Source organism: Rattus rattus, chromosome 4 (genome assembly GCF_011064425.1).
Source record: "Rattus rattus isolate New Zealand chromosome 4, Rrattus_CSIRO_v1, whole genome shotgun sequence".
Lineage (NCBI taxonomy): Eukaryota > Metazoa > Chordata > Mammalia > Rodentia > Muridae > Rattus > Rattus rattus.
The window spans coordinates 16278502-16349410 of NC_046157.1; the positions used below are offsets into that span (position 1 = coordinate 16278502).

At 48.9% G+C, this 70909-nt stretch overlaps 1 protein-coding gene across 2 annotated transcripts; it reads left to right on the forward strand.

Moving 5' to 3' along the window:
* The first annotated feature begins 18932 nt into the window (after positions 1-18932).
* Positions 18933-50154, forward strand: Bdh1 (3-hydroxybutyrate dehydrogenase 1). Of its 2 annotated transcripts, none has more exons than XM_032900074.1 (7): positions 18933-19332; positions 29069-29194; positions 37127-37199; positions 38048-38158; positions 39971-40112; positions 46072-46224; positions 47906-50154. In XM_032900074.1, the coding sequence occupies exons 2-7, from the start codon at positions 29109-29111 to the stop codon at positions 48373-48375; spliced, it is 1035 nt and encodes a 344-aa protein (XP_032755965.1). In that variant the 5' UTR covers positions 18933-19332; positions 29069-29108; the 3' UTR covers positions 48376-50154. The 2 variants fall into 2 exon arrangements, with proteins under 2 accessions (XP_032755965.1, XP_032755966.1); XM_032900075.1 differs by lacking the exon at positions 18933-19332 and adding an exon at positions 19373-19963.
* The last annotated feature ends 20755 nt before the right edge of the window (positions 50155-70909 follow it).

Here is a 70909-nt window from a genome sequence, read left to right on the forward strand (position 1 = left end):
AACTTACTATGTAGTTGAGGATGGCCTTGAGCTCCTGATCCTCCTGCTTCTGACTCTGGAGCTGGAACTACAGACATGTACCGCCATACTTTACACAGTGCTCATGATGAAACGCTGGGCTTTGTGCACGAGAGGCACCCACTCTACCAGCTGTGCTCCATCCCCGAGACGACAGCTTTTACGTGATATTCTTATTTATACTTGGAGGATTTTATACATATATTCTGATAAGTTATTTCTCCACCGGTGAAATGAGCTAATTCAAGGCAGGTTTATTGGGAAACTGCTCTCAGGTGAGTTCACTGATTCCCCAGGAACAAGGCCAGGGATGTCTCCATGGGGAGGAAGACAGAGAGGAAGAGGAAGAGAAAGAGAGAAAGCTCAAGAGCAGAGAGAGGTGGGGGGTGGGGACCAAAATGTCTGAATTATATAGGAAAAGCCTCTGGAGGACGGGAGCCTGGCTCCTGGGATGGAAATTTTAGGGTAGAGAGTCAGGTATGCCAGGTAAAGACTGGTTTCTGGGAACCTGGAGGCCAGACCCACTTTGGTATGTTAGGTATGCACCTCAGCGGTTTGTCCAGTGTCTAGAACCCAACACATACAATGTATTTGGATTATAGCCACTTCCCCCATTCCTTCCCTTACTTCCCAGGTCCTCTCACCTCCCTACACCCACCCACCATCTTCACGTCCTCAGCTCTTACAATCTTTCTGGTCCCTGTTTCTGGGTTTGAGTTTGCTTGGCCCAGGGAGTGGCATTATTAGGAGGTGCTTGCTGGGGAAAGTGTCGTCTTGTTGGAGAAAGTGTGTCGCTGCGAAGACAGGCTTTGAGGTCTCCTGGTGCTCAAGCTTCACCCAGTATGGAATGAACGCCTCCTCCTGGCTACTTTTAGATCAAGATATAGAACTCCGGGCTCCTCCAGCACCAGGTCTGCCTGCACACTGGCATGCTTCCTCCCGCCATGATGAAAATGGACTGGATCTGAAACTGCAAGCCAGCCCCGATGAAATGTTTGTTTTTATGAGTTGCCCTGGTCATGGCGTCTCTTCACAGCCATGAAACCCAAACTAAGCCACTCTTCTAAAATGGTTCTGCGTCTTGCGGAGAATAAATGTGGCAGAAATACTCCATTTGGGGCTGCACTCCACAGACACTTACTGCTCACGCTTTGATCGATTGTGAGCTTCTGTGTTAGCTGCCATCCAGTGTGGTGGGAGAAACTCCTCAGATGAGGTCTGAGAGCTACATCTATCTATGGTGTCTTAGGGTTTTACTGCTGTGAACAGACACCATGACCGAGGCAACTCTTATGAGGACAACATTCAATTGGGGCTGGCTTACAGGTTCAGAGAGTCAGTCCATTATCATCAAGGTGGGAACATGGCAGCGCCTAGGCAGGCCTGGTGCAAGAGAAACTGAGAGTTCTATATTTTGTCCCAAAAGCAAACAGACGAAGACTGGCTTCCAGGAAGCTAAGACGAGGGTCTTAAATCCTATGCCCAACAAGGTCATACCTATTCCAACAAGGCCACACCTCCTAATAGTGTCATGCCCTGGGCACATACAAACGATCACATATAGATATAGAGATGTGAATTTGGAGAGTGGTTTGACGCTATGGTCATTTAGCAGAATAATAGTAGTAGGTGTGCCCTTGTAGGGCGGCTATGAACTCCCCACTATTGGGTTCTTGGCTGGATTTACAGTGCTAGGCATACGGCTCCTCCTGTGAGATAGGCCTTAAGTCTGATCGGAAAGCAGTTGGTTACCCCTACAGGGCTTGTCATGATAGTCATTGTTGTGGCTCTCACATTGTGGTATTCACATTGGGTAATGACCTCCTCACCCCTGTAACTTGCAGGGCACCTTCTAGGACTATGAAATCTAGCCAGCAAGGAGGAAGCCTCCTGGTCAGTATCAACTTGATTTCTCAATGGCCTGTGACCAAGGTGTGTGGTGTCTTCAGCAAGAGGCTCCTACGATCAAGTGAGAAAATATATATATTTTAAAGCCATTCACTTATGCTATAAGACTACTAAAACAATGGTCCTCAAAGAGTTAACATTTCTATAAGAACCTCATGCTGCAAGAAAGGAAAGCTGAAACTTTGGTGCCAACCAGAGGCGAAATTCGTGATGGTTGTGGGCATTGTTCTATTGCTCTGAAGAGACGCCACAACCCAGGTAACGCCTTTAAAAGAAAGCGTTCACTTGGGAACTTGCTTAGGGTTTCAGAGACGTAGTCCGGTATCATATGGCAGGGAGCATGGTGGCGTGCGGGCAGGTGTTGGAGCAGTAGCTGAGAGCTACATCCTGATCTGTAGGCAGAGGACAAAGAACACTGAGCCTGGCACCGGCTTGTGAAACCCCAAAGCACACCTCCTCCACCATCACGCCTCCTCATCCTTTAATCCTTTCAGACCCTGCCAGGCCCTGATGGTTAAGCATTCAAATAAGTGAGCCTATGGAGGCCATTCACACGACAAGTAAAAAAGACAAGAACTTTCAGGGACACATCCCTGTGCTGGTGCAACCTTTACACCCCTCTATTTTCCTTTCTTTCTTTCTTTTTTTAGATGAACTCATTTATTTGACACATTAAGTTATGCAAAGAGAAATATGTGCAACTGCATAAAAAGAACCACTTTTTCATACTATTAAACACAGCAGTGGCCAAAAATGACGAATTGTAGAATGGACCCCAGAATTTAATGCAAAAAAAAAAAAAAAACCCAGAAAAAAAACCAAAAAGTACAGAAACATGTCAGGCTTCTAACGTCACGGAACCCAGCACTACACCGGCTTCTTGGCTTCTTCCAAGTCTTTTTCGCTTTCTAATATCTGCTGAAGATCAGTATATGCAGCCTCTAACCGGCGATGGCGATCTGGGATCATCATCGGAACTCTTGGATCTCTGCCTGCTTCTTTTTGTTATTTTGTACAAACGTAGGCTCAAGATAGATCCCCATTACAATGAGGTACCTAAAAGCCTAGAGGGCTTAGCCAACAACCTGTCCTTCCCAGACACTTCTCCCTACAAAAGGTATTTAATTTCAGGCACACCCTGAGAAGTGGGGGCTACACATCCACTTTCCACCATGACAGTAAATGTCTTAAAACCATAGACTGCCTCTTGTCATCGAGATCTGCTGTGGGGAGCCATGGAGAAGGCCTTTGCCTATAGAGCCACCACTTAACCTCCTGTAGAAGGCCTCTCTGCACTCCCAGCCAAGGGCCACCAAGCCAAGCTCAAGCCAACCGCAGACAAACCAAACTCTCCCCTGTGGTGCCGGCTGGAGCTCCCCCACTTTACCCCTGGCCCTGGGCTAGATCCAGCCCTCAGACTCCCCACTCTGTTCTCATCTCTTCCGGGGCACCTGGGGGTCTGAAAGCCTGAGAACCAGACAGCCCTGGCTTTGTCACAGGCCTGGGGACCCCTGAGCCAGCTCCGGCTGTCCAGGGCCTCAGAATGCATTTCCCCACCCCCCGGGAGAGGTGTCCCTTGGCTTCCCTATGGGCCTACACTCACCTGGTGATGTCATGGGGTAAACACAGTTCAACTCCTGCATTCTGCCTGCAGCGGCTGTGCCCTGAGGCAGAGTGGATGTGGGACCCACTAACCCTACACAGTACATAAGATAAATAAATCTTTTTTTTAAAAAAAGATGGATCAGAGTTAGTTCCACCTTTGACCAGGCCATGATAATGGTTATAGAGGACGTCACTGTCAGGGAAACTGGTTAAGGAGTATATGGGACTTGTCTCTGCAATCTCCTTCTTCCTCCCTTTTCTTTCCTCCTTTGTAGTAATTTTTTGTTTGTTTGTTTGTTTGTTGTTTTTTGAGGTACCATCTCCTGAATTACAGGCTGGTCTTAAGTCAAAGTCAGCCAAGTGTGGTCTTCCCTTCTCCCCGGGGTCCTTGGCCGCTGGCCCACGAGGACAAAAGGGACAGAATCAATTTGAACAGGGTTTCAGAGGGCATGCAACTGTGACAGAGATGACAGATAGAGACAGATAGAGACTTCATTCAGGATGAATCGAGGGCTTATCATTTTTGGGGAGTGGGTGGGGATTTCTATGGTGGGTACGTGTCATTGGCCACAGTTTGGGGTACCAAATGCCTCATTTGCATGGAGCGGCATTCCAGGAATTCCACGTTCTTTTTTTTTTTTTTTTCTTTCTTTTTTTCAGAGCTGGGGATCGAACCCAGGGCCTTGTGCTTGCTAGGCAATCGCTCTACCACTGAGCTAAATCCCCAACCCCGGAATTCCACGTTCTTATTGGGAGAAAGGAAGCTGACCCTGTAATCTCACCAAGGCTATGTGACATTCCCCAGGTAGAGGGTGTCGGGTTTTGAGCTCCTCAGACAAGGTTAGAGAAAGAGATGCCCTACTGGTAAAGGGAGTCCTCCATTTTGCCAGAAGTCCTCCATTTTGCCCCCAGTCCAAAAATGCTGACTGATTAGTGGTATGCTACGACCTTAATTAGCAGGGTTTTTCTTCAGCCAAGGCTAACCTTAAATTTCTAATTCTCTTCCCTTCACCTCCCAGGTACACGAGCTCCAGGTGTGGGCCCACGCAGGACTCTATGCAGGGCTGGGGTTAGAGGCAGGGCTTCACGCATGCCAGCCAGCACTCCACCAACTAGGTCCCATCCCTAGCCGCTCTCTCTGTAACCTTCCTACAAATGTAAGATTATTTCAAAGTAAAAGCCTCTTGAAAGAATAAACGAGAGGACAGAGGTTGGCTCTGCAGTAGATCACAGGCTTAGTATGTCTGAGGTCAGGCCCCAATAATATAATATTTTTTAAACCATAAGTAATATAAAAAATAATAAATCCTGTAACACATATATCACTGTCACTTTATTCATTTGTGGGCTATCGTGCTCCTGAGCTCCGTAGGAATGGTCTGCTGAAGTATTAGAGCTGTCCACAGTCAGCAGTGGTGGCTCTCTTGCTGGTCTTGCTGTTCCTGGACCCAAAGTGCTTCATGGCTTCCACAATGCCTCTGCCGTCGTTCATTGTCCTGAAGACCCAGGCTTGTCATCCAACCTCTTAGCAGCGCAGATTAAAAACTAGAAACCGTCTGTGGTTTGGTCCAGCTTTTTCCATGGACGAGATACCAGAACCTGCATGCTTCAGGATGAAGCTCTCATCCGTATATCTCCCTGTCAGTGAACTTGCCACCAAGGCTACCCTGGTGCATGAAGTTGCCACCCTGGCACAATTGTCCTGCAATAATTCAATCAAAGAAGGAACCCTTGTGACCAAACACTGTCTCCAGAGCTCGAGGAAAAACTTCTCTGTTCTCTCTGGAACTCTGCGTTCAAACATCACGAAGGAAACTCTGCAGTGTGGAAGAACTTGGCGAGGCTTTACCATGCAAGGCCAGTAGCGCATGGCTACAGGGGCCAAGGCCATCTGCAGACCCTACTTTTTTTTTTAATCTCTAGATAGTTTATAATTTTTGGTCACTATTGTATTAGGATTTCTTTACCATTGTGTTTTCTAACTGTGAAAGCTATTGATTGTGTCTTGTAATCAACCAAATTACTGAACTCCATTAGTGTTTTAAGGGTTATATGCTAAAGTCCTAAATATTCTAGGTTAATAATAAAAGACCTATAATAATGGTCCTTTTGACTCATTGGTACTTTTTCCCTTGACTTTGACATCAACACCGTGGTATCTGCAGGTGAAACGTCTCTTTGGTGCCCTCTGGGACATGACTTAGCTTTGTTTCCTACTGGAAGGAAGCCTCTTGACCATGGGTGTAGCTTTGCCACTTTGTGGTGGTGTAGGGCAGCAATCTCTTGAGGTTACCTCTACTCGTTGGAATACGGTCTCCCTCCGAGTGTGGCTTTCAAACTTTTCATGGGCATCGAGTCTCCCATCATGAGGCAAATGGGCAGTGATTGAAGGAAAACCCTATGGCATGCCCTGACTGTCAGCAAACAACTGAGCCCACCCCAGCCTACATCTTCCCACACAGCCCCTCTGTTCTGCCACTACCGGAAGACTGGGCTACTCAACTTGGTAGTCTTCTGTTTCTGACTCGACACACAATACCCCCATCCACAACGCCCCTTGTTTTCCTTGGCTTTAGTGTAATTGGTCAAAGACCTGAATTAGTGTCCTGTGGCCCTTATCACCCTAGATCTGACCAAGAGACTACCTACAGAGAGCACACACAGCATGGAGAGAGGCTAGCCACTTATCTTGATGCCACTTGGGATTATGTTCTGGTCCAAAGGCTGCACAGAGCTGACCCCACCTCTGCCTGGCTGAGGCATTTGGGAGAGCAGACCCTGCACCATGCTTAGGCAGTGCAGTAGAGCTGGCCCTAGTGGTAGAGGCACCAATGAGTCAGCACTGAGGGCATGAGCAAGGGAGACCTGGCCCCGCCCCTCATCTGCTGTGAGGTGGCTTGGGTGAGGGAGGGATGTCCTCCCCACTTCACCCCACCTCTTGTCAGTGTTGGCACTTGGGTGAAGTAGCCAGGACAGTTCTGGAGAGAGCTGGCCCTGGCGGCCTGTGTGCAGGAGAGCTGGTGGGCTGACCAACTCAGCTACCACTCAGATCCAGGCATTTCCTTGGCCTACCCCAACATGTACCCCATATACGATTTCCTGTTTGTGAGGGGGCTGGTCCTGCTGATCCAATGCTTCAGGATCTCCATGACACAGGGCAACAGCAGGATAGCCAAGAGGATCCAATGTTGATAGAGTAGCAGAAGCCAGAGGCCTCGAGCCAGACCAATGACTCACTGCAACGAACATTTGCAAGTAAAGATGTGTGGACAAAAGGGCATTACTGTGTGACACACTGTGGCACTCTACAGCTTCCGAGTTGAGATGTTTTAACTTTTTAACTTTTTATTTATTTTCTTTTTGAGGGGGAGGTTGCAAAGGTAGGGGTAGATGCAAAGGGAAGGGAGAAGAATGGGACTGGGGTGCATAATGTGAAATACAGACAGAGTCAATACAAAGTTTCTAAAAAAACGCACTTAGCTAGGCACCTTAATCCCAACTCTTGAGTGCTAAAAGCAGAAAGAGCAGAAGTGTAAGGTCCATCCTGGGCTACATGAAATCCTATCTCAAAACAGAAGAACATACCATCATCACTGCGTCTATCTGCCATGGCTATGAGTGAGACAGATGCCATTCCAGGCACAGGAATTCAGGACAGAGATCCGGCTCTCTTCAGACTCTCTCCGCTCTCTTGGCTCCTCCTCCGGAGTCATGGCCTTTTATAGCGATTTGCCTTTGTCCCAAGCCGGGCTTCTGAGCTGCCACAGAGGAAGGTCCCAACAGCCACGCCCCGCTGACCTGGCCCTGCCCTCTTCCCTTTGTCCCCCCCACCCCCACCCCCCACGCTGTGCTGGGTGGGATGGGGGATCCAGGCAGCTGGATACATGGAGTCAAGGGGAGGCCAATTTGGTGATTAGAAAAAAATAGAGAGGAAGGGGAAAGTGTGTTTTATAAAAAGATAAGGAGAGATGGAATGTATTTGGTGGATGTGTAGTCAGGTGTGGGGGAAGGGAGTGACTCTTCGGGGCCTGCTAAGGCATCCCTTCCCCCTGAGGGACACACATGGGGGGGAGGTTTGAGGGAGGAAGGGGGGGGAGAGGGGGGGAGGGGGGGAGGGGGAGGAGAAGGGAAGGGAGGGGGGGGGGGGGGGAGGGAAGGGGAGGGAGGAGGGGAAGGGGGAGGAGAGGAGAGGAGAGGAGAGGAGAGGAGAGGAGGGGGAGGAGAGAGGGAGAGGAGAGAGAGGAGGAGGAGAGGGGAGGAGAGAGGGAGGAGGGAGAGGGCAGGGGGCCGAGTACATGGAGAGAGAGAGGGGAGGGAATGGGGCAAGAGGGTAGGGGGAGGAGCAAAGGCAAGAGAGAGAGGGGAGGAGGGGAGGGGAGTGGAGTGGGGAAGGAGGAGAGGAGGGGGAGAGAGAAGGGGAAGGGGTCAAGCAGTCCCTTTATAGCGAGTCAGGTACACCTGTTGCCAGGTAACTGTGGGGCGGAGCCTAGACTAAATGCCAACAGAAAGGACCTCTAAGTAAAATGACTGGGGAAGAGATGATGATGAAAGAGAGGGAGAGGGCAATAAAACAAGCATTCTTTTTATTTGAGATTGTCTTTCCCTCTTTATGCAAGTTAAAAATATATTGGAATCTCGGGGATGCTTCTTCGGACATAGTTCCAAACATCCCATCCCGGGGCTGAAACCTAACCATTTGAGACCACTGAGACCACTTGGCATCTTGAAACTTTTTTTTAAAGGATTTATTTTAATTTATGTGTTTCTACTTGTGCACACATAGGTGCAGGTACCCATGGGTGCCTGAAGAAGGTGTTAAATAGGTTGGAATTGTGTTTGCAGGAGGTCGTGAGCCACTCTGGATGCCGGGAACCAGAATCTGGTGTTCTGGCAGAAGACCAGCCAAGCGCTGTAAACTGCAGAGTCATTCCTCTGCCTCCCGCGCCCTCTGAAGGACAGTCAACAAGCACGGCTTCCTCATCTCTGTTTCCCTTCCTCTTCCCCACACCTCAGGGCGTCCGGAAGCTCCTGGGTCACATAGTTCACACAGATTTCCCTATAGTAAAATCCACCTCAGCCCCGTGCAGGTGGTGGTCCTGCACCACATATCTGACTCAGTAAAGACGACTTTTCTGTGTATGTTTTGCCTGCATGGACTTCAGTGCGTCACATGCTAACAGCACTGTACTGGAGGTCTGTGGGACCTTCAGGACCAAGTGGGCTCCCGGGAGTCAGCCCAAGCGTCGAGCTCCCTGATTCAGACCCAAGAAGATCTGAGGAGCCGCCATGCTCCTGCCTCACCAACTCCACTCTGACTACCTGTGATGAATTTCAGTTGCTTCACTGAGTAGTTTTGCCAGTGATGAGAAAAGAATCTAAAAGAACAAACTTCATGTTCTAGACTAAGACACTGAAGAACCATGTTAAGTCGTGATCATTGAGTGGAATCTTGAGAAAGTGATGTGTGATTTTTGCAACTACTGTCAATGGACTTAACAATATACATACATCTACATACATGCACATACATGTACACTGTATGTGTGCACATATACTTGCTGAGTTAAAGTAAGTCTGACAAATTGTTAATGACTGGTAACTCTTCTTTTAAAGATGTATTTATTTATTCTATATAAGTACACTGTAGCTGTCTTCAGACACACCAGAAGAGGGTATCAGAGCCTGTTACAGATGTTGTGAACCACCATGTGGTTGCTGGGATTTGAACTCAGGACCTCTGGAAGAGCAGTCAGTGTTCTTAATATTTTTTTTTCTTTTTTCTTTTTTTCGGAGCTGGGGACCAAACCCAGGGCCTTGCGCTTGCTAGTAAAGTGCTCTACCACTGAGCTAAATCCCCAACCCCCAGTGTTCTTAATCTTAACTGCTGAGCCATCTCTCCAGCCTGACTGGTAACACCTGATTGCAGGTGTTTGCAGACATGAACTTGTGGGGTCTGAGGAGACAGCTCAGTCAGTGAGGTGCTTTCTATGTCCTGATTTTGATTCCCTGCAACCATGTGGGACGTGTACCATGTGGTGGTTCCCACTTGACATCTCAGCACTGGGGAGGTGGCAATGAGACAGGTAGATCCCAGGGTTCACGGGACAGCCAGTGTAGCCTACATGCTGGTTTCCAGGCTAGTGAGAGGCTCTGTCTCAAACGCACATGCATGCACACACGTACACATGTATGTAAACAGCTTTTTAAATGCAAGTTAGGCATGTGCTTTACCACAGAGCCATATCACCCACCTCAACTTCTTTTCAAAATAATGAGTTGGAGGAAAATAACCGCTCATCTCTACATCTGAGCTCTAAGGTGACCGTCATTTCCGTTGGCCACTCCTTGATCTCAACCTGAAGGAATGCTCAGTCCGCTCTCTCCTCCATCATCCTGCCACTGATGACCTGGGGCTCTTGCAGGTAACTGGTCTTGCAGGTAAAAGGAATTTAAATGGACTCAGAAGGAAATTTGAGGACACCATTATTGGACTGTAGCCAGGGGAGGGAGATGGTTAGGAGAAAGGGACGTTAGACATTCTGAGCGAGAAGCAAATAAAGGGTTCAGACTTAGCAGTGGAAGTCAGTGAGTAGCCACATGGGGGTAGAAGGAAAGAGAGCGTCAGGAAGGGGAGGGGGGGAGGGGAGGGGAGGAGGAAAGTCCAGAGTGTTAGGGCAAGAGGCCTGGGATTTTAGCACTGTGGAGATAGGGGAGATGGGGGAAAAAGAAAAGAGGAAAAGCTACATCTTGTGAGTTAGAATACAGAAAGCATGCAAGCTTTACAGCAAGGGTGTGACATCAGTTGCCACACGGAGGAGCTTCTGAGGATGGATACGAACATACTAAGGGGACAGTTACTATTCCTGTGTTGTGTTGTTGCTTTTGATTTTGTTTTTTGTTTTGTTTTTGAGTTAGGGTCTCTTTACAAAGCCCTGGCTAGCCTGGAACTCACAGAGATCTGCCTGCCTCTGCTTCCTGAGTGCTGGGATTAAAGGTATGTGCTACGATGCCTGGTAACGCCCATGTTCTCACATATTCAGACATAGCGTGTCTTTTTTCCATGCTCTAGCTCTATGCTGATCCTCTTTGGATTGTAAAATTTGATTTTCTTTTTTTCCATAGTAGGGCTCTCTCCTTGCCTGGACACAGGAAACTCCTGCCATCTACAGCAAAGGGTACCATCGATCAAACTGTTTATAAAGGGATTACTGACCATCAATCAACCTTGCTCTTTGAATCAGAGGCTGTGATCCAGTTGGTATTCAGAAAAAAAATATATATATACATATATACATATATATACACACACACATATACATACATATATATATATATATATATATATATATATATATATATATGAGGTGCCCAACATGCTAGCCCCTGCTGTCCATATCGGAAAGAATACTTTTGGCCATGGATCATGGAGTGTGCCTGTAGAGGCTGATGTAGATAATGTATTGTGCCTCCGATGGCAAACAGCTGGCTGCAAATGGCCCTTTCTATTTCCTTACCTGGTCCAGGATTCCCTGCCTGTCCTGGTCCCCCACCTCATCACATCTTCCTGTATCACCTGGCCCAGGCTGTCCTAGAACAGAGTGAGCTGTCCCCTCCACAGGCAGGGAACACCTGGAGGGCAGTGACCACAGAGACTTCAGAGGATAGACAGGGTTAAAGTCAGCACTGCCACGTCCAGGGCTGGCTTGAGACCAACCCTCCTACCTTTGGCCTGTCCCCTAGGCCCCAGGATAAGGTCCTTCAGTGCCACTCTCAAAGAGAAAGTGTGATCATTCCAGAGAGGAGTCTGCTTCAAGTTTCAGGGTCCAACTGGGAGGTCAGATCACTTTCAGTGGGTATTTTCATAGGGTTGTCCATTCATATAAAATATATACTATGCGTATACGTATGCTTTAAATATAAACTATGCATATACATATTCTATTACAAATATATACTGTGTATATACATATATACATATACATATAGTACAAAACTCATCAAACTATCAATGTTATGAATGGCCCCTGTGTATTCCACCCTCTAAAAAACAAGTATTATGGTTTGAAGGTTAAATGACCCATATAGGGAGAAATTTAAAACATTTATTTGTGAGTGTGTATGTGTGTATGAATGTATATGTATGTGTGTGTATGTGTGTATGTATGTATGTATGTGCATGTGTGTCTATGTGTATATCCTTATGCATGTATGTGTGTATGCATTTATGTGTGTATGTTTATGTATGTATGTGTGTGTATGGATGTGAATGTGTGTGTATGTATGCATTTGCACACACTCATGTACATATTTGAGGTCAAAAAACAGTTTGTGGGAATCGAATCTCTCCTTTCACCATGTGGGTTCCAGGGACTAAGTTCAGGTTACTGTGTTTGGTGGCAAGCACCCTTACCTGCTGAACCATCTCACTGAGCTCAAAAATGCTATTTTTCCCCTGTTGCTGGAGACTGAACTCAACTTCAGCTAGTCTCAGAAGTTCTCTAACCACTAACCACTGAGCTACCTCCTCAGTCCAGTGGAGACATTTATTTAAGAGATTTATTTATTTATTTATTTAAATACACTATAGCTATCTTCAGACACACCAGAAGAAGGCACCAGGTCTCATTACAGATGGTTGTGAGCCACCTTGTGGTTGCTGGGAATTGAACTCAGGACCTCTGGAAGAACAATCAATGCTCTTAACCACTGAGCCATCTCTCCAGCCCCAGTGGAGACATTTTAAAGGATTTGGCTCAAGTGTCTGGCATCTCAAAAAGTCCACTCTGTAGAGGAGACCAGCTGGTAATATTAAGGAGACTAAATTTTTTATTTAATTTTATCTATTTATGATTAATTTATTTAAATACTAGGAGATACAACTTTTTCTAAGATTTTTAAAAATTTCTTATTCATTTTGGTCTTTTGAGACAGAGTCTGGTCTCTCTGGAGATCTGAATGCCTCTGCCTTCTGAGTTTTGGGATTAAATGTTCGTACAACCCACACCTGGCTCTATGTTTTAGCGTGTGTGTGTGTGTTTGTGTGTGTGTGTGTATGTACGTGTGTGTATGTGTATATCTGTGTGTGTGTGGTGTATATGTGTGCGGCTCACGTGTGTGTGCATGTGTGCATATGTGTATTGTGTGGTGTGTATGTGTGCAGTGTACATGTGTGAGTGTGTGAGTTTATGTATGGGTGATGGGGTGCACATGAGTGGAAGTTCCCTCGTAGGCCAGTAGGCCGTGTCAGATCCTCTGAAGCCGACATTACGGACAGTTCTGAGTCGCCTGACATGCATGCTGGAAACTAAACTCTGGTCCTGGGCAAGAGTGCCATGCACTCTTAAATACCGAGTGTCTCTCCAGCCCCCAACTCAACACATCTTACATCACACAACAGAAGGATAAGAAACAGAAGGAGGGCCTGGAGAGATGGCACAGCGGTTAAGAGCACCGAATTCTCTTCCAGAGGATCCAGGTTAAATTCCTAGCACCTACAAGTGTCCTATGGCTTTTCCCGAGACACTCAAAGGGTAGAAAGGTTGGCCCGGTCTTCTTGTAAGTGACTCTGTACAAAGTTCCTGAAACTTTAGAAGCCCTTCCTCAGGTTGTGCTTCCTGGCCTTGCTTGGGGTTCTCTGGCAGTCCCCATGCTGTTCAGGCCTGTGCTGACTCGTGTCCACAGATGCCTGGCAGGGAGCTCTAGGTGGAGCCAAGTAGAGATGTCCTTTGCGTGTGTGTGTGTGTGTGTGTGTGTGTGTGTGAGTGTGTGTGAGTGTGTGAGTGTGTGTGAGTGTGTGAGTGTGTGTGAGTGTGTGAGTGTGTGTGAGTGTGTGTATGAGTGTGTGTATGAGTCTGTGTGTGAGTGTGAATGTGGGTGTGTGTCCCTTAGCTGCAGCATCTACCCTTGATCTTCTGCTTGCCAGAGGCTCAAATTCCCAGACAGTTTAAACTTAAAACAAACAAAACAGTAGCAAAGCTGCACTTTGCCCGTTCAATGACAAACACACCGACATCCAGCTTCCTACTGTATCTTATCGTTGGGTGACTTTTCTGTCACACTTGTGTGGGAATTTTCATTCCCAGGTAAAGCGTTGGAAGCAAACGCATCAAGCGATTTCCCGGGGGGCAGTTATTATACCTTGCTGGGGAGTGAGAGCTGCTGGGGCACCTGGCTGGTCACTGTCTGGAGGAGGCTCGGCGTGCTGGCTAAGGTAAGAGAAGGCTGACCCTTTGAGCTGCCTGCAGAAGGAAATAAATGCTCCCAAACCTCCAGGGATACTTAGGAGAGGGAAACGAGGTTGGGGAAGAGCAAACAGGCTTTTAGAAAGTGGTCCTGGCAACCCCTAAAGAAAGACTCAGAGTTGGGCTGTTTTGGTGCACGCCTTTAATCCCAGCAATTGGGAGGCAGAGGCAAGGCCAGCCTGGTCTACAGAGTGAGTTCCAAGTCAGCTAGGGTTAGACAGAGAAACCCTGTCTCTAAAACAAAAAAGAAAACAAACAAACAACCCAAAAGCAAAACAAACAAACAAAAACCCCAAAACCCAAACAGAAAGACAAAGATTTGCAAATGAAAAAGCCAGTTTCTAACTCTGGTAACAATAGGCAGAAATGAAAGTCCCTCATTTAGAAAAAAAATATGTAAAATAAATGTGTGTATCTTGTTTTACTATTCTTTTTTTTTTTTTTTTTTTTTTGGAGCTGGGGACCGAACCCAGGGCCTTTGCACTAGGCAAGCGCCTCTACCACTGAGCCAAATCCCCAACCCCGTATCTTGTTTTTAAAACATTAAAAAAAGTAGACTTAGAAGTACTGAAAATTAAATCAGATTTAAGCATTGACAATCGTGCCCTGTGTACATTTAAGGTCTCTCTGGGCCAGGTATGGTGGCATACACTGTAGTTCCCCAGATCAGAAGGCTGGAGGAAGAGGGTTGTGAGTTCAAGGGCAGCTTGTATCACACAGCCTGTCTCATAAAATACATTAGGCCAGTTACTTCCAAAATGACTTCTTGTGGGTATCAGAAGCTGGCTACTATAGCAGAGTCACTGTAAGGCACGTCCAGGTAACCTGTTAAGTACAGACAGTGCTGAACTTGCTTATAGAGAGTCTCTACTCCAAATGCCTCAGAAATTGAGATGATAGGGCTGGGGGAGGGGTCAGTAGTAGTGTGTGCTGCTCAGCACGCACAAGGCCCTGAGTTCAATACCCAGAGGCCTCTTCCTCACTTCCTGAAAAACTGCACTGGGAGATAGATAGATATATAGGTAGAGAGGAGAGAGAGAGAGAGAGAGAGAGAGAGAGAGAGAGAGAGAGAGAGAGAGGGAGAGAGAGAGAGAGAGGTATCTTGTGTGGCACAGTGGTTGGTACAGTGATAACCCACTGAGTGCTATTGTTTATTGAAAGCCCTCAGTGTTATTGAAAGCAGGCTCTCCTCGGTGGTTTATTGAATTTCTGAGACAGCACAACTCTGATGGCTTGAGAGCTTAGTGTCTGGAGCTGAAGGAATTTTACAGATCGTTTTTGCTTAGAGTGTGACAGAGCAGATACATGACTTTTTATTTTCCGTTTCTCAAGGATTCCAATAAACCCTGGCATGATGGCACACACCTGTAATCCCAGCACTCCGTGGGACTAGGAAAAAGGAAGGCTAGCCGCGGGCTAGCCTGGGCTCAATAGTGAGAACTCAAAAAAAAAAAAAAAAAAAAGAAAGAAAGAAAGAAAGAAAGAAAAAAAAAACGAAAAAAAAAAAAAATTACCTCAAAGGAACTTTGCTTGGATTTAAAGGCTGTCCACTCCCACTCCACAAAATGCTAGTCAGGAGACCAGAAAGGGCTGGGATGTACCTCAGTGGCAGAGCACTGGCCTTGGTGCTCAAGGCCTTGGGCTCTATTCCCAGAACTGAAGTTCTTTTAAAAGCCCAGATACCCAAACCTGAGACAGAAAGGAGGTGGGCGGGTGTGGGCCTTCCTGGATTCATGCCCCGCCCACTTCTGCTGTGCTTAACGAACAGAGTTTGAGCTCTTGCCTGTTCACTGCAGGGGATGAAAAGCCCCCTCCAGTTCTCTTTGATCTGCAGATTTCAGTTTAAAGGTCACATTAGGGTCAACTGTCAAGGTCTTCCCCAACACATTGCCGGGAGACCCACAACTGATCCAGAAACTCTTACTGGGCTTTTGGTCCTCACTACCAATTGTAAAATAAATTACTTGATACTGTGAACTTCGTAAGATTAAGAATGTTTTCTATTAAAAGCCTCTCTCTCTCTCTCTCTCTCTCTCTCTCTCTCTCTCTCTCTCTCTCTCTGTGTGTGTGTGTGTGTGTGTGTGTGTGTGTGTGAGTGTGCAGGCATTCACATACCTCTACACTTGTGTGGAGGCCAGAGATCAACTTTAGGGAATTTGTTCTCCCTTCACCATGAGGCAGGATCTGATTTGTTTCTGGTCCATGAACTTCTGGAAAATTCTCCTATCTCTGCCTCCCATCTTGATAGAAAAGTGCTGGGATTACAGATTGCAATCACGTTTGTCTTTTTATGTGTGTTGGGGGTTTAGACTCAGCCACGGCTCCCCCCCCCCCGCTCCCTGTGCGATCTCCCCATGCCTTCAGTTTAAAAGAAAAACCCAATTGCATCAAAACAGAAAATCTTTGGGGTCTGGGGTTTGGAGAGGACTTGGAGGTGGCTGAGGGCATGGTTTAGTCTGCACCAAGCACATGCTGCACCCTCCACTACCAGGAGGGAGCAGAGGCGCTCAGGGCCAGAGTCCAGAAAGGAGAAAGATGTATTATCTAAGGGCTGGCGTTGGACAGAGGGTGAGCTAGGAAGTGATGAGGCTCGGATTCAACAGGGAGACTTGGGTGTTGCAGTTTCTGAGACTCTTTCAGAAAGCCGATTCTTCTGTGAAACTTCCAGAGTGGCCCGCTCCCCACTCTCAGTGCACGTCTCTGTCCTTCTTTCAGAAGACTTACAGTAGGAGTCCTGGCAACTCACTTGGCTCATGCATGCAGCTCATATCTGCGCACAGCAAAGATCATTTCCCTCCGAAACCTACGTTGCCTGTTTGCAACAGCGCCCTCTGGCGGTTCCGGTGAAATGCACAGAGAGGTGCAGGAAGGAGATGGAATCTTGGCACATGTCTTGCTTAGAATTACCTGGTTCCCACAGGTTTCTACTTTATGTATTCAGATTCACGGCCAAGTCTTTTCTCCAGTTCCCAAATTGGCAGGCAGAACTGTACTAGGGAGAGAATGAGCTGAGCTGAGGCTGGGGCCCAGTTGTGACTCTCATGCAGTCACACCTGAGTCTCACCCAGTCAATGGCTTTCTCCTGGGAGTGACCATTTCCTTCTCGCCTCTGCGTTGTTAGAGATGCCCTCGAGGGCAGGGCATTTGGGAAATGAATGCATGAAGTCTCAAACCCAACAAACCAGTTCTTCATTAGCCGGGTTGAAAGAGCCTGAAGTAAGGGCCAGAATGCCTCTTTGAAGCTACCACTGGCTTCCCAAGGCATATCTTTCTATAAGTTCTTAGGAGAGGTAGCTTGGCCCCCAGATATTATAAAAGGCATGGGGGGGGGCTGCTTACTAGAAGGCAGTGTCCTGGTGAGGCTTCTCAGGGTGGCCTTGTGACCTGTCTGGGGGTACAACTCTTGGGGGTGCCCTGTGGTCTGGAATCCAGTATTCGAGGCTCAAAACTCATGGAGGTGGTCTGATAGCATGTGGTGGAACATTCTGGAACAAGGATTACTCTGCATGTCCTCACTGTTACAGAAAACAGGCTACTCCCCTGGTCAACCATTGGGAACCATTTCAAAGGGGTGTCTGGCTGTGGTCATCTGGGGAGGGTGGCCTGCAAAAGCGTGTGCAGCTGAGTTGGTCACGTTGCTCACTACCACAGACCCCATGGTTACTGTCATTGAGGAAGTACACTAGACTCACCTCAGCACTGCCGAGGGGTGTAACGAGTGGCAGATTTGTGTCTCGAGGAGGGGGGGTATTGGTCAGAGAGAGTCCAGGTGCCGTTGGCTCTTTTACACTCGTGGGCTCGCCCAGTGTCAGAGGGCAGTGGGTTGCTGCGGGCATCCTAGAGAGCTGTGACAGAAACACCCTGAAGCCTGGAGGAATAGCTGAAGCAGGCTTCTCAGGTCACACCAGCAAAGCTGGGGCTGGAAAGATCGTGAAGCAAGAGTTGTCTAAGGTAAAGTCAAAGAGTTCAACTATCGAAGTATTTTATAAATCGTTACACATAATTCTTAGTCCCAAGTTAGAATCTATGGTTTTCCTAGGGGAGAAGATTAACTCTTCTAGCACGACATAATCCTCAAAGTGTATCCTAGTGACACAGTATACTCGAATGGTTATAGGTTTTTATAATTGTAGGGTGTTTGGGGGGTTGGATGACTTGTTTGTTTATTTATTTATTTATTGTTGTTGTTTTTGGTTTTTGAGACTGGGTTTCTCTGTGTAGCATTGGCTGCCCCGGAACTCACTCTGCAGATCAGACTAGTCTTGAACTCAGAGAGAGGTCTGCCTCCCTCTGTCTCCCGAGTAAGTGCAGGGATTAAAATAGTTGCCTGTTACGGGGCTGGGGATTTAGCTCAGTGGTAGAGCGTTTACCTAGGAAAAGGCCCTGGGTTTGCTCGAAAAAAAAAGAACCAAAAAAAAAAAAAAAAATAGTTGCCTGTTTACAGTATAGAGATTTATTGCTATGGATCACAGCGCCATCTACTGGGCGACATTCTGAGTCAACTGAGTCTGTGAAATGGGCTCAGAGAACCAACGTGTTCTCTTTTCAGGATTCTCCCGGTCTTCGGCGCTATGAGTGCCAGAAGAGGGGCATAAAAAGGGAACACGCAGCCTCAGCCCTCAAGATCCACGGACGGGGCTGGCAGCTTTCTTTAAAGCCTCGATCCCCCATTGTCCCCGTACTTCCCCGGGACGTTTATTTGTCTAGTCTCTTTCTACGCAGTCCTTACGTCATTTGTCTAAACATAGCTCATCGCTAATAGATGCTGGTGTCGTTCTTCAGCCTGTTTCTCATCCTGGAAACAGGTGTCTCGAGGTAGTGGGATCTGAGGAGAGTTCATTTATGGCTGACTGCCCCTGCGGACCACGCGCACAGTTCTATTGGTGAAACCATGGGAAACTGCGATATGTTAAAAGACCCTCAGGAGAAAAAAAATTAAGTGTCGTTTCGTTAAATGACATTCAAAAGTCAATCAACTAACCATTTAGTCCCGATGAGCTTTAAAGACAGCAAACGCGCAAAAGACCTGGAAGGAGTCTTGTCCTCCACACGGTTTCTTCACTTCCTGGAGCGGCACCCACGCCCTGGTTTTGGGGGTGGGCTGGGGGCTGAAACCTTCTCGCACCTTTTGCCTCCCCACCAGGATCCAGGAAGCGAAGATCATACGGCAGCGAGGATCTGTACCAGGCTTGGGTCAGGATGGACCTGCATGAGCAGGTTTACCTCCGGGGCGTCTAGAGATTAGGGGCACCCTTGACTGGAGCAGAGCCAGGCCGGGCTAAGGAGGGCTAAGGAGGCTGCGCCTAAGCACTCCCCGCCTCCGCGCTGTCTGCCGTCGGGCCCCGCCCGGCGCAGCCTTAACGCACGCACCGGAGTGTGTTAGGCACATCCGGGTGTCAGAAGCAGGAGGCCGCAGTTTTAGGGGTCCGGAGAGGGTCTTGGGAAACAGAGGCAACGCGCCAACTCCAAGCCAGAAGCGCGAGCACCTGCACAGCTCCGGGGTCAGACGAGCGCACCGGTCCAGCCCTTGCCGCGGAGCCCCCTGCCGGCTCGTTGTGGGGTAAGAGGGTCTTCAGCGCCGTAGCTCGGGTGCTGCACACCAGCGCTATCTGCTGGGTTTGGGTTAGACCGGCGCGGCTACTGAGCCGGCTCCTTGGAAGGCGGGTGGGGAAGGGACATCGTGTCCTCTAGGCAGCCCTGCGGCCGAAGAGGAAGCAGAGATGGACCGATTGATATCCCAGGTGGTCTGCACCTGTCACCCTCTGATGGCCTCCGGCTTCCTCCGTGCGCGCCTCCAGGAACAAGGTCCTTTATAATCACCACGGGAGGCCCGGGGTTGATCACGCGGCCGCGTGGCCCCAGGTGAAACCTTCGGCACTCCTCGTTCACTGCTGGCGCGATTTTACAGAAGGGAACCGAGGCCCCAGGAGTGGAGGGAACTGGCCCAAGGTCACTTCGTAGTCCAAGGCCGAGCCTGGGTCGAAGCCACTCAAGCAGCCCTTGGAAGGCACTGCGTGGTCCCGACCCATCTCCCGACCTTGCTCTACGTCGGTCCCCCTCCTCCCGTGGCCTCCACTAGGCTCTGTTGTAGGGGTTTTGGCAGCGCCTCCTCCGCGTCTGCTGTGCTCGGAAAGGATGCTGGACAGCGGTGAGGCCACGAGTCCAGTCGCGTGAGCACGAGCAGAGCCAGGGTTGGTGGAGACTGGGTGGGCCTCGGTGCTGGGGGAAGAAGAGGAGAAGGTCCGGGCTTGGTGGCGGCGCCGCGGGGGTCGTCTGGGGATGCCTGAGTGGCGGGGGCCTTGGCAGCGCCAGGCCGGCAGTCACCCCAGTGCAACGGCTGGAGGACAGTGCGGCTTTGTCTAGGTGGTGCCGCCTCAGCCAATGGGAGCTCGGCCTGTGCCGAGCCCCCTTGGTCCCCGCCCTCTTGCCGGTTGGATGGGACCGCAGCGCTGGGATTGGCTGCGCGGTCTACAGCGACGTCTGGCGCGGCGTGGAGTAGGAGGCGCCAGTGCGACTCCATCCTACCCCTTGCCTGCTGGAGGGCGCCAGGTTTGCGTGTGTTCGCGCATCTGGGTGGGGCTCCGACGTCCTTTCCCCTAACCCTGTGGCTGCTCCTTCCAGGAGGCGGCAGCATATCGTCCATCGCATGTTTTTCCAGCCAGTGAGCCAAAGTCGGCCCATAGTCAGCAGGTGCAGAGTCACTGTCTAGCCCAGAGGTTCTCACTTGGAGTTGCAGAGGCTTCCTCTTGCCAGAGTATTTTGTGACGCAGCAGATGCCTGTCTTTCGACATCAGATTGTTCCTGAAACACTGGGTATAGACACCCTAACAGGCCAGGAAGCTGAACGGAGACATTTATGTAACGTTCAACAATACATCTATAGAGGAAACCTAGATGTCAGTGAGTCCTATTGGTGGGGTGCTCAGAGTGTATGTGGGGCTGATGGTTAGGGCTCGTGAGTAGTTTTGAATTCCAATATACACCGCCTGGGTGACTGTAATTACAGAGATCCAAAGGGAGGCTGGGGAAAGAGGAGGAACCTGGGGTTTTTTGTTTGTTTTTCCTATGAGAAGGGTTGAAACTAAGGCGTCATAAATGATAAGTTCTTGCCACTGAGTTATATCCTCAACCTGATTTTTATTATTTTGGGTTGATGTTCCACTAAGTTACCTAGGCTGACCTTGGATTTAAAGCCAAGGAAGGCTTTTTTTTTTTTTTAAAGATTTATTTATTTATTTAATGTATGTGAGTACACTGTCATTGTCTTCAGACACAGCAGAAGAGGGCATCAGATCCCATTACAGATGGTTGTGAGCCACCATGTGGTTGCTGGGGATTGAACTCAGGACCTCTGGAAGAGCAGTCAGTGCCCTTAACCACTGAGCCATCTCTCCAGCCCCCAAGGAAGGCTTTAATTGCCTGCCTCAACTTCCTGTGTAGCTGGGATTACCGTCCCTGTTGAGAGACTGAGTTTTTGATGTAGGCAATTAGAAAAGGTAGCCTGGGGCTACGGAGATGGCTCAGTGGTTAAGGGCACTGATCACATGGTGGCTCACAACCATCTGTAAAGGGATCAGATGCCCTCTTCTGGTATGTCTGAAGACCGCTACAGTGTACTCCTGTACATAAAATAAATAAATCATCTTAAAAAAAGAAAGACAAAGAAAAGGTAGCTTGGAGGACATGTTATTTGTACCAATTAGGTGTTAAAAAAATCAAATTTGGTATAGGATAAGGGAGGCTTAGAAATTAAAGAGTGATGGTGTGGCAATTTTTTAAAAGATTATTTTATGTATATGAGTACACTGTAGCTGTCTTCAGACACACCAGAAGAGAGCATTGGATCCCATTACAGATGGTTGTGAGCCACCATGTGGTTGCTGGGAATTGAACTCATGTCCTCTGGAAGAGCAACCAGTGCTCTTAACCACTGAGCCATCTCTCCAGTCCAGATGGTATAGCAGTTGATTTAGTAAGAATTAGTGGATGGATGGAAGGGGGCCTCAGAGGCCCAACCCTCACAACTTAGTTCTATTCGCTATTGATTCAAGGGGAGGAGGAGTCACTGGTGACCCCACCAGGCTCCAACACCATGGTCACTCAGATGGCCCCAGTTACCCTGAGCCGGTCAAAGAACAAAGCCTAAAGTCATGAATCTGAGAAAAGGACTATTGTGCCTCTCAAGTGCTGGGTTTAAAGGCGTGGCTTAAAATGCTTAACTCACTCTTCGTTGTGTAAGGCATTGCTTTGGTAATCCCCCTTACTGCAAGAGCTTGCAATTGGAAAAGATTCAAAGATGCAGATAAGATAAGAAAAAAATAATGTGTGAAAGATGTAGTGGGGTAAGTGCCAATAGCAAAGCAAGAAACGGAAGCAAGGTAGAGCGCTTGCCTAGCAAGCGCAAGGCCCTGGGTTCAATCCCCAGCTCCGAAAAAAAGAAAAAACAAAAACAAAAAAAAAAAACAAAAACAAAAAAACGGAAGCAAGGAGGGGACAGAGTAGTGGCCAGGCTTTGGTGGGGCTCAGGTGTGAAGAACCAGGTGAGGGCTCTATAAATGTGCCTATCTGATGATGAGAGTTTCCAGACAGAGGAACAAGAAAGGCAAAGGCCCTGAAGCCAGGAAGTATGCCAATGACAGGCAGCAAGAAGATCACCATACAGAGGCACAGTGAACAGAGATGAGGTTAAGGAGATGAGAGGGCCAAGATCATGGAGGGTTTTAGGCAGTCTACAAATTGGAATTAGATGCAAGACTGACATGGTATGATGCATAGTTTTCTGGATTGAACAACCCACATGGAGACCTTGATGGACTCAAAGAGCCTACTTGGGAAGCTACTGTGGTAATCCAGAAGGAAGGGATGAAGGCTTAGATGACGGCAGAGAACCTTCGCCAGCTTGTGAAGGGGAGGTCAGTGAATTATGCCAAACAGCCGGGCTGCGGAACATGCAGGAAATCAGAACAGGAGAACACGTTGGACAAGTTAAACTTGACATAACCCGTGAAACCTCCAAAGGGACAGTTGTATGCCTGAGGCTGGCGTTTGGGGCAAAGGCTGAGCTGGAAATAAACCTTGGCGTGTTGATGTAAACATAAATGATAGATTTAATGACAATATATTCGTATTACAATGATGGTAACGACACGTGGATTAATGAGATAGCATGTAAATAGCACAGCTATGAAAGCTCACCATATGGTAAGAACAGACCAGGAATGGAACCCTGAGACAACATCTGTAGTTGGCCTTGCCCTTGGCAGGCCGGCCCTGCTCTCCTAAGCATGGAATGTTCCCTTAGTCTGGCCATTGTAATTACCGTGATCTGACAGCCCTGGGAACACTTTCTCTTGGGGAAGCACCGATGAGTGAGAGAGGAAGGCAAGTACCCTCTTGTCATTATAAGGTCACCAATGAGCCATTCTCCTAATGAAAGGCAGAGGAGGACTCAACACCAGACCCTCAGCCGGTCTCCAGCTCACAGAGCCAAGCATAGCTCCCCCACCTCATTTCTTTCCTAGAGGTCATCTCAGGTCATCTCAGTCATCGAGGGTCCAGGGATAGGCCACCTCCCTGTGCACCTACAGCTATGGAGAATAAATCCTGTGGGCGTGGGGGAGCCTGAGAAGAGGGAGTTAACAGAATAGACTCTGCACAGTGACAACCGTACAGTCATTCATCTGTGCCCAGAGTCCCTGAGCAGATCAAGGTGTCAACAGTAGGTGTGTTTCTGCCGAATGGGGGTGTACAGCTCAATCCTTGGCTTTGTGGGTTCTATTGAGGTTAGCTATGACTTATATCTGCACTTGTGACCCAAGTATGGTGAAGATGAGGGTCTGTGTGATCCCCTTAGGCTTCCTGTCCAGAGGATTCTCTCTCAGAGGGCTGGCGGGCATCTCTTTGAACAAGGATTTTTAAAATGGGTTGCCTGATTCTTCTGAAGCACTTCAGGGAAACTCTTATTTCCTCTGGCCAGACCAAGCAAAACCACTAAACGGTTAGAAGGAAAATGTCATTCTGCATCAGCATCTTATAACTCAGACTCCTGTAGTGTCCAAGCGATTCAAACGTGAGATCCTATTTAAGACAGAAGTCGTGAAGTGTTTTTTTTGTTTTTTTGTTTTTTTTGTTTTTTTTTTTAATATTTTATTTATTTATTATATATGAGTACACTGTAGTTGTCTTCAGACACACCAGAAGAGGGCATCAGATCTCATTACAGATGGTTGTGAGCCACCATGTGGTTGCTGGGATTTGAACTCAGGACCTTAACCTCAGGTTAAGAGCACCGACTGCTCTTAACCGCTGAGCCATATCTCCAACCCCCAAGTGAAGTGTTTTTGATTCAAGCTTAGCTCCCCTGCCTCATTATATTAACTTTTAGAATGCTAAGCTGGGCTAGGGGGTGGGGTTCAGTGTTGGAGCATGTGTAGAGCCCTGGCTTCAGTCTCTAATATCCACACAAAATGAAGCAAAACACAACAGACCACTGGACTGAAGCAAATAATTATAGGAAATGTAAGGTGGCCATATTTAGCTGTGGGCTGTCACTGGGACTTTGGTTTCTGTCTTGGGTACTTCTCTGTGGGATACCTGAAGAGCATGCAGCTTATCCTCCTCATTGGAGCAGGGCTCTCTCCCATGTTGCAGGGCCAAAGGCCCCTTCAGACACGCCATCCAAATTCCCACCTTCAATACTCCCGTCTCTGCAAATGCTCTTCCTCTTCTGAGATTGGCTTACCCTAAAGGGATTAAGGGAGACCTAGCTACCGACACGCTGGAAAGCAGGCGCTATGGCCTCTTTGAGGTACTCCCTGTTGTGGTTTGCCTTGGAGTTCTCTCTGAATTTGTAAAATAAAGGCAAGAGCTCAAGATTTGGGCAGAGGGAGGAGTCCGGAGCGAGAGGGAGGAGTGAGGAGAGGGAGGAGTGAGGAGGGGAGAGTGCATGAGGGGGGGCATGAGGGGAGGAGTCAGAGAGGGAAAAGAAAAGAAGCGAGAGAGAGTTGTCGCTGGGAGAAGGAGAAGCTGGAGACCTGGCAAAAAAAAGGTGCAAGGGATGAGGGATTTGGGAGCTAGGAATAGGACAGTGTAGGTTGGATCTGCCCAATCTAGACGCTAGATTGTTTTCATATTAATTGAGTTATGTTTTCTTTGTACTGGCCGATCGGGTTGGAGAGGAAACTGCAACAAACTGCAACAACTCCCTTTACAGGATGGCCTACAAGTTAGAGCCTGGTCTTGATTAGCTGTCCACTCCTAGTGGCTGTGGCACGAGTCACCACCAACTGAGACTGACTTGTACTCCTTTGAAATGGGGGGAGAAATGGGGTTCATCTTGGGTTTTCCACAGTCTTTGTATTGACCTTGGAGCAGGTGCTCTTGAGAGGAGGCCCAAGTTTTCTTAGCATCTTTATTTTGTGACAACATCCTATGCATTTGGTGGCTCTGAGTCAGACCCTGGTGACCTTTTACTTTGGGACTTGAGTTCCAAGGTTAAAGGAACCATCAGCCCTCGAGGTCTCTTCCTTTTTCTGGTACCCACCTACTTCCTGTAACCGTTTCTGTTCCCAAACCTGAAGGCAGATCCAAGAACGTCCAGCTCTACAGAGAGGGAACTCCAGCCTGAGGCATTAGGATAGCCACGGCACCTGGGCAAAGTCTGTAAGTTTTCCCCAGTAACAGTGTTCCGTAAACCTAGTCCAGCCTGGGGGTGTAGCTCAGTGGCAAAGCAGCAGCTCAGGATGAGGCCCTGCCTTCAGATGTAAATGTCTACCGCCCTATGTATGAGAGACCACATTGTAGACAGGCGTGATTCAAAGGCCTACGTTTTATGCACTTTAAGCTGTTTTGACTATAGCTCTTTACGTTTTGCTGACCCTAAGGAAAGGGAAGTTGAAAGCAACCCTCTATTTGGAGATTATGCAGAGGCATTTTCTTTCACAGGCAGTGAGCCAAGGGATGGGGCAGGTCTGTAATTACAGACTGCATTTGAATTCAGCCAGCAGCAGAGTGACCAGGCGTTTCGACGGGAGGAGGCGCAGCTGTGTGTGTTCAGCACATGGAATCCTGGAAAGAATGAGACTGGCTCTCCCTGGGTCTTCCGCAGGGGCCACATCAGGCTCTGCTCTCCCTGCGGGAAACAGCCATGAGCACTTCATTCAGTATGGGTCACATGGTGCCTTCCTACCCTCAGGGTGCTCAGTGGAGGTTTGCTTGTGCCTCCTCTGGTTGCTCTGGACATTGAAGGTTACTGAAAGTGGCCAACAAGATGGGCCAGGCCTCTGGTCTCACAAGGTTTTTGTCTCAATTGAAGAAGGTGAAGTAAACGAAGGGTAGTGTGAGGACTAAGGGCCATGGACCTTCAGAGCCATGTCGTGTGTTGCTTGGGAGCCCCTGAAAAGGGGGGGGTGACTTTGCATGGTTCTGTTGCTATAACAGAATGCCTGAGACTGATGACTTTGAAAGAAAAGAGGTTTAGTTTGACCCCTGGTTCTGGAGCCCTGGAAGCCCAAAGCACAGCTTCTGGTGAGGGGCCCATGCTGTTCATAGCACAACAGGAAGTGGGCGCTTGTTTGAGTGTGGCAGGATCCAGCAGGTGGATTGCTTCATGAAGACCTTTTCTGACCAGTAATTCATGCAGCCCCAGGGCAGTGGCATCTCCCTGGGGACAGGCACTAATTCCTCCTAATTACTAAATCACCTGTGTGTGTGTTTGTTTGCTTGTTTAAAGACAGAGCTTCATGTAGCTCAGGCTGGTTGGTCTCCAGTGTGTGCTCCTTCTGGCCCAGCATCCCACGCGTTGAGATTATGGGTGCTAACAGCCTGACTCCTGGCCACCTCTGTTTGCTTGCTTGTTCGGTTTTGGTCTTAGTTGCTTATGTAATCTCATGGAGTCCAGGCTAGCCTTGAGCGTTCTCTGTAGCTCAAGATGATTTTGAACTTGAGATCCTCCTGCCCAATTATTACCCTATGTCCTAAGACTCCCACGATGACAGATCTTAGTCTGATTGACTTGGGGGATATAGCTCAGTAGGTCATTCCATCCCCAACTCCCTCCCCCTACATTTCAACAACCATATTCAAACCTCACAACAGGTAATGGATAGCAGAAGACCCCTCCCAGCCTCAGAGAGAGAGAGAGAGAGAGAGAGAGAGAGAGAGAGAGAGAGAGAGAGAGAGCGCGCAGAGGTGGAAGGCTCTGAGGCTGGGAGAGCTGCCTCAGCAGACAAGCATAAGACCCTGCTAGAAAGTGAGCAAATTGGGCGGTGTAGAAAGTGGTGTAGAGAGCTGGGCAGGGGATGGGGAGTGGCGCAGGCCTTTAATCCCAGTGCTCAGGAGGCAGAAGCAGGCGGATCTTTGTGAGTTCAAGGCCAGCCTGGTCTGCAGAGCAAAGTTCCAGGATAGCCAGGGTTACAGGAAGAGGAACCTTGTCTTGAAAAAAACAAAACAAACAGAAGATGAGGTATAGAATGGGAGTGGCTCATAGGAACAGAAGAAACCAAGTTCAAGAACAGAAATTACACAAGGCAAAGAGGCCCTGGCTGCCTGTCCTGGGAATTCAACAGCTAAACATGGCTGCCTGCCTCCTTTGGTGAGCACTGTCTAGGCTGGCTTGGTGAGTAGCCTAAGGCTGCCATGATCTAGATACGGTTTGAGCCTTAACTTGAAGTTTGAAAGGGGTAGATTTAACTGACTGTTGACATTCACTGAGGAAATTAGAACCTTTTTTTTTTTAACTGTTTACTTTATGTGTATGAGTGTTCTGCCTTCGTGCATGTCTTTGTACCACAGGTCAGGAGAGGGTGTTGGATTCTCTGGGTCTGGAGGTAGAGAGTGTTGTGAGCTTCCGTGTGAGTGCTGGGAATCAAACCTGGGTCCTCGGAAAGAGCAGCTGGTAGTTTTAACCACTGAGCCACCTCTCCAGATCCTAAATGAACGAGTTTTCACCTGCAGAGGAGGGAACTTTGGGAGCTGATTCAGATTAGATAATGTCATCCGGGTGGAGGCGTTATGAGAAGTCTGTGACCAGGTGTGGTGACATGTTCTTGATTCCAGCACTCGTAGATGGAGGGTAAGATCCGGCTGGGATCTTATCATTAACAAATTAGAGCCAGTTATGCAAAGGAGGGGCCAGCAAGAGACCAATTCCCTGGGCTCCAGCCCTGTGGGTCACCTCCTCCCAGCCGGCCCTCCTAGCCCTTCAGCAGAAGGCGTCATTGTTAACCAGAGCAGGGAGATGCCAACAGACAAACTGACAGCCGCTACTAATGGAAACATAACCCAAGCTGAGGAGACCTCCGCTTCTCTTCAGTTTTTGGAAGATTACAGGAGGTAAATACCTGGAGCTCCTTCCTGTGATGAGCTTTAGTTTGGCTATTTAGTCAGCCGTCTTATTACTGGTCTTGTCTGGGTTCGATTTGTGGGTGTGACATTTAATCATCATGGTGCTGAGTAGGACCCCTGGTGGCACCAAGTTGAGATGAGGGTTACAATTTAACCTTAAATGGGTGAGGATGAGGGGTGTGTGTATTTGTTTCTCATTGTGTGCAGGTTTTGCTATTGTTTTGCTTTGGTTTTTTTTTTGGGGGGGGTTATTGTTATTGTTATTGTTGTTGTTGTTGTTGTTGTTTGCAGAGTCTTATAGCCCAGGCTGCTGTGGAACTTGTTGTATACAGTCTAAGCTGACTTCCAACTTCTAATTCCCCTACCTCAGCCACCCATGTGCTAGGATTACAAGCCTGGAGAATGTGTGTGTGTGTGTGTGTGTGTGTGTGTGTGTGTGTGTGTGCGTGCGCGCGCATGTGTGTGTGTGTTTCAATGTTGCAATGTGAAGAGTCTCCATTCTCATCTTGTAACTCCAGACTCTCTGCTCGAGGTCCTAGAGTCTAGGGATTACTGACTAATTAAATCTCATTGCCTCGAGTTTGCTGGGGTGAGAGAGAAGTGGCCTACTGAGGTATGGTGCTGCAAAAGCAACTGGAAGAGGATAGAGATACACTGTGAGTGAAGGCCAGTGTCCTGATCACCACAGATGGATGTTTCGACAGATATTAGGAACCTGGATGAGGGAACAATGTTCATGGAGCTAGGGACTCCCCACCAGATATGTCAGACCTGTGGCCTGTAGGTCACATACAGTTGCTACAAATGTGGGTCATCACTAAATTATAAACGTCCTTAAGTTCTTGAGCGTGAGCTTTATAGATGATGTCACCAGGCTAGATATACCTTCTCCTGGTTATGTCCCCAAGTCAGCTCCACTGGGGAAGACACTGAGCAAACATTCTGTGTTTCAGAGCCACCAGAAGGAAGCAGATCATCTTACAACTTGGTGCCATGATGCTGGCCGCCCGTCTCTCCAGACCCCTGTCACAGCTCCCAGGAAAAGCCCTAAGTGTCTGTGATAGAGAAAATGGGACAAGGTAAGTAACCAAAGGAAGGGCTGGTTGAAGACCACCCTTTTCACAGGCAGGCCCTAAACACCTTCCCTACCTGTCAGACCCCAGTGAAGGCAGGCCTCCAGGGCTCAGGCCTTCCGGGGGTTCACAGGGCAAATAGGAATAGCTTCCTAGTGATTTTCTAAACCCTTCTGTCCGTTCTGGGGCTGTAGCTCAGGGATAGAGCACTTGCCTAGTGTACACACGGTTGCTAGTGACTGCAAAATAAACCTTTTTTCCTCTTTTGTCTGAAAGAAATTTTGTTTTGTTTTTGTTTTTCCGAGGCAGGGTTTCTCTGTGTGGCCCTGACTGTCCTGGAACTTGCTCTGTAGACCATGCTGGCCTCGAACTCATAGATCTGCCTGCCTTCTGCCTCCTGAGTACTGGGATTAAAGGAGTGCGCCACCACCGCCTGACTCTGAAATCCTCTTAGAATCATATAAAAATTGCAAAAACAAAGAACACCCAGATGCTCCTCACCAGGCGACCATAGCCATTCGCATGACATCAAGTCACATTGCAGGGATGAACATAAAGACATTGGCACATATATGATGCCAATAACCAAGCTGCTGATCTCACCCAGCCTCTACCAAAGGGCCTCATGGGCCTGTTACCCAGCCCACAAGGTAGCCCCAGCGACCACCATTGATCGATGTGTCTCCTTAGCCTCTTCCCATCAGCGACAACTGTCAGTCACCTTCAGTCACAGTCTTGACACTGGGGGGGTCACTCGTCAACTATTCTGAAATGTCTCTCCCGTCGTGGGTTTGCCTGTGTGCCATTGTGGTTGCATACAGATTAGCACGTAGGCAAGGGGTTTGCAGGAGGGAGGTGCGCCCTTCTCCAGTGTCTGTGTGGCTAGTTTCTTTGGTCTTTTTCCGTTTACACTCATAGGTAAATACCCTAGACATCCCTGAACGGCTGGGATTTAGAAGGATTATTGAATAAGTTCACACTAAACAAGCAGATCTTTGGTATTTTGGAGACACCATCTTACCATGCTGACAGGCTGGTTTCCAAGTCCTTGGTTCAGAGTCCTCCTACGTTAGCCTGTACGTGCTGGGTCTAGGTGCATGTAGCTACAGTCGGTAGATCTTGCCTATTTCAAGGGGGGAATTCGTGGACTCTGCTGCTACAAAGTAAGTTATATTCCTGGTTATATTTCAGGGACATGAAACAGAACATCAAGTTAAATGCCAAGCCCCTGTAGCAAGAAAGCTGGTGTTTTCTATGCTAACATATTTCCTTAGAGCATACATTGTAAATTCCCTCAGCATTTGCTAAAACCCATTTGTAGGGGAGCCACAGCAAGAGGCTCTGCCGGAAATAGTTCTTCAGCTCTCCACTGATGCCACGTGAGGGATTTAAAATGCACCTCCATGCAGAGCAGTGTCCACTGAGTACAGGAGACAAGGATCCTGGGTGTAGAAGGGATTTAGAAAGTAGCGACTTTGCCCCTTTTTCTCTTTTAATCCATCCATATTTACTTTTTATTTGTTCAAATCCTTGAACGTTACAACATCAGGAATTCCATGTCCGGTGGCTTGACCAGGAAGGTTGCCTGGGAATTTGGCGGGAACCATGCCACAGTCTGGCTGGGCACAAATGAACCTTCTTAGATCACCACGCTGCCTTTGTCCAGCTTGCTGCAGGACTCTGCATGGTTTCTGCTTTGTTGCACCTAAGTACAGCCCTTGCTCAAGGAGAATTCACGAAGAGCTGTGCTCCCTCTGCAGACCATGCCTAATGCCAGGGAAAATGACTTGTTCACAGGCTTCTCGAACTTCTCGTCTTTAGATACCCAATTCCCAGCAAGCTAGGACACCCCAATCCTCAGGCACCAGGGACCCAGAACTTTCTGTCCTATGGCTCTTCCCTCCTGTCCTCTTTGACTTTCTTTTTTTTTTTTTTTTTTTTTTTTTTTTTTCGGGCTGGGGACCAACCCAGGACCTTGCGCTTCCAGGCAAGCGCCTACCACTGAGCCAAATCCCAACCCCTCCTCTTTGACTTTCAAATCTATAGAAATCACTGGCCCACCAAGCGTCCAAGCCTTGCTGGGGGATAGAGTGAAACTACCCACCTCTACTTTTTAAAGCAAGCGATTCATAAAAACAGAAAAACCTGAGCCTGGAGAGATGGCTCTGTGATGAAGAGGACTGGCTGCTCTTCCAGAGAACCCAGATGTTCCCAGGGGAGTATCCACATGGCAGCTCATAGCTGGTCTAACTCCAGTTGGAGGGGATCTGATGCCCTCTTCTGGCCACTGCAGGTACTGCACACATTGGGGTGCACATACATATGTGCAGGCATTCATACATATAAGATGAAAAATAGAAAAACCATCTCCAAAGTGGCTTTTAGAGATTTCTGAGATTTTCTTATTTGGAAAAAATAACCACAACCGGGCAGTAGAGGTGCATGCTTTTAATCCCAGCTCTTGGGAAACTGAGGCAGCTAGGACTACAGAGCTAGTTCCAGAATAGCCAGGGCTACAAAGAGGAAAGAAAGAAAGAAAGAAAGAAAGAAAGAAAGAAAGAAAGAAAGAAAGAAAGAAAGAAAGAAAGAAAGAAAGAAAGAAAGAAAGAAAGAAAGAAAGGAAGGAAGGAAGGAAGAAAGGAAGGAAGAAAGGAAGGAAGAAAGGAAGAAAGAAGGAAAGTCAATGGAAATTAAAATATTTCTACCAAAGGTTTGTCCTTAAAAGGAAGTGGGGCATTGGTTTCATTTCTGGCTCATCTGAGGGAAAGAACACCTGTTATAGGGACATTCCTGTGTGGCTAGAAGAGCTACCTGGTTATTCCAAGGGGCACAGTGTGTGTTGGGGGAGGGGAGTGTCAGCTGAGCCAGAATGAATTAAATGTCCCTAGGATAGTGGGTACATATGATCAGTAGTGGCTGAGAGAGACACAGGTGTGAAGAGAAGCTAGCACAAGGGGTAACCTGTGCTAAGATCTGTAGGGAAAATCTTTGGCCTGATTAGTTTGCTGGGTTCTCAGTTGCCCAGGGCTTCATGCTCCAGCCGTCCCTGAGGGTGAATCTTCCTGGTCTAGCATCCTCGACCTGGCAATCTGCTCCACTTAAGACCCCAGTAGCCTTTGAGTTTAGAAGTGTCTAGCTGTGCCAGAAGGCACTGGTGCCTCTGGAAAATGGCATACTGATGTGTTTCCACCCAGGACATTCCACCTACACCTGGCGCTAGTGATCTGCCCAGGCAGGTAGGAAGCATAACAGCCCATGCTCTGGTCCAGCAGTGTAGAAGTGGGTGCCCACCCTGGGTTTGAATACTCCCTCTTGGCAGCTACATGACACATGGCCCTAGAGGCCATTGCAAGGCTATGCTTTTCCCAAGCTGCACTTGGGCCAGTCTTCTAACCCAGTCTTAATTAGACTGAACCCACTTCACTTGTGGCTCCTTTAGTGGAAACCAGTTCAGTTCCTGGTTACCATTGCTGGTCTGTGGTGGGAACAATAACACAGACAGAAACCCGATTGGTAAGAAAGGGCAAAGCCTGCATGGATACCCCTGTCTTCCCAGAATACCTCTCCGTGCAGACTAGAGTTTCTGGATGCAAGTGTTCAAATCAGCAGTAGCGTCTGCCACAGGCCCTTGACACAGAGTGGCTGTGCTACCATCTGTCTCGCCCTGGGGAGTCTGCTTTAATTGGTCGTGAGCAAGAGCCCCCTCCACACTGAGAAGCAGCCCCAGGCCCGGGACCTCACACAGGTGTGGGCAGCCTGGCGAGAGTGAGAACACAGATCAGAGCAGGTGAAGCACGGTTGGCAGTGGTGAGAGGAGACAGCAGACGGCCAGGCAGAGCCGTGCCAGCTGGAGCTGGCCCGTGCTGCACAGGGCCCGAATCACCTCTCTGTAGGGCTCTGCCTCTCTGGGCTGGGTCAGAGGGTTTGGGTTGTGAGTTCTGGGAATGTAAAACAACACCACTGACAGTTAGGTGATACGGTGGAGCCCGGTGCCACCACGTTCTGCACCTGACACTGAAGAGAGTTTGACCGAGCTCCAGTGAGTATATAGATAGCATGAATTGGACTTGTGTTGTTGTTTTGTTTTGCTTTTTAATTTTCATTTTTTATTTTCTTCCTTGGGAAAGGTCACAAGGGTGGGAAATGGGTGTGATCAGGGTGCACAATGTGATATTCTCAAAGAATCGATAAAAACATGTTGGAAAAATACATAAAAAGGAGGATGTTATGGACAAGCAGGAAGACTTGTAGGCTACATGGTTTGCAGACGTTTCTAAAGCATCTAAAGGATGTTCAAAACTCAGCGGTGCAGGAAAAGAGTCCAAATAGAAGATGGACAAACACGGGATGTACATGTCCTGGGCTGAGGTCTTAATGCCTGTGTGACCCCCAAATGCATGGGCTGAAATCCTGCTCCCCATAGCACTGGTGGATTGTGGGTCCCAGAGGACTAGAGGAGGAGGAGGAGGACTTTTAAAGGGGTGCATTAGATCGGCTCAAACAGTAGAGACTGGCCAGTTCCTCAAGGCCTGTGTGCACACTGGAAAGCCAGCAACTGCTCCCCGGTTTCAAACCAGTGCCAGTGACCCCAGCCACTCCTCTGCAGTCTCAAACCAGTGCCGGGGCCCTGGAGGATCCTGGGATCATCACTGGAAGGTAGAGAGAGCTGGAGTCGGATAGCAGTAGTGTGCCCAGCTCAGGAAGAAGCGAGGGTAGGTGAGCAGCTTTTCCCTCAGGTTTCTTGGCATATGAGCCCTCCATTAGATGTTGCAGCCAGTGACGTAGCTCTCCCACCCTGAGTGAATCCTTCTAGAAGTACCCTCACCGACGGAGTACCTCCAAATCCTGTCAAGTTGACAGTTCAAAGTAACCATGCCAGCTGGTGTGAGAAGGTCAGGTCTTAGGTGTTAGATCGTGAGGGCCACCTCCATCAGTGGGTTAGTGACAGAGGTCTAAGACACCCCCACCATCCCCTTCTGCTAAGTCACAGCAAAAATTGCCAGCCTAGGAAGTAGGCCCCTACACCTGCCGCCATCTTGAAGTTGAGCTCCCCAGCTTACAGACCTGTTCGGTTTCTGCCCTCTAAACCGCTGTGTTGATTATCAGTCACCCTCACTGTGGTAGTTATCAGCCGTCTGACCCGAGACAGGAGGTAGATAAACATCTTTAGCTATTAGAGAACTGAAAAGCGGAACCATAGCGAGATAGTCATGCATGGTTTTCAACATGGCTAAAATAAAAAGAAAGCAGTGGCCAGGGCTGAAATCATGCCTGTAATCGTACCGCTTGGGATGCTGAGACAGGAGGATGCTGGGCAGTTAGAGTCAGTTTGGCCTATATAAAATGTTCCGTGCTACCCTGGCTTGCAGGAGACTCTGTCTGAAAAATCCATAGTAACAAATAAAACTTTTAAAGTGGGGGCTGGAGAAATAGATCAGTGGTTAAGAACATTGGCTGTTCTCCCAAGGGACCAGGGTCCAATTCCCAGCACCCGCATGGCAGCTCACAACCGGAACTCCAGTTCCAGGGGACCTGACTCCCTCACACTACCTTCCAATCACACTACCGGTGATACCTTCCAATTCTGGGAAGTAAATGGAGATGCTGGGTCCTCATACATCTCTGCTGCCGATGTAGCATGCTTCCTTCTACTCCAGAGCTGTAAACAGTTCCCTAGTTTCTTTAGAAACGAAGTATGCACCTAGCATATGACCCAGTGATTGTGTTCCTGGGAGTTTATCCAAGAGAAATATGTTTATACAAACTCCTGCCCAGGAATCTTCATAGCAGCTTTATTCATAATAAATCCAGACTGGAAACAACCCGGGTGACCTTCAGCAAGTAAACAGTTACACAATAGCCGAAATTAGAGAGCGCGACTTAGACACAAAAAAGGGAAGGTTTATCCAACAGTGTGGCTGCGTTTCCAGAGAGCGGAGCTGTGTAGAAAGCCAGATCCAGCCGGCTATGCGTGGTATGATCCATTTTATAACATTCTCTTTGTTGTTACTGTTTGTGTTTTTTGAGACAGAATTTACTTTGTGGCCCAGGCTGGCTTAGAACTTCCGGTGGTCTTCCTGCATCAGCCCCCTGAGTGCTGGGATCACAGAGTAAGCTGCCATGCCTGGCCTCACATTGTTGAAATGATAGTTGTAGTGGTAGAGACCAGTTTAAAGGGTGTGTGTGTGTGTGTGTGTGTGTGTATGTGTCTGTGTGTCTGTGTGTGTGTCTGTGTGTGTCACTCTGAAGAGAGTAAAGAGAAAGGTGCAAGTGATGGAAATGTTTTGTACTGTTGGTTATTCCTGGCTATGACGATGCTCACTGTGCAACACTACCATTAATAGACATTGGGCATGGACTGGAGAGATGGCTCAGTGGTTAAGAGCACCGACTGCTCTTCCAGAGGTCCTGAGTTCAAATCCCAGCAACCACATGGTGGCTCACAACCATCTGTAATAAGATCTGATGCCCTTTTCCGGTGTGTCTGAAGACAGCTACAGTGTACTCATATAAATAAATAAATAAAAAATAGACATTGGGCAAAGGGATAACCAACGTCTCTGCTTACTCCATTTTTCTTTTCCTCTTCTCTTCCTCTCTCCACCCCTCCCTCCCCTTTCTTCCTTCTCTCTCCGCCCTCTCCCCATTCTTCTTTCTCTAGTACTGGGGATTGAACCTAGGATTTTGCCTGTGATAGGAAAGCATGTGACCACTGAACTGTATTCTCAGCCCTACTTTTACATTTTATGATAAGGTAAACTCAACAAGTTCCCCAGGATGAACTTGCGATCCTCCTGATCCATTTCCCAAGTGGTTGTTATTATAAGCCTGCCTCTATGAAGCCAAGCTCTAGGCATTGTTTCTTCCCCCCTCCTCCTCCTCCTCCTCCTCTTCCTCTTCCTCCCCCTCTCCCTCCTCCTCCTCCTCCTACTCCTCCTCCTCCTTCATTTATTTATTTTATTTATGTGAGTACACTGTAGCTGTCTTCAGACACACCAGAAAAGGGCATCAGATCCCATTACAGATGGTTGTGAGCTGCCACGGGGTTGCTAGGATTTGAACTCAGAACCTCTGGAAGAACAGTCAGTGCTCTTAACCACTGAGCCATCTCTCCAGCCCTATGCATTGTTTCTTAATAGTGTGTACATCTCTAATTATTCCCAAATACAAAGCTTAAAAACATCGCTCCCTAAGCAGCAATGAGCTTAGGGAGAGTTAAAACACCGAAATTAGGGCTGGAGAGGTGGCTCAGCAGTTCAGAGCACTGACTGCTCTTCCAGAGGTCCTGAGTTCAATTCCCAGCAACCACATGGTGGCTCCCAACCATCTGTAATGAGATCCAATGCTCTCTTCTGGTGTGTCTGAAGACAGCGACAGTGTACTCATAAATAAAATAAATACATCTTTTAAACACTGAAATTACAGAAGCCTTTGCCGTGTGTGTGTGTGTGTGTGTGTGTGTGTGTGTGTGTGTGTGTGTGTGTGTGTCAATAACCTTTACTCACTAAGCCACCTCAGCAGCCTGCAGAAGCTGCTTTCTGAAAGCGAATGCACACTTTGATTACCCTGGAGCGCTGGCCATCTGTGTACCCTGGGGAGCAGAAGGTGAACATTTCTGGAGCAGGCCATGGGCCAGTCAAGTTTTGGCCCAGCCTCTAAGAAAAGTAGCTGCTGGGTTGGCTTTCTTCTCAGGAAGGCATCTCCTGTAGAGTGGCCAAGATGGCTTCTGCAGTGGCTCCTGGTGGAAAGTGTTTATATGTGTGTGGGGTGGGTGGGGGTGTATGCAGCAGGAGCAGTCCCCAGGGCCTGGGGTAGGAAGAAACTTAGAGCTAACTTAGCCTACTTGGCAGTCGAAGGTGTCCCAAGGTATTTCTGCCCAGGAGTGGGGTCTGGAGAAGGACTAGGGCCTTACATTCATGGCTTCCTGTTTTCTTACAGACACACACTGTTGTTTTACCCAGCCTCCTCCAGCCCTGACACCTGTCGGACCTACACCAGTCAGGCAGATGCGGTGAGTGGCAGTCGGCTCCTGGGAGCCCTTGGGACTTTAGACGGTCAGGACATTCTGAATCACATTCTCCTTAACTCTTCTTTGAGGCCCTCCATCAGTAGGGAGAGCCTCTCCCCATGCATAGGGGAGCGACAAGGATGTACTCTATCCCTCCTAGCCAGGGAGCTTGTGAGAGGGAAGGCAGGAGCTGGAGGTTGAGAGTGAGGCTCTGGGGTCTCTCAGCACCATCTGGGTTCCAGCCCCATCATTAACTGCACTGGGCATTTCAAAAGCACCTCAGTTTCCTCACTGGCAACATGAAATCGTTAACAACCCTTTCACAGTAGTGGTCTAAGACCATCGGAAAACAGATATTTACATTACAATTCATAAGTCACAAAAATACAGTTGTGAAATAGTTTTATGGGTACAGATGACCTCAACACAAGGAACTGTATTAAAGGGCCACAGCTTTAGGAAGGTTGAGAACCATGGATCTGTGGGTTATGCCTAGAGATGGGGCTGGGATGAACAGAGCACCTTGCACTCAGGAAGTGTGCTGGCTGAGACTGGCTTTGATGAAGATGACAAGGACATCATGGCGATTGTAGATGAGAGCACCGAGATCTGAAAGCAGGAGTCACTCCCCAGCCAGTCTTGTTGGTAGCAGGCTCTAGGTTGGAGCCTGCTCTCCTGATTCACTATACCTTGGTGCTTATAGTTCTCTAGACTACGAAAGCTAACTAGGAGGATGGTCATGGCTTGGCCACCCAGCATGCGCTAATATTACTGCCCAGAAGGCTGGGGAGGGCTGACTTCTCTTCTGAAGGATCCTGGGTTCCTAACATGGGTCTAACCTTCTAAAACAGGCTAGTGGCAAAGCTGTCCTGGTTACAGGCTGTGACTCTGGATTTGGGTTCTCTTTGGCCAAGCATCTGCACTCAAAAGGTTTCCTTGTATTTGCTGGATGTTTGTTGAAGGTAAGACCGGTGTTAAAACAGCCTTCACTTTTCCCACTTCAGTCTCGCTTGCTGTACATAGCTTTTCAATGCATCTGTCCATCCGCCAGGCCTCACCCCATGCATCCATTCCTCTGCCGTTTAGTCACTTGTCAAATGACTACACTACAGCATAAGACTGGTCCGAGATCCAGTGCCTTAGGGTTACGGTTGCTGTGATAAACACCACGACCAAAAGCAAGCTATGGAGTTAGTTTTCTATAGAAGGTAGGAAAGGCAGGAACTCACACAGGGCAGGAGCCTAGAGGTAGGAGCTGATGCAGAGGCCATGGAGGGGTGCTGCTTACTGGCTTGCTCCCCTTGGCTTGCTCAGCCTGCTTTCTTATAGAACCCAGGGTCATCACCCCCAATGCCTTCCCGTATCAATCACTAATTAGGAGAATGCCCTGTAAGCTTGCCGATAGCTTGATCTTTTGAAGACATTTTCTCATTGGGGTTCCTTCCTCTCAGCTGACTCTAGCTCAGGTCAAGTTGACAGAAAAATAGCCAGCACCCCAGGATCTTTCTGTCCAGTGGTAAGACGACACCACACGGATGCAGCTGAGGAATGGAGTGAAATTCTCAAGCACAGTCGAGGGTTTTCAGGGGAGTGCAGAGAAGATGTTGGTTTCTGACTTGACAGAGGAGGCGACATTTGTTCAGGGATTTGGAATAAGTTATGCCGTCACAGATGGAGACCTGACAGATAGAAGAGATGGCCCCAGCAGCCCTGGGAGTGTAGAGCTAGCCACCTCGGGACATCAAGTGGCATTTAGGTACATAAAGGGAGAGGGTACTAGGCCATGAAACTGCAAATGTAACTAGGGGACCGCCCCAGTTCAGAGAGTTATACAACCTCTACTGTTCACTTTTAAAGCATTTCTTTGGCTCAGAATTTTCTCTTTTGATTCTTTTTAGTTACCCTCCCCCTCACCCCCTGCGTGTGCCCCCTGCCCCACATCCCCTCCCACCCTCCCCCGACACCCCACACCCCTCATGTCTGGGCAGCCGCTTACTTCTACCCCCCTAAACCTGCCTTCTCTGGACGTGGCTCACATCACACTTAGGGGTGCTGGGTATTTTTACTGTGTCCTTCACACAGCACAGTGTTTGTTTGTTTTTAGACAGAGTCTCACTGTTCCAGAGCTGGCCTGGAACTCACAGAGATCCGTTTGTCTCTGCCTTCCAAGGGCTGGGATTGAGGTGTGCCCACCACACCTGGCCTTGGCATGTTTTTGAGGGTCCTCTGTATTGCAGTGTGTGTCATAGCTCATTTTTTCCTGCAGATTATTACGTGATCATACAGATAAACCACAGTAATCCGCTCATTCACATCCTAGATAAACTAGGTAAAATCTTTAGGGTTTTTTTTTTTTTTTGGGTGTGTGTGAATGTTTTGCCTGCACATATGTATATCACATGTGTGCCCGATGCCCGCAGAGGCCAGAGAGGGTGTCAGGTCCTCTGCAGCTGGAGTTACAGAGATGGCTGTGCGGGTGATGATGGGTACCGAACACAAGTCGCTCAAGCTTTCTACCGCTGAGCTCTTTCCCTAGCCCCAAACTGCATTTTAAAAACTTCCATAAAAGTAAGCTTCATTCAGGATATTTATTTTAAATACCTGTCGACCTGTGGCTACTTTGAAGATGTTCCTGTGGGCAACCATATGCAAGCATCAGTGCAAACCTCAGACTTTGCAAGAGATTGGAGTCCCTATCTGGGCTGGGTGCTAAACCCAGAGCCTAAATCCCAGGGAGGGACAGACAGAGGTGACTGCGGCCCGGTCTCCCCCAGGACAAAGGTGATGCTGGGGTCAGGGAGCTGGACAGCCTGAAGAGTGACCGGCTGAGAACCATCCAGCTCAATGTCTGCAACAGTGAGGAGGTGGAGAAAGCGGTGGAGACCGTCCGCTCCGGCCTGAAGGATCCCGAGAAGGGTAAGGGCACCGCGACTGCCGCTTCGGTCTGCGGGCATATTCTACGGCCTTTGCTCCACGCTGCCTCCATTTGCTGGCAACTTGGCAAAAGAGTCCTCCTCTGTTTGCTGTTTAAACTCTTCCTCCTGCTCAGTGAGAGGAAGTGGATTAAGTTAAACGAGCCCGTGCAATAGGGCAGTAAAATATGGCCAGAGGCAAGTCTGAAATCTGTTCATCCAGTGCTCATCGAATGCCCGCTCTGGGCCAGGCACAGGCACTGGTGGGGACACAAATGTGGCTGAAGCGTCTCTGTCCCTAAGGACCTTATGGTTTAGTAAGGGGATTGACCTCACCATCCGTCCCGGGAGCAGGGCATAGATGGGGTGAGCGGTGGGGGGAAGGGACGGGGGGACCTGAGTCCAGTGCCTGGCTCTGGCAGGGATGGTATGGCAGAGAGCTGGGAAGGTCATGCTGGAAAGAGGGCAGTGTGTGAGCAACGTTAGGAAGCAGCCGCGGCGTGCTGGGGTGTGGCAAATGGTTGATTTGGTGGGGGGCGGTGAGGAACCAGTGAGGTAGGGCTCTGCTTTGTGGAAGGTCTGGGAATAAAGGGACTGTCCTGGGGCTTGGCTGGATTTATGAAGCCCCCTCTGAAGCCTGCACTGCAGTGGGGCAGGGCAGGTTAAAGGAGAATGTGGGTGCGCAGCCCTGAACATGGCGGTAGGCAGAGCTTGCTAGCAGTGCCGGGGAACAAAGCCGACTTGAGGTTGAATCACAGCTGTGGAACTTATGTGGAGATGAAGCAGAGGCCAGAGGTGTCTTACACAGCTGGTGTCTTCAGTGTTAAGAGCAAGGTGAGGGTGGGAAGACGTGGTGGGGGGAGATGTCCAGATGGGATACAAGCAGTTGGGATCCAGGGAGGATGGAGACAGATGGCCTCAAAGCTAAAGGCACAGAACGTTTGGAGAGCAGGCGGTCAAAAGGTGAACCGTCGGAGAGGCTCCCAGAGGCCTGAGCATCTGTGTCCTCCCAGTTCAGCCTGTGTGGAGGACCTCAGCTTGAGGGGTGAGGACCTTAGTTTGAGGGGTACCACTTAAGTGGAACCCGGAAGCATGGAGCTGGGCCACACAGCAGGCCCTGTGGAAGAGCTCTTGGTAGGCCAGACAAAAGGGAGCTTGCTTCAGCTCCCTGCTGCACAGCAGGGTGGGGTCCAGGAAAAGGGCCGGGCGACCAGCACCTGTGCTGTGTGGCTGACCAAGATTGCCAGGCTGAAAAATGCTGCCATCTCCCGAAAGAATGTTTGCCACGGGGCTAGCTCCGAAGAGGCTGATTGTTCCTTAGGAAGCCTGTCACTGGTGTCTCGTCAGCAGTTCAGTGCTACCCCGTATCCTCCTAGAGGCCATGCTGGGGTCCAGGAGCAGTCTGTGTATTGTGAACCCACTGAGCCTCTGTTAAATAATTAACAGGGGTAGTTGGTATTCCTGACCCACTAAGAAAAGGCAGGCTGTGTCCCACTGGGATGATTACCAACCACATAGCCTGTAACCCTTTCTCCCAGCAGCCTCTGGGTGTTGTCTTCACAGACCAGTAGCAGAAAAAGCAGCAGCACAAAAAAGCCTGGAATCACAGCTGTGGAACTTATGACTGACAGAATGGAATGCAGCTGGGATCCGTGGTCCCTGGTCCCCCACCACCGTAACCCCCCTCACCATTCTGCAGTTTGGGGTTGGAGGGAAGGTTTGGAACTTTCAGGTTCAAAACCAGAAAATGAAACAATTAGAACTGCCTCTCCGCAGTCTTTCCCATCCTCTCCCTCTCCCTCCCTTATGGCCATAGTTGTCCGTTCTCCAAGCAAAACGGCTGAGCAGTGCTGGCGCCGACCTCCAGGTGGCGCCCTTCCGGAGCTCCCAGCAGCAGTGTTTAACGTCCCACACTTAGGACAAGTGTGCTCCCATCTTGGGCCCTCTTGGGCACATTTTGGTGCTGATTTTCACTCTGGCTTCATAGAACAGTCACTACTAAAGTGTGGGAAGCCACCCTGAGGTGCTGGGGTGAAGCCATACTCTACTAGTCTCACCTATCCCGCTTTGAAGGACTCTAAGGGACAGGACATCTGGAGCCGTGACCAGCCAGCCCTCCCCACTCCAGGAAAACCAGCACACACACCAGACGCACACACGTGCAGACAGGCTGTGGGCATGGCCTAACCTTGAACCGTTATTTACCCATCAGTAAGCGTTTACTGAGTCCCTGCTCAAGTAGGCTTGGAATTGTGCTTGGGGCCTGTTGGGCTCTGATCTTGCAGGAGGAGCTTGGAACTGGACACTGACCTAGTGACAGTTAAACAACCTAAGGCAGTTAGACAACCCGGGGCATTATGCTATAGGCAGGGTACATCAGGCACATGCATTGATCTGGGAGCGGGAAGACTAGATTTAACCCAGGGCTTTGCCTCTCCAGAGAAGTGTGACTTCGGTGTGAACCAGCTCCTGTGTGGGCCTCAGCTTGTCCATCTGTAAAGTGGAAAAGTATTTGTAGCCATCCCTTTCCTAGTCTGGACCTTACCACTGTGAAGGCAAGGGGCCACAGGAATGGGAGGGATTGGAAAGAGAAAGATTTGCCTGGCTACAGGTAGAGTAGAGACTGAGGTGACTTGGGGGGTGGAGGGGTCTTCTCTGATAGCACAGGAGAGGTAAACCAGGACCCAATTAATACAGGTGACAGAACTGGTTCTTTGCCACAGCAAAGGAGACCAACAACTCTGTGGGGCTGAGCATGAGGGCTCGTCCTCAGAGCTGGGTCCAGTCGCGCCTTCTCCACCTGGTCGCTGGTGACGTGAGCACAGGCTTCGCCACTCTGAGCCTCAGCCAGCCAATTCAGCTGTGGTCTGCATTAGCATGGTCAGGTGACATCAACAAGTGCCACTCCAGGACCTGGTAGCTGACATTCTGATCATCAGTCATCCTTCCAGCCCTGGGTGACACACTGGATCGGGAGAAGTGAAGGAGTTGGAGGAGTGGGTGTGATACCTTTAGCAGAACAGAGCAGACGCGGGGGCTCAACGTGTTAGCTGTGGTTAGGGTTAGCTAGGACTGTGGAGCTCAGATGGAGGGGACCGTAGGAGGAGGAGTCCGTGCCCCCCAGGGATACATGGGAGTTGTCTGGACGTGGAGGTAAAGTGAGGCCATTTTGTGAAAGCAGCGACCTTCAGGCCGGCAGGAATGTGGTTGGAACTGGAACACCAGTGGGCTGAGGATTCTGGAGAGCTACTGGGTCCATCCCCGCACCTCGTCAGGTCAGCAGGCCTACCATGCGGTGTACAGGTCACGCTCAATTAACCTTCGTTGGGTAATAGCGCCGTATAAAACTGTTTTATTTTTAAGTAGAGCATGCACACGGGCATCTTAGATCACATGACACTGGCCCACCTGAGTCAAACAGAACCAAGGGAAAATTCCACAAACATGAAGTAGAAGAGGAGACGGTCTCAACTTCCAGGGGAGCCAGGCCGTGGATATGGCGCTGGGTGTGCCTGTTAGCAGTGGAGGCGGGTAGAAGAAAGCGTTAAGTTGGCGCTGGGGATGCTGGGTGCCACTAACACTGGGGGAAAGCTGGTGTCCATGGGGCATTAGTGGGTGGTGTCTAAGAGAATGGAGATGGGGTGAGGCTTAGTTGGTGGTCCTTGGAAGCCATAGGAGAGCAGGGTGAGCAATGGATGGAGGATGGAGGCCATGGTGGTGTGACAGGATTGGGGTAGGGGTGGTCTCAGAGGCCCAGGGGTGGTCTCAGGACCCCAGCTACAAGAAGGCAGGAGCACAAGGCATGTTTAAAAGAAGGCTCTTTTGTTGTTTTTTGTTTTTTCAAGATAGTATTTCTCTGTGTAGCCCTGGCTGACCTGGAACTCACTCTTTAGACCAGGCTGGCCTCAAACTCAGAGATCTACCTGCCTCTGCTTCCCAAGAGCTGGGATTAACCACCCAGCTCCAAGAAGGCTCTTTAGGACTCGAGATGTAATATTTGTAGTCAGTCTCCAACCAACACACATACATTGAGTTCCTAAAGTAGACGGAGTCGAAGGGCAGCTATTGGGTCACGGGAGAAGCTGCATTGGTGTAAAAGAGAAAGGAGGGCTGACGGCTGTGGTTAGAGAGCAGCAAGGGTTGAAGGTTAGCCATGGCCACTAGAGAGGCTTTAGGCTCCCGGAGGGAAGACTCAGGGAAGTCAGGAGACAGGCCTGGGAGCTGTGGAGTTTCTCGGGTGCTTCTGAGTGTGTGGGCCGTGCCTCAGGGTCACAGCTTTCAGCCTAAGCTGAGGGCAGGAAGCTCCAACAGGCAGCTGGTAGGAGGAGGGTACCCTTTGGACACTTAGTCAACTAACAATTTCCTTTCATTCATAAATGCCCTTAATTCCCTGTAATTGGAGAAGGCACCAGAGGTCAGCTAACAGAGCTTTAATTTGGGCAAGACTGAAGGAAAGCAACTGGAGACCAATTACTCTGTCATTTACACAAACTCATTCCCATGATGCACTGGGAGAGCGAGGCCTGGGCCTAGTTCTCACAGGGGACACGCAGGCATCAAGTCTGAAGCCTTTGCAAGGAACACAGGGCTTTTAGTGGCAGGAGACAAAGCCCAACTGAGATCAGAGTCTGAGGGGCTCCACAACAAAGGGGCAGAGTCCTGCTGTGCCCTGGGGCTCTGGCCCATCCGATTCTTACACCCCAAAAACTGAACTCAAACAAATCCTGAAGAGAGACCGTGTTCCCTCGGCTCAGGTCCAGTCTGCCTCTAACTTAATGATGAGACTTAAATCTGTATTTTCCCTTGACAGTTTTGATTTCCCTTGCTGCAAAAACAGTTAACAGGCAAAATAAACTCCAAGAACTTTCCAGAACCAGTGTTGTCTGAGCCCACAAAAGCCAGCCGCCCCTTAGCTGCTCTTGTTATAAAGCAGTCAGCTGGACCATGCCGTGAGAATAGACATCTCCTCAACTCCTGGGAGCCTGTATCTTTACGCAGTCCTCCGGAACGGGAAGAGGAGAGACGCTGGCCAATAGTCTACTGAGTCAAATACGTGACCATCAGCAAACGGCTGTATGCTGAAAGAGGGACAGGGAGAGTCCCAAGGTGGGGCGGGGTGGGGCCTGATCATGAACAAGGCTTGGCAGCAGAGCCCAGAACTTAATGGGTGACCTTGGAGTTCTGTGGCCTTCTGTGAGCTTGGTTGGAAAATTCCTGAGGTTTCCTGGCTGCTGGCTGGAGGGCCGATAGGAACAGTAGCTGAGTTGAATGGACAGGAGCAGGCTGTAGGCTCGAGGTCACGTGGAGGAGAGGGGAAAGCCTGTCTTCGTTACTTTTCTGTTGCTGTGATGAACACCATGACTAACAGCACCCTGGAAAGAAAGGGTTTATCTGGCGTATACACTTCCACATCCCAGTTCATCACTGAAAGAAGTCAGGGTAGGACCTCAAAGCAGGGCCCTGGAGGGGAGAAGAGAAGCAGAACCGTGGAGGAGTGCTGCTTACTGGCTTGCTCACTTCGTTTTCTTACATAGCAGAATCACCTGGCAAGACATTGTATCATCCGTGGTGGTCTCCGTCCTTCCAGAAATCACCCTATAGATTTGCCTATGTGCCTTGTGAAGGCCTTTTTCAATTAATATCACCAGATACTTTTGGGTTTGCATCAAGTTGACCTCAACCAACTCTGTTTTGGAGAGAAGCAAGACACAGGCAGAGATCTACAAGGCTCAGTCATGAAGTCAGGCAGCAGTGACAGAAAGCCTGGATACTTCACCTAAGGGACATCGAGTCAGCTAGGATGTGGGGTCTCTCTTTTTTCATTCTTGGGTAACTACAAATGTTTCCTGAGAGCCCAGGGCAAGAGGCCGGGAGTCATGGGAGAAAGAACACAGTAGAGGGAGGCAGGCTGGTGGTTGGGATCTGTGCCCACACAGTGACTGGCTGTGTCCTCCCTTGTCCAGGAATGTGGGGCCTGGTTAACAACGCAGGCATCTCAACGTTTGGGGAGGTGGAGTTCACTAGCATGGAGACATATAAGGAGGTGGCCGAAGTGAACCTCTGGGGAACCGTGCGCACAACAAAATCCTTCCTTCCCCTTCTCCGAAGAGCCAAAGGTAAGTTGGGAAGACGAGTCTTCCTGCCCACCCCTCCCTGTGCCTGCCAACATCCATGGTAGTGAGTCTGAGAGCCATGGTGGGCTTAGGTGGGGATATCCAGGGAGGAAAGGGGGTCTCAGCTTTCAGAATCGGAGCGCATGAGCTGGGCACAGTGTTGTACATCTGTAAACCCAGCACTCGGAGACTAAGGCAGGAAGGTCTCGAGGTGAAGGTCAGTCTGAGTTACATAGTGAGATCCTGTCTCAAAAACACACATAGGGGTGGGAGAGATGGCTCAGTGGTTAGGAGCACTGACTGCTCTTCCAGAGGTCCTGAGTTCAAATCCCAGCAACCACATGGTGGCTCACAGCCATCTGTAATGGGATCTGATGCCCTCTTCTGGTGTGTCTGAAGACAGCTACAGTGTACTTAAATGTAATAAATAAATCTTTTTAAAAAACATACATACACACAAAAAGGATTGGGCAGTGGTCTGTGCACTCAGGGCTTATGGGCTGGATCGTAGCAGCTTGAGTCTACACACTTTTATATCCAAAGTAACGTTAAGCAAATGTTAGCATATGTATGTCATAGCTAAAAGATGAGACACTGTGCTATTCAGTTCAAACATGAGACTAGAAACTTGGAGAACAGACATAATGCCCAAATCATATAGAACAGCCAAGTGTGATCAAACCACCTCTAAAACCATGGGATCTGATTTTTCTTCCTGGATGGAACAGCAAGGCATTGGGAAAGAGGGACCACATCCCCAGAGCTGTCTCAAGGCCTTGGCAGCACAGGAATGAACAGGGTGCAGCTGGTAGCCCTTCAAGGGAAGCTCAGCCTTTCCATGACATCACGTTCCTTCCTAGGGGCACTCCGTATGTACACAGGCCGGTCTCAGGTCAGCCTGGGCTGAGCAGGATCTGCCCCACCCCCACTGCCCCCAGAGTAGAAGTTGGATGGGTCCCTGTATTCCCAGGCTAACCCTGTGACAGAACACATTTGAAGTCACCATTTTCTGCATGTCTGAGTCAGGCAATGCCATGGTTATGTTCAGCCTCGGTATCAGCTTTGGAGCCCCTGCCCCCTGCTCCTGCCCCGTCCCACATCTTTGTGGATCAGGTTTTGGGAAGAGCCCACCAACCCAGGTCTTCCTCTATTCTGGGGTGTTCTGGGCTCCCTTTTGCCAGCCTTGTCCTCGGCCCTCTGGCTGTGTCAGCAGTCAGTGTTCACTGGGGCTCTGTGTATTACCTCTGCCTGTATCCAGCAGGGAAAGCTGAGGCTTGAGCTCCCTGAGGGGAGGGTGAGGTTTTGGTTCATGTTTCTCCCTGACCAGCATCAGACCCTTAGAACATACAGGTCCACACAGACGTGGCCATGCATATCCTACATCTCCTACACGTGCTCCCAGTGTGTTTTGACCCTGTGGTATTATCACCAAACAGACTCTGCCTGGTTATCCGTTAGTCGTGTGTTAACCATCACACTGTACCCTACTGGCACACTGGCTTGTTTCTCCCTTGTGCCCCCTTCCCTAGTCCTGCTGGGCACAGCAGAGCCCTTGAGGAAGCTTGGAAATCCTGACTAGCTGGGTGTCCAGGGTCCCGGACTCTGGATGGTTCTAAAGCCGTCCCTGCCAGGCCTCCATGTCACCAAGCAATACCGCCTGAGAGATGTTTGCTCTCTTCTACAGGCCGTGTTGTTAACATCAGCAGCATGCTGGGTCGCATGGCCAACCCAGCCCGCTCACCATACTGCATCACCAAGTTTGGGGTAGAGGCTTTCTCGGACTGCCTACGCTATGAGATGCACCCTCTGGGTGTGAAGGTCAGTGTGGTGGAGCCTGGCAATTTCATAGCTGCCACCAGCCTCTATAGCCCTGAGCGTATCCAGGCCATTGCCAAGAAGATGTGGGATGAGCTGCCAGAGGTCGTCCGCAAAGACTATGGCAAGAAGTACTTCGATGAAAAGATTGCCAAGATGGAGACCTACTGCAACAGCGGTTCCACCGATACGTCCTCCGTCATCGATGCTGTCACCCATGCCCTGACTGCCGCCACCCCTTATACCCGCTACCATCCCATGGACTACTACTGGTGGCTGCGGATGCAGGTCATGACCCATCTTCCTGGAGCCATCTCTGACAAGATCTACATACACTGAAGAGCTGAAGAGGTCCCTGCAGCCTCTGCCAGGGAGCCTGGTGGGAGGGAGTTCATACAGTTACCTTCTGATTAACCATTGTGGGTTGTCCACTGTCTTAGGAAGACCTACTTTAACCTTACGTGTTCAATGTGGTGAATGGTTTGGGCCTTCACAAATATGGGGCACTGGTGGGTGGCCCTAACCCTCAAGGCCAATATGGTGCTTCTATCTATCTCTCTAGAGTTGATTTTATATAAAGATTTGTGGGAAATACCTTTATATTAAAGACGTTATTAGAATAGAATCCAAAATCATTTTCAAGCCAGAATATCCATCCAAAATATGTATCCCATTTGATCCTTAAGTAAGTCTGATGAGTAAAAAGAACAGAATTTTTTTTCTTGTGTGCATGAAAGAATTTTCAGGTCATGGAGGACATACAAGATACCTCTTTCATTGCCTCCAAGGGGTCCCTCTAGTGTTCTGCCATTGCTGCAAAAGCTAAACACATTTGTGTTCCTCAGGTACTTGGACCCGTCAGTCCAGGAACCCTCTGACAGCTCTATCCTCTCCTGAGCCAGTCACACCAGAGGCTGCCGTGTGTTATCTCTGCACGTCCACGGCACGGTGTGACTGGTGGCCAGCAGCCAGTGACTATCGGCTGGCTGGGTAGGGGATCTCGAGATTCTCAGCTGAGATTCCAACCCTGTCTTTAGAGACTCGAGTTAGATCTGGGTGGATATGCTGTTTGGCTATGAGTGCAGCTTGGTTTTGCTTCTTAGGACAGCATTGGTGCTATGCTTGGTGCTGTAGAGACCAGTGGTGCCAAGGCTGGGCACCGAGACCCTTCCCAGCAGTGCGTCTAGACGCCTGATTGTCTTGTGTGCTCATGTGGTGCTCCTACGAGTACACACACACACACACACACACACACACACACACACACACACACACACACACACACACCTGCTCCACAGGACTTCAGGGGATGACTTCAGGTCACCTCTTCGTATTGGGAACTTTTTAATTAAGCTGAGATATTGCTAGGTGGCCTGTGTTGCCAATCAAGGAACCTTTGAATTTGAAGGACGCTTGTCCCTGGAGTTTCCAGGGTCTGAATATTTGGATCCAAACCAAATTCCACCGTGCTGCAGGTGGCTGCAAGTCTTGGGCAGGGTATTTAAGCGCCAGCTTTGCACATCTCAGTACACATTTGTGTGTCTTGATGCAAAGTCTAGGACCGCCACTAGAGGGCGCCCTCCCTCCTCAGCTAGAGCTTGCTCAGGCCCGGGAGTTTCCGTTCACACAAGCTTGAGGTCTTTCCAGGAGTGTTTGACCACCTACTTGGACACTGCCTGGGAACAAAGAGCAAAGCAGAGCCCCCTTGGAAACTGATCCTACACTCCTAGCAACTGTCTAGCCTGAAACTGGAGCCCAGAGCCAGGAGAAAGCAAAGGAACCTGGACAGCCACAGCAGGGTGCAGGCAGTGCTGAGGTACAGAGGGTCCCACAGAGAGCGAATTCAGCCTGCCTTTGGGGCTTTTGACCCCTCTGGATTTAAACAGGAGTGCACTGTTCTGGGTCCTGTCTTTAGAGCAAAGCAGCTAAGTCCTGGGAGGAGGGAAGGAGAGAGGGAGCCAGGGCCCCAGGGCCCACAGAGGGACTCCAGATGACCAGTTTACCTGACAGCAGGATGCGGTTTGTACCACAGAGCCTGCCTCCTGCTGGGGTCTTTCAGTGGCTTCTTACGCCTTGGGGGAATTGTATTCATGTTTAATAAAGAGATTGGTCATGACACTCGGTGGCTTGGAGTTACACTCAGTACATCACTGAGAACCGGGAGGGGGTTGGAGGTGACCCATACTTGAGAATCTCTCTTGAGATCTTAAACTGTGATGGACAATGGCCTGTCGAGCTGTTATGTTGACTATCTTGCTGGCCCTGACTTTCAGTCTATTCTAGTAACCGAAGAGCCCAAGGTTGCCAGGCATGTGGCACAGCACAGTGAGATCTCTGTGAGTTCACATTCAGCCTGGTCTAAGTAGTGAGTTCCAAATCTGCCTGGGCTAAACAGGAAGACCTGGTCTCAGAAAAGAAGCCCAGGGTACCTTCTCTCCAAATGATGTCAATGGCAGTTCAAAACTCCCACTTAATCTTCACTTTCTGCAAGTACCAGCCTGCTTGTCCACAGAACTCCCTTTGATCTTTATGAGACAGGTGAGATGGGCAGATCACAGGTTGTGCCCATTTTATAGGTCATATAACTGAGGCCCAGTAGAGGAAAGTGGGTGGGAGCAGAATGTCCAGCTTCCAGAATTATGTGAGCATGTATTTTTTTTTTAATTTTTGTTAATCCTCCACCGATGGCATGTTGATATAACTGCCAAGCTGACCAATATAGCCAAGAGCCTAGCATTCTTTGTCTTACTGACTGCTTTCCTGAGGCCTTTCACATAGGAAGAGAGAGGGTCTAGGAGGATGTGCCGGCTCCCACCTGCCAAAACCTTTGTTTGTACCCCTGAGCCTCAGTTGGTACCACAGTACCACAGACAAGATGAGGGAAATCATTAAGGACAAACCTTTGAACGGGATGGAGTGCAGGGTGGCTGGGCGGTGTGGGGTAGGGGTGAGGTACGCCTCAGGCTGGGCTCTGGGCCCCCTCACCTGCTGCTATAAGCAGGAACCCCATTCTTTGACGGTTGGAAATAAGTTTTCTTGCAAGATTCTTCTGCTCAACATGTGCCGAGCTCACATTCCACACCAAGGCCACAAGGCTGTGTGATCAAGTGACAGGACAGCGTGGTGATGGGGGGGGGGACTGCCTATCACAAGCTGCTAGGTCTGCCCCACCTCCCCACACCCCACCCCTGCTTGCAGTCTTGAGACTCCCATTGTGAGGCTGCTCACTTCCTGTATTTCAACCCTGCTTTGCGAACCTGTGCGCGCTCTCCTTAGGACAGGTGAACAAGCAGGCTCTCCCAGCTTGGGAACCAGGTAACGACCAGACTCCTGTGCACAGCGTCAGACAGAGTTACCCAGCCTGTTACGCCTCCTCTCACCTGATCTTCCTGCTGGCCCAGGCAGGCAGGCAGGCAGGGTGGGGTCAAGATCTATTTTACAGATAAGAAAACAGACTTTCCCAAGTGTCTCATCACCTGAGGGACAGCTGACTGGCCAAGCCTGAGCTCACCTCCAGCCTAGAGCCAATGATGCGTGAAAAGCAGGGCAGATGGTACGGGGATCTAAAATAAGGAGGGGAAAAAATACCTCGATTATGTAACTGAGAGGAATCTTTAAGCTCATGCATAATAACAATCACAGAGTATGGCCACACAAGCCAGCTCTCCCTCCCCCATCCCCACCCCCAACCCCATCCCCACCCCTTTGGTATTCTGAGCATGGCTCTCAGGAAGACTGTGTTCCTGGGGGAATCCACAGCCACCTCGTGACCAGCTTTTGCAGGCCCCATACTGTGGCTGGTGGGCATCTCTGAGGATTTTAGAAACACTTGGGCCCACACCTCTGGGAGCTTGAGATGCACAGGAGTACAGAGCTTGGGACAGATAGTCTCGGTTTTACTTGAAGAGCTAGAACGAAGAGAGCTGGGAAGTCCTGGGACTCTGGTACCAATTACCCAGTCAGCCCCAGGACACAAAGAGCTTTCCTGGTATGCATAGGCACTGAAGGACAGGGTAGCTTCAGTAGGCATAGTGTGAGCATCCGAGGATGGGGACCAGGGACCAGAGCTTGGACTAGCGCTAAAAGAGGCTTCTCCCGGCCTTGAGCCTTGCTAGTGGCAGGGGGCTCATTACCTGGGTAAGTCTTTCATGGGCTCAAAAAGATTTATCCAGAGTCTGGGTGAGCTAAAGCTGCTTCCTCTGCCTAACATCTTTCCTTCGGCACCTGGCTCTGACCCAGACCTTCACAGAGCAACTTAAATATTCTTAGTATTCTTGATATTCAGAGGTGGCTAAGTCAGGTTTAAAAGAACAGGTTCCCCTTGACAAGATTTCCAGTCTACTGCCATACCTCCCTGAACATGACCAGATCTCATCTGATCCCGGAAGCTAAGCAGGGTCAGGCCCGGTTAGTACTTGGATGGGAGACAAGATTTCCATGCACCTTAGTCTTTGAGCAGGAGATTTCAGCCATGGATATTCTGTCCCTCCTGTACCCAGACGACACATTTTGGGCTGGGTGGCCATCTGAATTCCCTTCAGGCAGCCAAGAACTTTTCACCTCTGGTGCCACCAACTGCTCACTTGCCTATGTCCTCACAACTGGTCTGTCCCCCACTCATCTTCCACGGTAAGTGGGTTATGTATGGTAGGGGAACGTTAAGTCCACTTTGCAGATAAGAAACCAGAGCCTCAGGGAGGCGACATGATTTATGGGAGATCATAGCTAGAAAGACAGTGTCAAAATAAACCTAACATCACAGTTTCTGTCTCTAGGACTCCTTCCTCGTCCCTTAGATTTCCCACTAGGATGGTAGATTTGGACTGGACATGGTGTAGCATTAAGGCCAGCCTCTTTCCAGCCCAGAGTTTGAAGAAGGCAGAGTGGAAGCCCAACCTTCTCCTGGCATGTCCGAAGTATTGCAGAATGGCCAGGGCCCTGTTGTGAGGGTTGGGAGAGCAGGAGTAGGAGAGATCCCAAGGTGGGGCTCAGGGCCATTCTGCTTCCACATTAGTGGATAGCATCAGAAGGGAGGGGAGGAGGGAAGGATAGAGAGATGGAGAGGGACGGAGGGGGGGGAGAGAGAGAGAGAGAGAGAGAGAGAGAGAGAGAGAGAGAGAGAGAGAGAGAGAGGAGAGAGAGAGAGAGAGAGAGAGAGAGAGAGAGAGAGAGAGAGAGAGAGAGAGAGAGAGACTGTGAATGAGAATTCTGGAGATGCCGGGGCCCAGAGATGCTTCCCGCTGCTCTCGGTGAGACTTAATTACTCTCTCACATGTCAAGCTAGACTCACTTACCAAATTAGAGGTGAATTTAATTACAACTCCTGGGGTAAGCACACGGAGCTCCTCAGAAGCAGAGCGGACTGGCCGCCTTTCTCGGCTTCAGCTACAGGCATCACTTAAGAGGTGGTTGGCCTCTCTTCTCCTCAGTTATGCTCTGAAGGAAAGTTTTGTCTCAGAATGTCTGGCCAAAGTTGTGCCAGAGGGGTGCAGGACCCACCATTAGAAACAGCGACTTGCCTGATCTCAGAAGCTAAGCAGAGTTGGACCTTGTTAGTGTGTGGGGAGGTGGTGGGTGGGGAGGGGTTGGGGGAGGATAACAAAGATGGAAGCCAGGCTCTGTTTGCACATCTGCAGTCATACAGGGAGGTGCCAGGAGTTCAAAGCCAGCCTCGGATACAAAACAAGACCCCAAGGGGCAAAAAAGAGCAAGCATGATGCTAAATGAGAAAACTGGAGAGCTGTGGGGATGCAAGAGCATCTTCAAGGAGAGAGAGTAAAGAACAAGGCCTGCTCTGCCTCTTCTTCAACACTCAGGGTGAGGAGGGTCCAACTGAGAGCTACCTGTCTTCAGACTACAGAAGATTCTGGGTGAGATTTTATTCTCAGTCCCAGGAGTCCCTAGCCAGGTGAACCGAGTGGCGGGGGATGGGGTGGAAAGACTACACCACTTTAGGAACTATTTGATTCTTAGGACAGCCCGGTGCTACAATGTAACCAAGTATGCCGAAATACACGCGGAGAAGGCAAATCAGGCTGGGCAGACTGCAGGTGCTCCCTAGGGAGTCTGGGTTTCCAGAGGCCCCAACCTGATGGGTCAAGGGCTGGAATTTAAAGAGAGGCCATCTTTAAAAGGAAAGTACAGGGGTTGGGGGAGTCTTGAATTGTAACACCAGGAATAGGTAAGGCTGGGTGGCATATCCGAGGGCTGTTTGGTTTATGTAGGATCTCAAAAGCCATGAAGGCTAGCGACATACAGAAATAAATAAGCACCTAGACCCAGAAGGTAGAGTGGGCCCGGGACATTAATTCTTCAAAGTTATATCAAAGCACAGCTAGAAACCAAAAGGCTGGAGAAGCAAGCAGTCTCTGTGATATGTCACTACAGATCCAAGCAGCATTTGGGTGGGATGGGGGTGACATTCAAACCCAACCCTTGCTCTGCCACACCCCACACCCCACACCCCCCGATCGCTAGAACAACCATGAAACTCTCAGTGCCTATACTAAGGAACATTCTGAGACTCCAGAGTCCCTGGGGTTTGACAATCGCAGGGACAGAATGTGACCTCTTGTCTCTGTTACTGTTGTATTGCTGAGAAGAGATACCATGACCAAGGCTACACTTATAAAAGAAAGCATTTAAGTGCTTTCTTGAAGTTTTAGAGCGTTTCTTCATGACTGCCTTCAGCCAACAGGCATGGCTCTAGACTAGCAGCTGGGAGCATCGCGTCCTGATTTGTAGGCAGAGAGGAAGACAACAGGTCTGGTGTGGGCTCTTGAAATGTCAGAGCTCACACCTGCTGACACTCTTTTCTCCAGCAAGGCCACACCTTCTAAGCCTTCCCAAACAGTTCCACCAACCAGGGACCAAGCATTCAAATACATCAACCGGCGGGAACAGTTTCCATCCAAACCTCCACGTCTCTGAACAGAAAGAATGTGGTATCCTGTCACCTGCCACCTGGGTTTGAAGTTAAGGCCTCTATGAAGCTCTACCCTAAGAAGCTCTTGGCAAGATTTGTAAACCATAATTGAGCTCCCCACCATCCTGTATGTTTTTTACATGAATAAAGTTCCTAGGTGAACGACGACAAACGAACAAGGATTGAGGCATAGAGTATTTTGCTCCTTAGGGTCAGATGGTACCTCCTCCAGGCTGGTCTCTGCTCACCAACAGAGCATCTCCCAAGCAGCTGGATCACATGGAGCTAGCTAGCTGCGAGCACAAGCCATGGGAGCCCACAGATGTTCACAAAGGCCCGCTCCAAGGAGCTGTTTCTGCTCCTCAATGGCTCCCAACCATTGAGCCTCCCTGCCAACCCTTGATTTTTGAGCCCTACAGATTGTAGGGAGTCAGACAAACTGGAGGCAAACTTGTCCTCCTAGTGTGGCTGGCACTTGTAAGGTGATGATGTTCTTATAGTTTCTATTGTTGCAATGGAACACCATGACCAAAAGCAAATTGGGGAGTGGGAGAGGGTTTATTTAGCTTATACCTTGTAGTGATTTGAATCAGTATGGCTTTCATAAACTTAAGAGTTTGAACACATGGCCAATAGGGAGTGGCACTATTAGGAGGTGTGGCCTTGTCGGAGGAAGTGTGTCACTGTGGGGGAGGGCAGGTTTTGAGATCTTTTATATGTTCAGGCTATGCCCAGCATGAAACACATAGTCCCACTTCTGCTGCCTGCAGATCAAGATGTAGAACTCTCCACTCTCCAGCACCCTGTCTGCCTGGATGCTGCCACGCTTCCCGCCATGATGGGAATGGACTGAACCTCCGAAACTGTAAGCCAGCCTCAATTAGATGCTGTCCTTTATAAGAGTTTCCATGGTCATAATGTCTCTTCACTGCAGTAAAACCCTGCCTACAAAACATCATAATCTGTCACCGAAGGAAGTCTGAACAGGAACTCACATAGGGCAGGAACTGGAGGCAGGAGCTGAGGCAGAGGCCATGAGGGCTGCTGCTTACTGGCTTGTTCCTCGTGGCTTTGTTATAGAACTCAGGATAACCAGCCCAGGAATGACACCACCCTCAATGGGCTGGGTCCTCTTCTATCAATTACTGACTAAGAATATGCCCTATAGGTTTGCCTACAGCCTGACCCTACGGAAGCGTTTTCTTAACCAAGGTCCCCCCCTCTCGGATGACTTGTGTCAACTTTAACTTATATCAAGATAAAGCCCGGTGCCCTTGGCTCTTTTTATCTTGTGTATACTGTAGTGCATTCAGACGCTGGTAGAACCCCCAAACGCCTTTCTGGCTTGGGGCTCACACAAGCACCTGTGCCCACGGGTGGGAGCTGAGAGGACTGGTAGTCTCTGGCAGCCAGTGGTCTGAGGAGCCCTGGAGGAAGCCTGGGGCCTACACCAACAGGAGGAACCACCAGGGATTTGGTTTCACCCACCCTGTTTCTCAGGTAGGGTTTCCATGTCTGGAAAACACCCCGTCATTTCCTATTTACCTCTCATTTCCAATGAAACCTCTTGAGACTCAACAGTGTCATAAACTGTTCCCCTTTCCTGCCCTGTACCCCCCAGGGGAGAGCCTGTCCCCAGGGTGTGTAAATGAGCTCTGAGTGAATCAACCTCCCCCTTGTCTCTGAGGTGGTATTCTGCACTCCCTGCTTTGAAGTGTGCTTTCTCATTTGTCTTAACCACTGGTTGTCCTGTGACTTTGGTCACACTTCATCCGCCCCCTGTTTGACCTTTATTTGCCTCTGCATACAACGGGTCAGTGGCTCTTCTGTGATTGCTCACAAGTACCCGATAAGACATTCATCTATGTTGAAGAAAGAGCTCCACTTTAAAAGGGAGAAGGGGAAGAAGGAAAGAAGGAGGAAGAGGAAGAGGAGAGGAGGAGGAGGAAAAGGAGGAAGAAGAGAAGGAAGAAGAGAAGGAGGAGGAAGATGAGGGGAAGAGGAGGAGGAGCTGTTTAAAAACCATTGGCCTGGATGATTTCACCACTGTGTCAGAATTCTTACGAGTTTCCTACTAAAAGCTCATCTTTAGTTTTAACCACGCAATGCTCTGAGTCTGATGCATCCTCCCTCCCCAGTCTGAACCTGAGGGAGACGGAAATTCTTGTACGCACCAGCGAGGGATTACCTCATTCCTCGGAGCTCTCCCTCCTCCTGGAGTTGGGAGCCATTTCTTTGATGCCCTCTCATGCCATGTCCTGACATCCACAAGAAATTGTTAAGAAGCTTGTGTGAGTAACAAGCCCCAACCCCATCTCCTGCCCCTGCCCGTTCAGCATGGCTAACCCGCCCTGGAGGAAGAGGTGGGAGTTATTCTCCCCACTTTACAGAGGAGGGAAGAGGCTCGAAGAGGTGAAGAGGCTTAGGTCAGGTGCTAGCACTTGTTTTTGTCCGAATGACGCAAGCGCCCCTGCCTTCCGACACTGGGCCAAAGCCACAGCAGCTTCAGTAGCCAAGGCTACTTTGGTTTTAGGTAATCTCCATGCCATGAAGGCATCCAGGACTGGCTCTATCTGTCTTCCAAACCTGGGTCTCTAATCATTAGTCCTAACGCTACCCAATTTTCTCTAATAAATGACTTCCTTCTCTGCTTAAGTCAGCCGGAATTGGTTTCTGCTGTTTATAGCCAAGGACTGTTTTAATCTGGGAGCCAGCAGACTCCACATGACCCAGGCGGTGAGCATCAAGCACGCAGGTACCAGGCACAGAGGTGCCAAGCAAGCAGATACCCACTAATGGACGAGACCACTCAGAAATCACGGAAGCGAAGGTCTCCACGGAAATGGGAAGGGGAAGGTGTCTGTTTTGGAGTCGGAGTTTGCAAATATGTGTGGGTAGCCGGTGGTTGCCCCACTAGATAAACCGCCTTTTTGTTGGGATCTGTCATGGAATCATAGGTCACCAAATCCATCCCAGCTGAGGGAATAGCCGTCACACGGACGCCCGAGAAGCCACGTCGGTTCATGACCTTGTCTCCTGGTACTTGTTGTGCTTTTCCTAAAGTATTTGCACACTGGTGATCTGTTTGAGAGCGTTCCGCCGGGAGGAATGTACGCTAAGGCATAAAGCAGGAGAGGAAATCATGGAGTCAGAGTGCGTCCATCACGCTTCCTGATGCCTCACAGAGGATGTCAGAGCAGGAAGGACGCTGAGGCCATCTTGTCTCCTGCCTTGTGGTCTCAGACATCAGTGGGCCACAGGGAAAAACGTAACAGCGTGGTTCCCACGGTTTCTCAACCCCCGGCCCTCCCAGCACTGATCCCTGAGCCCATGTGAATCCCCAGGATCTGGGTTTGTGCGTATTCCCTGGTGATCCTAAAATGTGTTGTTTGCGAATGGTGGCTTTGCATCCTTCCTCACGAAAGAGGAAACTGAGATTCCAAAAGAAATATTCTCCTGACCAAAGAGTCCTCTGCCCTGCTCCACCCTCAGCAGAGAAGCAGTGGCCTGGCCAGGTGCTAATTCTGGCTTCTTAGACTCCTGCTTCTCCTCAGAGCCTAGAGTACTGGGGGTGGGGCACAGGGAGTATTTCCTTCCCAGGCGATAGTGTGATAGTGTGACATTTTGTATCTGTGCCTGTTGATTTGTTGTTGTTGTTGTTGTTGTTGTTGTTGTTGTTACTTGACACAAACTAGAGGGGCCTTGAAGGACGGACCCTCAACTGAGAAAACACCTCAGTCAGATTGGCCTGTGAGCTCATGTCTGTGGTGCCGTTGTTGCTGTTTTGTTTTAATGATTGAAATGAAGGGGCCCTGCCCACTATGGACAGTGCCATCCCTTTGCAGTTTGTCCTAGGTGCTATAAATCACGTGAGTCAGGGCCTGGCGTTCCCTCTGATTTGACACCCTCTTTCTCTGCTCCTTATGTATACCCAGTTCCTGTCCCTCAGTCATTCTCACGACACTGCTCCCATTCCTAGGTCGTGCTCAAGTTCATGGCCTCTGAGATAGGTCAGGCATTTGGCATTTGGCCAGAGGCTGTTCGGGAGTGGGTAGGCATAGAATTCTATAAGGCTAGCTTGGCCAGTCAGGCCCTTGTTCATTGACACACTTAGAGAATGCACTTTCCTTCCCTTTGAGTTGGCCTAGCTTTGGTTTGTTAGAAAAAGGCAGGAGGATGAAGTAGGGACAGTAGGGTGTAGTACCTTGCATGAAAAAGGCCCCCATCGACTCATTATAAGCTCATTTGGATGTTTATCTCTAGTTGGTAGAACTGTTTGGGAAGGAGTAGGAGGTGTGGCCTCATTAGGGGGTGTGTCACTGGGGGTGAGCTTTGAGGTTTCAAAATCCCACGTTATCCGGCAGTCTCTGCCTCCTGCTTGTGGACCAAGAGGTGAGTGCTCAGCTGTTCCTGCCCCATGCCTTTGCTCTGCCATCATGGACTCTGATGCTCTAGAAACATAAACCCAGTTAAGCCTTTTCTTCTATAAGTTGCTTTGGTTATGGTGTTTTATCACGGCAAAAGAAAAGTAACAGATCCATGGGGCTCTAAACCCCACTCTACCTTGTACACATATTTAACGGATTAGAGTGCTTCGCTTCAGTGTTTAAAATACCTATTTCATTGTGCTAGCAATCTCATCTCAAACACATGATGTTCCTTAGTTGCTATTCCAGCCTATAGAGTTCTGAGGAAGAAAGGTTCCAGAACAATCATTCAGCACACTTCCTACAAGCTGAGGACGTCTCTGAGTATTAAGCCTCATTATGACAGTCTCACACTCTTAGGGGGTGATACAGTGATCTCCACAGCAGAGATCAGAATAGCAACAAATCGGTAGTTATTATAATCAAACTTCTGCCTACCAGCCAGGCTCTGTGTGAGACTTAGAATTAAAAGACACCGTCCCCTGCATGCAAAGGATCTTGGGCTGAGACACATTGTATCAAAAGCATGCATTGAAATCACTGTGTGTGTGTGTGTGTGTGTGTGTCTAAGAGAGTGTGTGTTTGTGTGAGAGTGTGTGTATCTCTGTGTGAAAGAGTATGTCTATGTGTGGTTTTGTGAGTCTAAGTGTGTCTGTCTGTGTGAGAGTTTGTTTGTGTCTGTATTTGAGAGTGTGTCTGAGAGTGTGTGTATGTGTGTGTGTGAGAGAGTGCTTGTGTGAGAGTGTGTTTGTATGAGTCTGAGAGAGTATGTGTGTATATGTGAGAGTGTGTGTGTATCTGAGTTTGTATGAGAGTGTGTTAAGAGTGTGTGTGTGTGTGTGTGTGTATGTGTGTGTGTCTGAGAATGATGTGCGACTGTGTATATATGAGAGTGTTTCCGTGTCTGAGTATCTGTGTGTACATGCCAGAGGTCAACCTCAGATCATTCCTCAGGAATCTGCCACATTGCTTTTGACACAAGGCCTCTCAGTTGGCCTGAGAGTCATCCATTGCATTGGTAGGCTGCTGGTTAGTAAGTCCCGGGAAGCTCTTTTCTGCCTCCTCTGTGCTGGGATTTAAAGGTGTGTCATCACACTTTGCTTTTTACATGGGTGCTGGGGGCTGAACTTGGGTTCTTCTGCTTAGCCAGCAAGCACTTACTGACTGAGCCATTTCTCTCTGGCCCCGGAAATCACTCTTCCCATCAGACTGGCCCTAAGCACCGGGCATCAGCACCATAAACACACCCGGGAGTGAGTACCCTCCCCTTTCATTACTTCCTGATGCTATGGCCACGCTTCACATGCACGATGTGTATCTGCACAGCCCTTCATACTTCACCTGCAGGAGTCCTGGGATTTGCTACTCAACTGATTTCCCAAAGATGAAGAGGAAATGTGTTTGCTCACTTGAATTGCTTCATGTAAGGATCCGCTCAGCTGAACACCTGGATTGTATTTTGATAATGATGATGTTGATGTTGAGAAAGCTTGATAATTCAATAACGGTGTAATGCATCCTATTTTTAAAAGGAAACTTGGCTGGATCTCAGCTAAGTAAACAGGAGAGGTCTCTTTTAAGAAACCGGTAAAGGGAACAGATTTGCAAACCCACCAGGCGAGCGAACAGCACTGCTCCTGGCAGTTTCCTGGGTTTGGCTCTTTCCAGGTCACCTCCAGGATGACACAATGTCTCTGTGGACCTCATGCCATCTGCTGTCTGTCATGGCCCGGGGCCAATCACTCCTAAATCTTCCCTCCTGCCTCCCAGGCTGGCCTGGGCTTTCTGTGTGAGCAGCCCAGGAGCAGCCATGCTCATTGCAGTGTTTTTGTGTCTTGGGATAACACATCGCCCTGAGCCTCAGTGTCCGTCCAGCGTTTATAGCAGGGAAACAGGCTGATGTGGTTCTGAGCTTGAGTCAAAGCTGCCCCGAGCAACAGCAGTGTTTGAGTTGCTTGGGGTGAGAACTGCTTCTGAAGCTGAAGGCTACCAGACAAATAGCCTGAAATCTGTTGTGCATCCTGGCATCAGCCTATCTAAGACAGCCCTGTAGCCTTCTGTGGTGGCTGAGCTGAAGAAGATATTTAGCCAGTTGGCATGGTGAAGACAATTCCATCCCGCCTGTTTCCACAGGCCATACCCTCCCCAGAGCTCCCCGGAGGAGGCCAGCAGGCTCTGGGAAGCAGTGACGTTTAGCAAAGGACCCTGCAGATCTGGTTTTCATCAGAGGACTCCAGGGGCTCCCTATCCTTCCCTGGGGTTTGCTGGTCACGGTCCTGCCTCTCTGGCTTTTGATGCTCCAGCTGAACAATTTTGTGAGCATTCTGGAAGTCTCTACCCCTGGAAAGTGCTGTCCTTGGCCAGGGAACTAGAAATACTAGCTCATGGGAGCTTGGACTGGTCAAGACCATCTGCTGATTTTGCACTTGTAAGGCAGGGACCCTGAAAGTCAAATTTCTAAGGAAAGTATAAAGTGATGGTAGAGGAAAGAGCCGAACATTGAAACAATAACCTTTTTAAAGCAGAGGAAAAAAAATGAGCAAGACAGACGCATTACAACATAGCCGAGAGGATTGCCACGCTTCCGAGAAGGCACTGAAAGCAGCTGGTTCTTGCTCAGCTCTTTACTGCATTATGAAGAATCTTGGCTGTGTCCTACAGAGTGGGGTATCTTCTTTGTCCTTCACTGGGTTTCAACCAGATTAACAGGAGTGATTGGGGCAGGGGATGTGTGAGCAGAAGAAAAAAAAAACGTCAGAATGAAAGAGAGACAGCAGTGGTGAACCTAGCAAGTCTGTAAGGCAACAGAGTTCATCTGTAGATTCTATAGAGTGGCAATAGCCTCACCCAAAACCTATGGGGGGGGTTGGATAGGAGAGGGACACAGGAGCTAATAAGGGAACTGAGCCCATCTGAACTAACTTTTTGTCGTTGTTGTCTTAGACCCAACTCTACATTCTGCCAGCTCTGGGATTCCATTGCTGTCCTTTGTAATGTTTACACTTTAAGGATGGCAGGGGCCCAGAGTGGGGTGTGACCTTCTTAACATCCAGGCAGGAGTCAGCCCTTTTGTCCCAGGGTGGCTGCTGTTGGATGCACTGCTCGCCCACAGCCCCAAAGCGCTATGATCGTGTTGAGGAGTTAGACGTATTTGAGAAGCACGGTATGGGGCGCGAGAGGCAACCATGGTTTCCCACCTGAGCACAGAGCCTTGGTGTCCCACAGAAGATGCTCAACAGATGTTTTCCAAAGGAGTAAAGAAAGAGAGGGATGGAGAGGTCCAAGTTATAATAGTGTAGAATCACACCTCACTCTACAGCCTCCGTACGCATGCTCACGTAGCTTCATGCACACTAGCTGGCCTCTTAGAGACACATTTAGACCTGAGCATTCCATATTGGGACGAGGGTTTGAAGTGATGTCACCATGGCAAGGTCACAAAGGGACAAGTGAGAGCAGCACTGTTGGGGGGAGTCTACACGGGTTAAAGTCAGTAATGATCCAGGTTTGCTTTGTAACCAGAAGAAAGCATCACCAGAAGAGACCATGTGAGAAGACACCAACCTGCCAAAAGCAGAGCCGCCGTCAGCTCCCATGTCCTTGGTTGCTTTGCTCTCTAATGTTGCGATAAACTCCATGAGGAAAAGCATCTCATTGAAGAAGGGAAAGGCTTATGTGTCTATGTCGTAGTCCATCACCCAGTGAAGTCAGAGCAGACACTCAGACAGGAACCTGGAGGCAGGAACTGAAGCAGAGGCCATGGAGGAGTGCTGCCTACTGCCTTGCTCCCCATGGCTTGCTCTGTTTCCCGATACAGCCCAGGACCACCTGCCCAGGGACGGCACTGTTCATGTTGAGTTGAGCTCTCCTGCCTCAATGCTTAATCAAGAAAATGCCCCACAGACTTGCCCAGGGGCCAGTATGACGGCGATGGCTTCTCAACAGAGGGTCCTTCTTCCTGGGTGATTTTAGTTTGTGTCAAGTTGACAAAAACTAACTAGCACATCCCTCTTACCAATGTATTATTCCCACCCCAACCTCCAAAATGACTGGAGCAGTGGAGCAATACTAATTTGTTTCCCTTAATAGAGTGTCGGGGAACCTGAGGTACAAAGAACTCGAAAGATTATCTCAAGCTCATTCGCTGTTGGGAGCAGAGACACAAGAATTAAAAGGTACTTTCTCTCCTGAGCTCACACTAGTTCTTGGAAAATAGAACCAATTTGGAGATTCCCAGAAACTCTGGATGCGTTTGGGTGGAGGCTTGCTTCCTGGTATTCCAGTCTGACACCTCAGCAGAACTATCACCTCTTAATGTTATAATCCCTTCAGCGAAAAGACTAGAAGCTTTGAATCACCAAGATGTTCTCTCCAGCAACATAGGACCTAAGAGGCCATGGACTGGACTAAGGAGGTAAAGACTTAGTTAACTCATGGACTCTGAGTGAAGACAATCTTCCGTGCTTCTTGAGTTCTGGTCATTCGTTCATTGGTCTAATGGCGTGTGACTTTGGGAACTTGAAGAAACCCAAACTAGAAAAGCTCTGTTCTTAGCTCACAGACAGTTTAGAGACTTGACCAACATTGGAAGCTTGACATGACCTTCTGCCTGTCTTCTTTGAGTTTGTCTTGGTTGGGGCTCTTTCTACCAGGCCTTTGCTGGTTCTCATAACATATTTTACTTTCAATGACTTTGTGGGATATTCAGTTCAGTTTTGGGATGACATGGAACATCTAAGTGAATAGCATATACAGTTGTCTGTCTGTCTGTCTGTCTATCTATCATCTGTCATCTATCATCTATCTATCTATCTATCTATCTATCTATCTATCTATCTATCTATCTATCTATCTATCTATCTATAAAAGGTCCTCTATTCAACCAAGGTAAGAAATGCTTCTAAGACAAAGCCATTTGCTGGTGTCAGAATCAATCCATCCCTCACTATATAATAGTTCCCTTCCAGGTTAAAACCCTCCATCTCGGAAAAAAGCTTCTTAAGACACAGGATATAAAAGGAAAGTAAAAAGACAGGATGTTTTAGGACAGAATGTTACGAGGAGGTGGAAAAACAGGAGGTGAAACACTCCATCCTTCAGGGAAGCTCCATCAAGATAGGAAGTGAACAACTCAAATTAGCTGAAGGAAATTCCTAAAACTGACAAGATTCATTAGACACCCCCCTCCCTACTCCCTCCTCAAAATAAACAATAAAGACTGATTAGAGTTACTCTCAGGGGCTGGAGAGATGGCTCAGCGGTTCAGAGCACTGACTGCTCTTCCAGAGGTCCTAAGTTCAATTCCCAGCAACTCCAGGGTGGTTCACAACCATCTGAAATGGGATCGGATGCCCTCTTCTGTTGAGTCTGAAGACAGCAGCAGTATACTCACATACATAAAATAAGTAAATCTTAAAAAAAAAAAAATAAGAGTTACTCTCAGACAAGCTAAGCTACAGAGAAGAAGCAGGGACCAACCAAACTGCCCTCAAGAAACTAAGATCAGCAGAGCTGCCTAGAAGAGGTGTAGACCGGCTCAGGCACTTGGAAGGACACACTCCAGCGTGGCGAGCTGCCTGCAGGCCGTGCAGTGCACTCCAGGTTTCTAGTTTTTGTGTTGTCTGTCACCTGTTCTGAGATGGGCTTTGATGATTCTGTTTCTGAGTCATTTCTGCCCCTGTGAGTAACCCCTCACCGTATTCCTATAAATAAATGCAGTAAAACTCATTGGTTCACCAAGTTGGATTTGGTGGTATTTGTACTTTGTTCTACTGTCAGTCCCTACAACACCCCTTGAAGTGGAAACTTCTGGTTTCTTTGGAAAGTCAGGGATGTCAAGTGATGTTTTGCTGCGGCAGACACATGTGAGAGGATGTTTTGCCAAAGCAGACACATGAAAGAAAGTTTTGCTGAAGCAGACGCAGGTGAAAGGCTGCTTTGCTATCACAGACACATGAAAGGACGCATACTTAGAAAGGATATAAATATGACCTCCACAGAGAGGGGAGCTCAAGCATCGGTTTGCTTCGCTTCGTCTCCCTGGTCTGCACTGACAACGTGCGTGCATCGGTTTGCCCTACGCTGTGATGCTAAGCTTTACTTGTGGTGACGTCACAGAGAGGAACTCACAGAAGAACTTCTCGTGAGATTCTTGCTGCTCCCACGGACTCTGGCTGATTGCTGATTCCTGTGTGGTGTCTGCCACACGGACTGGACTGGACGGGCTGATTCATGCTGGTGTTTGCTAGTGGCCTGGGCTAAGAACGATGAAAATTGGAATCGTCCCAAAGGATTATTTCTAAACTTCCCCCGTATCCTGATAACCTTTCTCTTCCACTGCTGCTGGTAGATGGCAGGCTAGAGGCTGACCCTTACTAAAGTACGTTGTGAACGATATACGCCTGCAACACCCCCACATTCACCCAGCACTGCAGTTCTCTCATTCTGCTCCCTGAGCACCACTTAACCACTGAGCTTGCTCCATATTTACAGTTTGTACAAGGATCGAGTTCTTACTTGATCTTCACAAAAACACCCTGGAACAGGCCGGGCAGCCATGGGCAAAGAGGAGTCAGGTGCCATGATGCTGCCAGTGAGCATTTATCGATCAAATGTTTATTCTCATGCATTTATGAGCGGTCTCTGCTACTCCAGTGCAAAGTCGGATCTGCTGACCCGGTTCCCAGGACTCTTTCAGACGACGCCAGGCACCGTCTCCTAAGGCGAGAGATGGAAATGACTTTCCCACTGGATGCTGGATACAGCGCAGACAATTCACAGCAACCTGGGAGATCCTAAATGAGCCATGCTTTGTCTGAAGAGGAAACCAGAGCCTCTCGTGCTTGCAGCATGAAGTCACACTCGGAGAGAAATCCTTTACTGAGACCAGTGGCTTTCAGACATTTTAAAACCATTCTTAAGATCGGCTCTGGCTCAGGCCATAGCTCAGTGGTAGAGGTCTGGTTGGGCACGTACTAAGCCCTGAGCTCAATCCCCAGCCCTAGGCCAATCAGAAAAGATACAGTCTTAAAACAGCTTGGCACAGGAAACCCGAGGCCTTGCTTCTCATTCTTAGATCGGTTATAAAAATTACTGCATACTTTACAGGTTTATTTGCAACAGTCTGGGAGGCTGGGATGTCCTAGCCAAGAGGTCAGATCTTCTAAGAGTCTTCTTGTTATGGGTATGCTACAGAGTATCAAGAGGTTTGGGGATCATATGGGTACATGCAACATCCTTGCGTAGGCCTCCTTTCATTAACGTGATTTGGGGATGTTCGAGTTGTGGCAGTATCTTCAGAGAAATCCTTTATTTAATGATGAGCAAACAGGCCCAGAGACCCAGGGTGAGGACACAGAAAGACTGGGTACTTAAATAGAAGTTAGGACCAGAACCCATGCATTCCCGTGGGAGGTTCCTTACCAGGAATGGGTTGATCTTTCCAAGTCAGCAGCACCTCCTGCTTCCTTTCTCTGTATTTCTAAACCCACTTTGTCCTATCTTTGACCTTTGTCAAGCTGGTCCCTCTTTTCAGAGAGCATTTCCACCTGTGAAAGTTGCAGCCTAGGTCAGAAGTGTCTCCCCTCCTCAGGAAGCTCTCTAGACCACAGCCAGAGAGGCGTTAGCCTCATTTCTGGGTCCCCTAGAACTGCTGGTGACTTTCAGGATGATGATCTGTTTCAGAGTCACTTGTTTCTCAGTCCCACCCCTGAAGGCCTGTCCTACATAAGGAAGGGCCACAGAACTGAAAGCAGTGTCTTCCAACTTTAATCCACTCTGAAAGAATAGTTTCGAAAGACATTGTTTAGAACTGCCGTCCCATGTGACACATGCATTTGTAACAAATCATGCTATGTAGCCCAGGTTGGCTTTGAATCCATAGACCTCCAGTGTTAGCCTCAGTGTTAAGATTACTTACTGACAGTACACTACACCTGTTCAACTTTGTTCCTTTGTTTGTTAATGCACTTCCTGGACAGAACACACCAAGCCAACAAACAGGGTTCCACGAGGAAAGGTTTAATGAGAGAAGAAGAGTAGAAGAAGAGAGGAAAGGCCGGGCATGAACACGTGGAGGGGGGCGGCAATGGGGAGAAAAGGGACAGGGACAAAGAGGGCATGAAGCAGAGAAGAGAGAGGAAGATCAAGAAAGAGCAAGAGAAAGAGGAGGGGGCAAGCAGCCCCTTTTATAGTCAGGCATACCTGGCTGTTGCCAGGCAACTGTGGAGGTGGAGCTTAGACAGAATATCAACAGGCTTGCCCTGTGGAATTCATCTCATTACTACAGTACTCAAGCCCTGGGATTTATTATAACTGTAGATTATTGCAAAGCTGTTTAATGAACATCATAAGAAGCCGTTGCTTTAAACTGCAGGCTAAACAGAGCAGGCCAAATATCAAAAGGGAATCATTCAGTGATGAAATTGAAACTAAGCTTTTTATCTGACCTGAGAAATCAAGATTGGACACACCACGCTCAAACATTGTGTACGAGCCAGTTGTAAGTACTGTGAAATTAAGCAGCTCCTGCTTTAATCCGTCCACTGGTCGGAAGAGCCTCTTGTCAACCAATTGCTTTTCTATCTCTCTGTCTGTCCCCGCTGTACAGAAAACACAACTTGGAAATGACCTATACTTTGGGGGTTGTTTTTGTTTTCTTCAGCAGTTTTGTGTCTACGAAACCAACCCCCTCAGCCTGGCTTATTGGAATACTTACGCTCAAGCAATAAAACATATTGCCAGATTCTGAAATTGAAAATAAAGCCAGTTAAGATTGCAATTTTGTTCTTTGACAAAGCAAAACCAAATTCCTCCCATCTTGTTCTCATTTTCTTGGTTTCCGTTTTTTGGTTTTGTTTGGTGTTTTTTTGACAGGATTTTACTGTGTAGCCCTGGCCAGAATCAGCTCTTGGCAATCCTCCTGTCTTAGCCTCTTGCATTCTGGGATTACAAGCATGAATCACCACACTTGGCATATTTGTTCTCATCTTAACTGAGGGTTCATCGTGCAACTCACACAAGCACCGTGTGTGATAAACCTTGGGCAGGTACTGAGCACTGGACGAGGAGTTGGTGGCCCTGGCATTCCACAGCTGCTGATTTCCAGCTTGTGTACACGGCTGCTCCTCTTAGAGCAGCCAAAGACAAGCCACAAGGAAGGCATTGGCATACCCCATCCCGCCTATGGGCCCGCTTACTGACACCATTGGGAAGGCATTTTAGCTTGGTTTCCAAGATTTTAAACAAATGCCAGGAGTTTATCTGAATATGCTCTTTGGCATTAGTTAGTGGTTTCCTCCTGCTGTAAGTTCAGCTCTGGTGTCCTGAACTTACTGCCCTGGGACCAGCTCACTGTCCACCGTTTGTTCCTGTTCAACATGCCCATGCCTTCCCAGAAAGTTGCTTAGGCATGTGGCTGGAATCTGGAACGTCTCCCATCCGCTCCTGCCTTGGAAGGTTAGTCTTTAGCTTGTTGGGCTATTTTGAAAGCTGTGGCATCTTTAGGAGGAACTTCACTGGCAAAAGTAGGTGATTAGGAGTGGGTTCCTCAGAGTTACATCTGAAAAACAAAGACCATAAAACTAGGAGGGAGAGCTTTCGGGCAGATGGAGGTGTTTGTTAGGAGCGGGTAATGAGGGTGAGTATGCACTACAGTGTGTGTGTGCATGAGAGCAGAGGAGAGCCAACACCATTTTAAATCCCCGAACTGCACGAGGCTTAGTAGTTATAGCAAGTATTATTCGGGAATTATGATCGACAGTGGCTAAATATGACCTGTTAAAAAAAATTAAAGGATTAGATACAGTCTTGGTCCCTTGGGTAGTGGAGAAGGGTTTCCTGACACAGAAGGTTAGAAAACAGTCTTTAAGGAAATAGAAACCGAGAGGTCAAAGGTCAGCCAGCTCTCATGGGATTATACCCTAAACCCAAGCCAACAATGGCTTCCTGCCTCAATTTTAGATGCCCTGAACCAATGCTACTCCATTTTCATTGTCTTCCTTGGTAGCAAGTAGGGTCTCGACAAATGAAATCAAATTAAGATGAGGTCCCGCTGGATTAGCATGGGCTCTACTATTATATGATTGTTTTTTTATAAAAAGGGGGTTGGGCCTCAACTCCAAAAAAAAAAAAAAAAAAAAAAAGAAGAAGAAGAAGGGGTTGGGAATGCAGCTCAGGAGTAAAGCATTTGTTTACTGTGTATGAGGGCCTAAGTTCAGTCTCTAGGACCATACACAAGAGGAAAGGGGATGCAACTTGTTGCGTGTAGTTTTATACTCTACCCACCTTTGCTGCCGTTGTTCCAGGATCAGGGATTGCACTACCACCCTTCACCCGGCTTCCCTTGAGTCCTCGGATAAAAGACACACACACACACACACACACACACACACACACACACACACACACACACACACACACACAGTTGTCCCTTTTCAATGGGTGCTCATCTCTGCCTGGAAACGTGTGCCCTTATCAGTTTCTTATCTTCGTCTCTCCCACCTGCCCTAAACTTCAGTTGCTAAACTCTCCTGACCACTCGCCTGTAGGAGGGACCTGTGGGGGTCACACACCATTTTGAGATCTCACATGGCAGCCTGGTTCTCTTCTCTCCAAGCATGGCGACCCCATTCTCCTTTCTTGGACCTCCCTGCCTGTTCCAGGAACCCAGAAGTCCCACCCGTCCCTTCTACACAGCAATTGGCCCATGACTTTCTTTACTGACAGATCAAGAACCAATCGGGGAACAGGACCTTAGCATAGAGAGAGAGAGAGAGAGACAGAGACAGAGACAGAGACAGAGACAGAGACAGAGACAGAGACAGAGAGACTGACTGAATGACTGAATGACTGACTGAATGAATGTAGACAGAAGGAGACTGCCATGTGAAGAAGCAACGTCTCAGGCTACTTTGAGAGACAAATCTTCCCTAGAGGCTTCCAAGACAGCACGGCTCTACCACCACTCTGGACACTGATTTCTGACTTCGAACCTCAAAAACTGTAAGAGAATGAATATTTGTTGTCTGGAGTCATCCAGTTTTCAAGTATTTCGTTACAAGAGCCTCAAGACACACAGAGGAGACGTGGCCTCCCCTCACAGAACTCTCACAGTCTTTGGAGGCAGGACAGCCCCGAATGAATAGAGGGCGATGGCAGACTCTGGTTCGGTGTTCTGGAAGAATTAAATGGGGTCGGCTTTGGGTTTTACTGGGAGAAGAGCTCACAGTGGCAGGAGGGAGGGGCTCTCCAGATTTTGAGGGAAGGGCCATTAGAGAAAAGGTCACAGAGCCGGGAGAGTCGTAGACAGAGTGACTAGGCGGTTCTAGTAGATGCTGGTGGCTTGAAGAGGAGAACTGGGATTCAGATGCTGTGTGACAGACAGTAGGATCCTGCTGGTGGGCTGGGTATGCAGATATCAGGACGAGAGTAGATGACTTAAGCCAAAGCCATTTGTTTTGGAGTAAACGTAAAGATATTAATTGAAACCAGGAAGGCTTGGGAAGACATGTATTAAGGGAAG

Coding starts and splice junctions, on each gene's coding strand:
- Bdh1 (XM_032900074.1), top strand. CDS start 29,109: ATGATGCTGGCCGCCCGTCTCTCCAGACCCCTGTCACAGCTCCCAGGA. Junction 38,159..39,970: donor TTGCTGGATGTTTGTTGAAG/GTAAGACCGGTG, acceptor GGTCTCCCCCAG/GACAAAGGTGATGCTGGGGT. Junction 46,225..47,905: donor CCTTCTCCGAAGAGCCAAAG/GTAAGTTGGGAA, acceptor TCTCTTCTACAG/GCCGTGTTGTTAACATCAGC.